This window comes from Schistocerca gregaria, unplaced genomic scaffold (assembly GCF_023897955.1).
Source record: "Schistocerca gregaria isolate iqSchGreg1 unplaced genomic scaffold, iqSchGreg1.2 ptg000256l, whole genome shotgun sequence".
NCBI lineage: Eukaryota > Metazoa > Arthropoda > Insecta > Orthoptera > Acrididae > Schistocerca > Schistocerca gregaria.
Genome location: NW_026061762.1, coordinates 5,770,846 through 5,842,934, shown reverse-complemented (window position 1 = coordinate 5,842,934; position 72,089 = coordinate 5,770,846).

Genomic DNA, 72,089 nt, shown 5'->3' with positions numbered 1-72,089 from the left:
AATGCCTTGTTGCTCCAGTGACATACAATAAACTGCCACAAGAGGAGGGGCTCTCAGACTAGATACATTAATTATTTATTCCACAGACCCACAAAAGAGGGTATCCTCCTGGGTGTGGAACATGTCCATCAGTATTGGAATAGTACCTCAGAATCAAACTAAACAGGAGGTCCTGCCTGAGACCCAGGTATAGCTGCTTTCATTAAATGAAACTATATTGTTCCATTTCATTCAAAACTGAGGTGCTATTCCATGACAGTTTGACAACCTCTGTGGTGCTCTTTGTGTTTTGGGGGAATAAGTGGACTGAGGAGGGAGGCATGCTGGGGCAAACAGTGCAGAGCCACTGTGCCAGGGTGGTGTAGTGGTTCGTGCATCTGCCCAGTGAGCAGAGGATCTGGGTTCAAATTTTCATTCATCTCTTCAGTCTACATGTATACTGCATAGTTGGTTGAGACTTGTAAAGGTCCATGGAACCATAAAGTATCTTTTCGTTTTGATGGTCATTCATATCAATGTTATTTTCAGTTTCAAGTGACAACTGAAAGAACAAACTAATAGTCTTATCTCCCTTAATAATACCCTTTTCGGCGACGGAGAGAATACAGGCAAATGATTTAATAGTGATGCATCAGTCATCTAATCCGAGTTAGTTAGTAGGATACATGTTCTATGGATCATAATGATGAGGAATGTGTCATTTTACATTCATTTGCAAATTAATTTATGCATATGGTTACATTATGAACATTTCTAATGTTGAGAATATCATGATTTTGCCATGTATCAAAAAATATGAGGCGTACATAAAGTCCAGGAACACTTTCAATTATTTATTGCACAAGAATCAAACAGTGTGCAGCTATCATACATGTGTCATTTCAAAGAGACACTGAAAGTTTTTTTTTAATGTATACCACCACAGTGTAGTTTCGTAACTTGCGGATAGTCACAAACGTGGTGTGTTGAGGTGTGGAGTGAGCTTTCTGTGTGTTGGCGTCCAACAAAAAACTAGTGTGGTAAGGAGCCACCAACAAGGAAGGCCATTTACCACTGGCACAACAAATTTGTTACGATGGGTTGCTTGTGCCCGGGAAAGAGAAGCAGACGTCCCATCTACATCTACATGACTACCCTGCAATTCACATTTAAGTGCTTGGCAGAGGGTTCATCGAACCACAATCATACTATCTCTCTACTATTCCACTCCCGAACAGCGAGCGGGAAAAACGAACACCTAAACCTTTCTGTTCGAGCTCTGATTTCTCTTATTTTGTTTTGATGATCATTCCTACCTATGTAGGTTGGGCTCAACAAAATATTTTCGCATTCGGAAGAGAAAGTTGGTGACTGAAATTTGGTAAAAAGGTCTCGCCGCGCCGAAAAACGTCTATGCTGTAATGACTTCCATCCCAACTCGTGTATCATATCTGCCACACTCTCTCCCCTACAACGCGATAATGCAAAACGAGCTGCCCTTTTTTGCACCCCCTCGATGTCCTCCGTCAATCCCACCTGGCAAGGATCCCACACCGCGCAGCAATATTCTAACAGAGGACGAACGAGTGTAGTGTAAGCTGCCTCTTTAGTGGACTTGTTGCATCTACTAAGTGTCCTGCCAATGAAACACAACCTTTGGCTCGCCTTCCTGACAATATTATCTATGTGGTCCTTCCAAGTGAAGTTGTTCGTAATTTTAACACCCAGGTACTTAGTTGAATTGTAGTATTTATCGAGTAATCGAATTCCAACGGATTTATTTTGGAACTCATGTGGATCGTCTCACACTTTTCGTTATTTAGCGTCAACTGCCACCTGACACACCATACAGCAATCTTTTCTAAATCGCTTTGCAACTGATACTGGTCTTCGGATGACCTTACTAGATGGTAAATTACAGCATCATCTGCGAACAGTCTAAGAGAACTGCTCAGATTGTCACCCAGGTCATTTATATAGATCAGGAACAGCAGAGGTCCCAGGACGCTTCCCTGGGGAACACCTAATATCACTTCAGTTTTACTCGATGATTTGCCGTCTATTACTATGAACTGCGACCTTCCTGACAGGAAATCACGAATCCAGTCGCACAACTGAGACGACACCCCATAGCTCCGCAGCTTGATTAGAAGTCGCTTATGAGGAACGGTGTCAAAAGCTTTCCGGAATCAACTTGAGATCCCCTGTCTGTAGCGGCCATTACTTCGTGCGAATACAGAGCTAGCTGTGTTGCACAAGAGCAATGTTTTCTGAAGCCATGCTGATTACGTGTCAATAGATCGTTCCCTTCGAGGTGATTCATAATGTTTGAACACAGTATATGCTCCAAAACCCTACTGCAACCGACGTCAATGATATAGGTCTGTAGTTAAATGGATTACTCCTACTACCCTTCTTGAACACTGGTGCGACCTGCGCAATTTTCCAATCTGTAGGTACAGATCTATCGGTGAGCGAGCGGTTTTATATGAGTGCTAAGTAGGGAGCTATAGTATCAGTGTAATCTGAAAGGAACCTAATCAGTATACAATCTGGACCTGAAGACTTGCCCGTATCAAGCGATTTGAGTTGCTTCGCAACCCCTAAGGTATCTACTTCTAAGAAACTCATTCTAGCAGATGTTCGTGTTTCAAATTTGGAATATTCCATTTGTCTTCCCTGGCGAAGGAATTTCGGAAAACTGCGTTCAATAACTCCGCTTTAGCGGCACAGTCGTCGATAACAGTACCATTGGCACTGCGCAGCGAAGGTATGACTGCGTCTTGCCGCTTGTGTACTTTACATACGACCAGAATTTCTTCGGATTTTCTACCAAAGTGTGAGTGAAGTGAATGAGGAGTGCATACGAGAGACATCTATAAGGAGTCCGAGAAAATCTGTGCGTCATGCATCCCATGATCTCAAAATAGCTCCAATGACATAGTGGAAAGTCCTGCTACAGAAGGTGTCAATGAAATCATTCAAACTGGAGCTAGTGCAGGAACTCAATGATGATGACAAAGACAAGCATTTTGAGTTTTGTTCAGAGTTGCAAAAACTGAATGAGGATGGTAATGGCTTTGATTACATAATATTTACCAGGGAAGCCATTTTTCACACTAATGGGAAAGTGAACAGGCATAATTGTCATATCTGGGGGTACAAAGCATCCACACGAATGCATTGAATTTGAGCATGAGTCCCCAGAAGTGAATGTTTTTTTTTTTTTGTGCCTTGTCATACCAAAAACAGCACAGGCAATTCTTCTTCACTGAGAGCACTGTTACTGGATATTCCTACTTTGATGTCTTGCAGCAATGGCTGATACCTCAAATGCAACTGGACCCTTCATTCATCTTTCAGCAGGATGGAGCTCCAACCCATTTTCATCGTGAAGTTTGTGGGTGTGTGAACACAGAGCTGCTGCATCGATGGATCGGCCTTGCTACAGAAGAGGACAGGTGTTTCACTAAATGGTTCCCCAATCACCACATCTCACTCCGTGTGACTTTTTTTCTGTGGGGACACATTACAGATCTGGTGTGTGTACTGCCTCTACCACATGATGTAGCAGTGCCCTGTTTGTTTGGAAGATTTTTACAGGTTTGCTTCAAATTGCAATATGTATGATATCTGTGCAATAATTACTTGAAAGTGTTCCTGGACTTTATGTACACCCTATATAAAGGTATGATAGGAGTGGCAGGCTTGTTAACATGGTGCTGAAATGTACAATGGTAGCTAACGAAAAGCTCTGTTTGATGTGTTGCAGACACTACTGGCTATAACAACTCCCACATTTAGGTATTTAAATATTATTCTAATGTTCTCGTAAGATAAGGCATAGTATTCACTATACTATTGTTAAAAACAGCATTGTTTATTAAACATGTTATCTTCTATATGAACCTTAAAAATTATTTAGATTTGTTTCAGCTATTGCCACATGATTTACAGTCACTTCAACTTAAAAAAAATATACGAAAAAGGAGACAAACATTTTTTTCAAGGCACTTTCTTGATCCTAAATTACCACAGCATTACATTTAAATGTTTAGCAGCCAATACCATTTTTCACAGCACCTGACATTTCTTGTAACTGTACCCAAGATGTAGTCTGGAATGTCTGAAACACCATTATCATTAGTTACCTTTATAATTCAGTCAATATATGTATTATATTTTCTTTAGCAACAGTCCTTCTCACACAGGCAAGCAAAGCCACAAACATTTCATCCTGGTTACTGTAAATGCACTCCAAGAACCAGCACCTCTACTTTGTGCAGTACTCTGTTTCACCCATAGCAGTTCAATATACCAGACTGTACACAAAATGTTCACCACATCTTGTACTTTTTCTGTAAAATGTTTGTGTTTCTGACCCTGCACAATTTGTCAGATACTCCCGGCAGTACACACTGTTGAGTATTAATCAAATCCCAGGGTAGCTTGCTTGGAATCATTTCAGTTAAGACACTAATCCCATGTTCCCTGTGATCTTAACTGTCTTGGGGTGATTTCCATGCTTCAATGTAGCAAGCTGTACAATGATAACTGTAACTGAATGCAGAAAATTAAGAATTGGAAATATAACAATAATAGACACAGTGTAATCCAATGAGCAATTCTACGTTCACTTACTCATTTATATTTCAGCTTTCTATTCAATTGGAGGCTTTTTCCCCCATCATTTGTAATGAATAACCATGTCTCTGAGCTGGCAATTATAATACCAACACTTCTAGGGATACGAGTTGTGACATTTCACACCTTCCAAAAGCACATGAAAATATTCTGAATTCAAATTTTGAAGATGGAACATTTTGGTGCTACATAGGCACTGTAATATAATACACAGATGGAACACGATTCAACAGCAGAAACATATTACAAAATTAGATACTGTTATAAAGAGAAGATCCCTGATTTTGTTGTAGCAACTCAATATCATTCCTGTGTTTAGTCACTTCTCTGCCAATTCAGTTACAGTTACCTTGACAGAGAGAACACTTAAAATAGCAGAATGTCTGTGCTAGTAGTAAGTGGCATGCATTCTAATCTCTTACAAAGGTTGAATTGCAATCACACAATTCAATTTCTGAGGTTTAGAAGCAGTTTATGTTGGGATCACTATAAAACCACTTACATGCTACTTTGGCCCTCGAGATGTGCCAATGACTCGGATGGCTTGCTGTCAGATGCATTTTGATCTTTTTGGGTGTACAAGGGTTGTGGTCCAGATGATCACACACATTGTCTGCGAATTTTAGATGCTAAAGTGAAGAAAAGTTTTCAGTCGCAGCTATTGATTTGCGTTAAAACAGGGATTTAACTTTGAGTATTGCACCATAAACCTGTTTTGATAGTAAAACATGCAAAAACTAAGCTCATTCTTCACCCAGAGAGGTGCTGGTGAGTCTCCACAACACTGGTGGCCTTTACCTAAGAGGGTTCCATTTAAATAGGTCTCATTTCTTTTGCTGCCTTTGTACACTGTGTGTACCTAGAAGTGAGTTTCTATACTTGTTCAAGTTCATGCTGTATTGCATCCTAATAAGATGGAAGGAGGAGGTCGGAATTGAAAAAAGTGCTGTAATTGTAGCTCTGCATCACAAAGGCTATAGGAACAAAATTTGGCCTAACCAAGCTTACAGTAGTGTATACATTGCTCTGGTGCCAGCTCAAGTGTTTGACAATCTGGAAGACCCTGAGTAACACCGTAAAGCAAAGATTAGTTCCTATGTGTACAGAGTAAATGTGAGGACTCCTCCTGCACCTAAAATTAATAGTAAAGTAAACAATATATGAGAAGCTCCAACCTTTGTCTCAACAGAGCAATGCCATTTGTGTGACCATGACTTAAATGGATGGATACAGAGAAGTTGAACTGATTGCAATGGGCACAGCAATGTAAAAACTGGAGAGCGCAGCAATGGTCCAAGGATTAATCGAGTTTTAAATTTGTAAGCCTTCACTGAATGTTTACTCATTGACATTGTGGAGAACATATGAAGTCAGTACTGATCAACAATTCAGTTCAATCTGCCAAGAGGCATACTAGTTGTGGGTTGATCTGCAGCAAGACAATGATCTCAGACAGACTTCTAAATTGTGCCAATAGTAAGTCAATAGAGGAAAGAAATTTGGGAAACTGAAGAGTATGGTCTGGTGAAGTCAGCCACCTCACTTAAATCCCATCGAATACTTACGGGATGAACTTGAGGGAGGGAGATTAAACACTAATGTCCCACTGAAAACAAGGTTATTAGAGACGGAGCACAAGCTTGGATTAGGGAAGTCGACTCTGCCCTTTCACAAGAACCATCACGGCATTTGCCTGAAGCGATTTAGTGATATAACAGAAAACCTAAATCAAGATGGCTGGACATGGGTTTGAACCGTTGTCCTCCTGAATGTGAGTCCAGTGTGCTAACCACTGCTCCACCTCACCCACTGGGATGAACACGGCAGGGCGATCAGAGAACTGAGGTCATCTAATGTTGAAAATCTGTGGATTACAGATGCATGGGACTGTAATCTCTGCAAAAATATTATCTCCATAATGCCAACAGTCTGCGCAGCTGTTCTTAGCACGAAGGGTACTTAATGACAGAGAGAGAGAAAATATTTGTATTGTTAGCCTATTTAGTTTGAAGAGTGTAGTTGTCTATTAAAATAAAGTGCACAGCTTTTTTCATAGGTGATCGAATAATTTTGACCTGCAGTATATACTTAGTAACAACAATAAACAGAAAATAAGCAAATATTGAGATCCTTGTCAAGGAAGGTGATTTATTTACTAAACTAGAAAGGTTACAATGAAATGCATACCATTTACTCTGCTGAAAGAAGAAACTGCAACACCCTCAAGGAAATGGTCATTTTTGTCACACGATGTGACATCGCTGTAATGCATACCACTCTCTGATAGCAATGCAGGTGTATATTCTGACACATAAAGGTGCCAAATGCCATCCTGTGATACATTGCCCCATAGCATCTTGGGCTGTTTGTTGGCACAATCTTTCATGAACTCACGATATATAGTGAAGTTTTGCTAAAGTTAAAAAGTGATTTTTACTGCTGAGTGTATATTTTTTGTTTTTTTCAAAGTACGACAACAATTACTGCAAAATGGCCGATACACAGCTCAGTGGAGACAACATGGCGTGTAGAGACATTGTCAATAATAGATCAACTCTATGCATTGTTTGAATAACATTACATACAAGCTAAACATTGTAGAGACGAGTTTAAAAAAAAATCTTATTACTTTTTGCTATTGATACGGTCATGTCTCATAGAATGGATAACATAAACAGTTTGCCTACTGCAAGTTCCGTATCCTATGAAGCAGCATAGAATTAAATTACACTTGCTCAAACAAGTGAAACAGTAAATGAAATACAGAACCTAAATAATCTAGCCGTAGGAACCGACAGTAACATAGAGTTGCAAGATATGGAAAGTGAGTCACAAGCAGTAAATTCTCACGATTTACCGGGGGCAGATAATGTTCAAACAGTAAATTTCTCACAATTTATCAGTGCAGTCATGCAACAATTTCAGCAGATGAATACAAGTTTACAGAACAATGAGAAACTGTTTACGGAAAAATTTCAGGAAATAAAGAAAAAACTTGACAGTAATGATGCTAAATTAACCAAAATTGGTACTGACTTGAACAAAAGGATCACTCAAATGGCCACCTAGTTTTGAAAACTAACAGTTTTAGCAAAACATAATGAAATCAATGTCAAACCTTTATGTAGCACATGATGACAAAAGTAGGAAAGTGACATCACGAGGCGTGTCACACAAGTAGAGGCAGATTTAGAAACCATGGCCAAGACAGACAGATGTTTTGCTAAAATGAATGAAAATAAACAAACTAATTAATTTCACATCACTTTGGCAAATTGTGCTTGGATGGGGATGAATAGGTGATTATCTGGACAACACAACACCCAGTCCCTGAGTGGAGAAAATCTCTTATCCAGCTGGGGATCAAATGCAGGCCCTTAAGATCGACAGTATGTCACACTCACCACTCAGCTAACGTGGGTGGACAATGATTTAATAGAAACAAGCAGACTGCAAACTGACTTATTCAACAACCGTGGACACTGGAGCCAATAATCAGTCTGTATTTATATGTCCAAAAGTAATAAATAAAGTATTGTATGTAAAAAAGTTAAATTGCATCATAGTGTTCTCAGTAACTATTCCTTCTCTTTGCAGCCCGTCTGTCCCCCCCACACACACACACATCTCCACCATCTTCCCCCTCCCCATATATGCCTATCATGTACAATGCAGTTAGCTTTCAGCTCATATTGACTCCAAATGACTTTTTTTTCCAGTAAATTGTGTCTTGCTGATTACCGCATCTTCCATTGTTAAGCTCTCAGGTTTTCAAATCTCATCCAGCGCAGGCACCAAGGATCAGTCTTTCCTTCTCATCCTGTCTGGTAAGTCTCCTCTGACCTATGGTTTTGGGCAACTTTTCCGTAACTCTCTCCCTTTCTTAAGTCTTGCCAGTCTTCTTTCTTTCCCTTCAAATCTTCTGCTAGAAGGAAGAGCCATTGGCTCTGAAAGCTGCCACATTTCTATATCCTTTACATATAGTTTCTGCTGCCACCAGTGTGGTGAGTAGATCATCTTATTTATCCAATTATACTGCAGCCATCTTCATGATAGTGCTGGCAACAAGGCTGTGGATGAGGTCGTGTTTGGTATGAGAGTCAGCTACCATCTGACATCGGTTTACGAGTACTCAACAAAAAGCTTGTGAGAATTCAATTCCATACAGCTGGAACCAAAAGAAAATTGGTAGTTCATACCAGCACAAGACCATAAATGAAAAAGTTGTTATTAATAATCTGTGTCCCTGATACTCTGTCTACAAGTATGTTAAGTAAGTTTCAATATACCATTTCACACTTAGTCTGCTATTAACACTATTTTACTCAACTCCAGTTGCTTGTGACAAATGGACTGATGCATCAAACAGGCTACAGTATATTTTATTACATGATACATTATTATCTTTTTCGCAGTTTTGGGAAAATGGTGCACACTGACACTTAAGTAAAATGCTAATCCGTGTGCATGCATAGAACTTTATTGCAGGTTTCCTAATACAAACTACTCTATCAATAATGTATTGGACTGAGTGTAATGGAGCAGCTTGTCTTTTATTGTTAGCCAAAATTAGCAGCAATGGCTTTGTGTACATGGTAGCTCCAAATTGTGACAAGCTTTGAGAGCACTTGCCTGCTAAAGGCAAAGGATCTGAGTTTGAGTCTCAGTTTTAATCTGCCAGGAAGTTTCACATCAGCACACACTCCACTGCAGAGTGAAAATTTCATTCTGTAAACATCCCCCACGCTGTGACAAGCCATGTCTTTGCTATATCCTTTCTTCCAGGAGTGCTAGTTCTGCAGCATTGCAGGACAGCTTCTGTGATGTTTGGATGGTAGGAGATGAGGTACTGGAGGAAGTAAAGCTGTGAGGATGGGTCATGAGTCATGCTTAGGTGGCTCAGTTGGTAGAGCACTTTCCCACAGAAGGCAAAGGTACTGAGATAGAGTCTCAGTACAGCACACAGTTTTAAATCTGTGTACACTTTGCTGCAGAGAGAAAATTTCATTCTGGAAGCTTTGAGAGGTTGTGTGTTTGGGTGGGAAGGAGTGTTTTACGACTGTGGAACATGTATTGTGATTAGTTGGTTTATGAGCACAGAATAGAACTACTGAAACTAATAAGTTATTGGAGGTAATTTGTCACACTTTTTGTGGATTTTAGAAGCAGAGTGTTCACGACTTTGCAATACAAATATTCCGAATGAATCTCTGAGATTGTATTTACAAGATGACTTGAAGTTCCCTCGATCCCATTCAGTAGCAGCAGACCTCTTCTGTGGCTGTGTGTTGGTTGGCCAAATATTTGACAAGTCTCCTTACACATCAGTGTAGCAACTGTGAGGAGAGAAACCTCAAATTGCCAAATTTTTCTATATGTGCTTAATTTTACTAGCTGTGCTGTGGATCTTCCAAGCTCTGACTGGGAAAAATGCTCCTCAGAGAGCACAACTCCCCTTCCCTGGGCTATGTTTTACTCTGGCAACCATTGCTTCCATTTCTGCTATACCCCTTGGAAAAAGTCATGCCTCACTATTCGTATCTCTCTCCCGTGTCAGTGAGGCAGCTTCCTTTTAGCTCTCTGTCACTCTGAAAAACATCAAGATGAACCACTGTCCAAAGGTCTTAAATCCCTAAACAAAATTTTTGTAAGAGTTATGTGTTTGGTGGCATTTAAAAGGCCTAGCTGGGAGTTCACCTGTAAGACAGCAATCTCTGGCACACACCCCAAAGCCAGATTTTCTGCATTTGGCAGTCAATTGCATCTTTCACAAACATTACTCCTCACTCCAACACGTAAAATATTTGTGTGAGTGAACAATGCAGAATGTCTTGACTCTTGTCCATCCGCACGGTGGTGCCATTAGGGATCACAAAGACACTTACTGGGCCAGGCTGCCACAGTGAAAGTTTCCCCTCACCGCCGCTTTCCAGACGAGCTCAGCCAGATCCCCTTATTCCCAGCTAATGTACAAATCTGTTTTAAATTACTCTCTAAACTGACTATCACTCAGACATTTAATATCAATACCGTGCTTCATTCGTAATTAATTGCACGGCTCAAGGTGGACCTCTACTATGAACTCACAAGAACTTGTGTATGTTGTATGACAGTGTTGAAAACTTGTCCTGTAACGATTATAATAGCTTCATAGTTAGGTCTACATCATTTTATGGCCACAGAAAGAAAGTTCCTGTTTCAATTGACATTTTAGCTTGGAATGTGAAATATTTTAAAATGTTGTGTAAATGCCCCATTCCATCACACGAGTCAGTTTAGGTGGTTGTTGGTCACAGTTTGGAAGAGTCCATTCAGGATAGCAGACAGCTGGTCACACGTCGTACCATGCACGAATAGAGTGTAAGGAGATTTGCTAGCTGATTTTCAAGGGAATGAAATATATGGTGGGAACCTGGTATCAGGATGACATACAAATGTACTAGCAAATGGTTTAAGTTAAGTGATTAATAGCATACTGTTATTGGAAGCAAACACAAAATTTTGACCACGATATTCTTACTCCTCACATCAAGCTATGATGAAGTGGGCAAAGTTCTGTTGAAAGATGTAGCCAATTTTCACAAAGCCTGTAAATGTTGGTAAGTGAAGTATTCATTTGTTAGCGAGCAATTTAGTCAAATACGTTAGGACTGTAATAAAAAACTATGGTTGTGGGATTAGACATGTCTGTTATCCAGCTTGGCAGCAAAATTCTGAGCCCTGTAAGAAACCACGTGTGATTTTAACCGATGCACATCTCGATGAAACATTGTGAGTGAAGCTCTCTGTACTGTGCTGTGTGGGCAAGGTTCAATAAGGGTGCACGCAGCCCTTGTAAGGCCAACTGAGGAGCTACTCAACTGAGAAGTAGCATTGCCATTGCCAAAAACTGACAACGGCCGGGACAGAGGTGTGGTGACCCCATTCCCCTCCAGTGAATTTGGTTAGCTGAGGATGACACAGTTGTCAGTCAGTACCATCACTGTTGAGACGTCCGATGCCTCTTCGCATAGATTATTTTTTTTTTTTTTTTTTTTTAGGTTCAAGTCATGGCTGAAATGTACTGATTGTTATTTACATTTTTTTTTTTTTATGGAAGAGTACAATACATGATTATTAAGCTGTTGTTATAAAAGTGTGCTTATAGCCCATCATATGTACAAAGACTCTCTAAAAGACTGACAGTATGCACAGGTTCCTAATATATCTAAACTTCAGCCAATGCTCAGTATTAGTGTATTATTCAGCTTTTCCGTAAATTCACAATGGGGCACTGACTGGCTTGTAAATAAAGTTCAAAATTTCATAACGACAAAAATAAATATAAATCAACCCACAGCACAATCTTTTTTAAATCTCGTCTTCACAAGAAACAAATAAAGCTGAGTTACACACTGGTTCCAGATGTGGCTTAAATTCCATGAGTTTACACCTCTTAAATACAAGAAGTCTCACATTTTTGTAACTTTAAAGTGGAAATTCAGGCAGTGTGTAGCACAGTCAGTCGTCATTTCTCTTGAACGACTAACTACACTGCTAGGTTAGGCATGTGGAGGCTGGCTGTCCAGCCACGCCCACTCGTCTGTGTGTCACTCCTCCGACGGCATCTGAGCGAGCTCACCGGAGGAGGGGTTCACAAGTGTTGGACACATTAGGGAAATATTGTTCACAGCAAGAAAGATAGCCAATATGCACTCAGTAGGTCTGTCAGGGAGCCTCATCCGAGATGGGGCATCTTTGCCTGTGGCTATTGAGCTTGCAGGGTGCAGTCATCTCCGAGGAGTGGCATCAGTTCTGACAGTGCCTTTTGCGAGGGTTCCGAAGTCATCCTCAGTTCATTCAGATGACTGGTGGAGGCTGCTGGCCTCTCATATGGAGTGCAAGAACAGCTCACGATTTGCAGCACAGTTTCCAGAGTTGACTGGGGTCCTAAGGTCTGGAGCCGAGTGGACAATCTCGGCCAGAGGCTTTGTTGAGTCTGACAGTCTTGGCTGGACCACCATTATTGGGTGGATAATTGTAGGACTCTCCTAGACAGGTCAGGGTACACTACACAAAGGAAGCAGCTACTCAGTTAGGTAAGTACTTGCGGGGTGCACATGGTGGTTTTTAGGCTACATGGTAGTCTGAGATACTCTGATGAACACAAAGCAGTTGACATACAGATAACAAAATCAGACAGCATTCAGAGTGAAGACACTTTGACAAATTTTATCAGTTAACTGTTGTAGTTTTTGCAACAAAATTCCCAAACTTATTTATTTATGGCTTATTTACCCTGACTAGATTAGATGCTTCAGGCGCTAACTTACATATGACCAGGAACAATATTACACAGAAACTAAATAATAATAACAACACTAACATTAATAATGATGCTAAAATAATGTATTATAATAATACGTTAAGACACAACAATCTCAATGCAAATAATTTGGATTATTAATGAAAAGTACACCCCCCCCCCCCCCCACCCCAAGAAACATGGACCTTGCCATTGGTGGGGAGGCTTGCGTGCCTCAGCGATACACATAGCCGTACTGTAGGAGCAACCACAACGGAGGGGTATCTGTTGAGAGGCCCGACAAACGTGTGGTTCCTGAAGAGGGGCAGCAGCCTTTTCAGTAGTTGCAGGAGCAACAGTCTGGATGAGTGACTGATCTGGCCTTGAAACACTAATCAAAATGGCCCTGCTGTGCTAGTACTGCGAACGGTTGAAAGCAAGGGGAAACTACAGCCATAATTTTTCCTGAGGGCATGCAGCTTTACTGTATGGTTAAATGATGGTGTCTTCTTGGGTAAAATAGTCCCCCATTATAATCTCCAGGAGGGGCCTACTCGAGGATGTCGTTATCAGGAGAAAGAAAACTGGCATTCTATGGATCGCAGCGTGTAATGTCGGATCCCTTAATCGGGCAGGTATGTAAGAAAATTTAAAAAGAGAAATGGATAGGTTAAAGTTAGATATAGTGAGAAGTAGTAAAGTTCGGTGGCAAGAGGAACAAGACTTTTGGTGAGTTGAATACAGGGTTATCAACACAAAATCAAATAGGGGTAATGCAGGAGTAGGTTTAATAATGAATAGGAATGCGGGTAAGCTACTACAAACAGCATAGTGAACGCTACTACAGTAGTACAAGTTTATATGCCAACTAGCTCTGCACATGATGAAGAAATTGATAAAATGTATGATGAGGTAAAAGAAATTATTCAGGTGGTGAAGGGAGACGAAAATTTAATAGTCATGGGTGAATGGAATTCGGTAGGGAGGAAAGGAAACATTGTAAGACATTTCCAGGGGCAGATGTGGACTCTGTCCACAATCTATTGGTTAGGACCTGTAGATTATAACTGCAAAAAGGTGGGAATTTAAGGAGATGGGATCTGGATAAACTGAAAGAACCAGAGGTTGTACAGAGTTTCAGGGAGAGCATAAGGGAACAATTGACACCAATGGCGGAAGGAAGTACAGTAGAAGGAGAATGGGTAGCATTGAGGGATGAAATAGTAAAGGCAGCAGAAGATCAAATATGTAAAAAGAAGAGGGCTAGTAGAAACTGTTGGGTAACAGAAGAAATACTGAATTTAATTGATGAAAGGAAAAAATATAAAAATGCAGGCAAAAAGTAATATAAACGTCTCAAAAATGTGATTGACAGGAAATGCAAGATGGCTAGAGGACAAATGTAAGGCTGTAAGGGCTGATCTCACTAGGGGTAAGATAGATACTGCCTACAGGAAAATTTGAGAGACCTTTGAAGAAAAGAGAACCACTTGTATGAACATCAAGAGCTCAGATGGAAACCCAGTTCTAAGCAAAGAAGGGAAAGCAGAAAGGTGGAAGGAGTATATAGAGGGTCTATACAAGGCCGATGTACTTGAGAACAATATTATGGAAATGGAAGAGAATGTAGATGAAAATGAAATGGGAGATATGATACTGTGTGAAGAGTTTGACAGAGCACTGAAAGACCTGAGTCGAACCAAGGCCCCAGGAGTAGACAACATACCATTAGAACTACTGACGGCCTTGGGAGAGCCAGTCCTGCCAAAACTCTACCATCTGGTGAGCAAAATGTATGAGACAGGCGAAATACCCTCAGACCTCAAGAAGAGTATAATAATTCCAATCCCAAAGAGAGCAAGCGTTGACAGATGAGAAAATTACCAAACTATCAGTTTAATAAGTCACTGCTGCAAAATACTAATGTGAATTCTTTACAGACAAATGGAAAAACTAGTTGAAGCCGACCTTGGGGAATGTCAGTTTGGATTCCGTAGAAATATTGGAACACGTGAGGCAATACTGACAGTCTGTGGAGATTTCAATTTGAATTTTCAGTTGTCCACTATCTGTAACTCATATGCAAATAATTTATTAAATTTGTTTGGTCTTTATATTACAACCACTGAAATAACAAGGCTTCATTATAAAGGTACTGGTACATGTATTGACAATATATTTGTATCAAATGAGTTAGTGCATCTGAAGTCAGACGTAATTAAGACCTGGGTATCTGGCCACTGACTCAGTGCACATGGCAGGAAAGAGTGTATGTGTGGTCAATTATGATAATCTAAATATGTTTAAGTCTAATATTGATAAAAGTTATTGGTTGCAAGTTTATCGAGAACATGCAATAGGTAGAAAGGTGGAAGAACTCATATCTACTCTTTCTGTATATGCTAAGATGTCGTTTCCCATTAAGGTACCAAATAATAAGAAGGCACTAAGAGTAAATAAGGTCAAGGGTGAAAAGGTGTTGGAGATCAAGAGGGAGTGTGATCAATATTATGCCTTTATAGAAGTACAGGTTCTCAAGTATTTAAAGACATGCTCACAGTGAAAAAGGAAAGATTAAGACAGGCCTTAAAGGAAGCTAGGTGTATGAAAAAATGAAGATATAATACTAACATCAGAAAATAATATCATTAACAGTCAATGCAACAGGAAAATGACTTCACAGGCTGAAGGCAGCAATCTGAATGCTGCACAGTTAAATACATCCTTCACTAAGAAAGTGATTGGCACTTACAATATAGTCACTGACCATAAATACTGCCTGAGAAATACCACAAAACCTGAAAGTACATTTAGCTTTAAATTGGTCAAGGCACAGGATGTTACCTATATACTGAGGAAAATGAAGAACAGTTTTAGTAATGACGTTTGTGGTTTAAGTTCAGCCATGTTAAATGTGATTCAGTTCAGCTGCCAGAATTGATAACACATGTAGTAAATACATGTATTTTGGAGGCTCAGTTCCCCAGGGCAGTAAAGTCACTCGAAAACACAAAAAAGGCAGCCTCCAAACATGTGATAATTTTAGGCCTGTTTCAATTGTGCCAGTCTTGTCTAAAGTGATAGAAGCTATATTAAATAGTAAAATACTTTGAAGGAAACTATATCTTCAGTGATAGACAATTTGGCTTCAGATCAGGGTTAGGATCTGTTAAATCTGCCTTATCACTTTTAACACAGTGTGTGAAGCAACTAGAAAGCAAGCTCATGGTTCAGAATAAACTCTGTGATTTATGAAAAGCTTTTGACACTGTGTCTCATGAAATCTTATTGAACAAAGTGCAATTCTATGGCTTTACACGAAGTGCTCGGGAATTGATAAGATTTTATCTAAGTAATAGAGTGCAGAAGGTGGTTTTTAATGGTACAGAATCAGATTACTTACTTGTGGGCATGTTCTGTACTTGGCCCAATTCTATTTATTATTTATATATATGACTTATCATGTAACATAGTTGGGCCATCAGCTAGGAGTTACTTATTTGCAGATGATCTTGCAGTATGTGTAACTGCAGAAACAGCACAGAAGGTCAAATATTAAGCAGACCAGTGCACTGTCAAAGTTGAAAACTGGTGTAAAGCTAATTCCCTTTGTGTCAAAAAAATAAAATCAAGACCTGTATGTATTGTGGAATAATAACACTGAACTTGAGCAGAGCTCAAATGATGTTGATTTCCTAGGAATCTCAATTGATTCAAAAAGGTGGGAAGCAGCATTAGCAAAGGAATATTTTCTCCAAGGAAGCTGTGTCTTTGTCTAAATGTGCCAGTACTTAAAGCAAAAGAAACCACAGTCACATTTACTGTGGGGACATCAAAGCAAGGCAGCTAATGTCTTCAAACTACAAAATAAGGCAATAAGACTGATATGTAGCTTGGCACCCAGAGCTCACTGTAGACCAAGCTTTAAAAAATTACAGATTATGACCCTGCTGTCAATATTTATACCAAGGAAAACTATCCGAAGTATCAACAGTATGACATGCGGCATAATTATAACACAAGAAACAAGCAAGACCTAGTTTCTTTCTGATGTAACTATAAGAAAACACAAAAGTGCTCTTTATACAAGCCCATAAAATTTTTTTATGCCATGCCCCAACATATTAGAGATCTTCCAATAAAAAAAAAAAAGTAAAAGAATTTCTTCTTGAACTCAACATTTATGGAACGGATGAATTTTCAAGGGAAGCAAAGAATATGGTATGACTACACTTTGTGATCAGTTTTTACATGCTTCTATATATGAGTAAGTCTGTAATTGGCTAAATTTACTATGCAATATCAATTTGTACCAGAAGTTTCTCTGTTTTGTAATGCCTCTGAGGTCTCTACAACAATAAAAATCAATCAATTGTAGACTTCCTTGAGAGTTTCATTTGCTTTCTCTTAGAGGAGTTCTCTTGTTTTCTCACTGACTATAATATTGCTGTCATCAGTGAAAAGAATTTTTTCACCATGAGTAACACTACTGGGAAAGTCATTGATGTACATCAGGAATACTATTGGTCCTAATATGATACCTTGCGGAAACCCCATATTAATGTATTTTTCGCCGGCCGTGGTGGCCGAGCAGTTCAGTCCAGAACCGCACGACTGCTACGGTCGCAGGTTGAAATCCTGCCTCGGGCATGGATGTGTGTAATATGCTTACATTTGTTCGGGTAAGTGTTTTACTAAATGTTAAGCTCTATTTGAAGTATGTGTTATCACTATTCTTTGTACCTTGTCTGCTAGGTATGATCAAAACCAGTCCTTAGGAACCACTCTTATTCCTAATGCTTCTAATTTATTTAATTGAATCTGTGGTTGACTGCATCAAAGGGCTTAGAAAGATCATAAAGGAACCCTCTGACAGACTCTTCTTTATTAAGAGCATCAAGTACAACTTTTGTGCGTTCTACGACAGCTGACTCCGTATTTTTGCCACATCAGAAACAAAACTGTGATTCACTTAAAAGATTGTATTTATTCAGGTAATTCATTAATCTGTTTTTCATAATTGCTTCTATTATTTTTGAGAATGGTGACAGCTGGTAATTTTCTGCATTACCTTTCTTAAACAAAGGCACAACTCTTGCCTGTTTTAACTGCTGTGGAAATGTCCCTGGTGTACAGGATTCATTTATTATGTGTGTTAAGGGACCTTGTATAACCTCTGTGCATTGTTTTAGTACACACATTGGTACTTCATATAGGCCTGCTGACTTTTTAGTTTTTCAACAGTTTTACTGGCTTCATTATCTGTGATTTGAAGTAACATCATTGTATTTAGTGCAACATTTTTTACAGGGGTTATATTTGTTTTGGGGAATTCTTGTCGTAACTTCCCTGCCATACTTGAAAAATGCTCATTTACATAGTTTGATAAGTGTTGTGGCTTATTTATAACCTTATCAGTATGTTGTTCTGTCTGTCTTTCTTTGCCTCTCCCTGTTCCCGTTTTTATAACATCCCAGACTGCTTTGCTTTTATTCCCTGCATTATATAATACTGTGTCATTAAACGACTTTTTAGCAGCTATCAGCACCTTCCTATGGATCATTGTGACTCTTTTTCCATGGAAGTGAGGTATTTAATTGTTTGGGAGGACTTCTTAGTACCTGCTGTTATCCATCTACTTTTGTGTGACGTTGATACAGACATGCATATTTTTGGAAATGCCTTTTCAAAGTTCAATTTAAATAATGTGGATTCTTATTCACATTGGTTTCCCTATACACTTCATCCCAGGGTTTTTTTTTTTTTTTTTTTTTTTGCTAGATCCTTTATTTTCATTTCCAATGGATGTCATTTGTAGGCTTGTAGTTTATGGGATGATTTCATGTCTCATATTACTGTTGTTGTTTGACAGAGATGGTCTGATAATCCGAGATCTTTTACAGCTACATCACATTTTTCCCTGTCCATATTTGTGGCAACATGGTCAATTACTGATGAAGTCATTGTAGCAACCCTTGTTGCACTATTGACCAATAGGGAGAGGCCAAAACTTTGAAGTATATTTATGAAGGTGCTGCTGGATTCATTTATGATATTCATATCGATTTTATTGTGCTGAGCTTTGTGCTTGAGACTTTATATAGAAATTTTGTTAATTTATTGAAAAACAGTGTCCACACTATCTCTGGGAGATCCATACAAACACAAAATTATTAATATCTTGGTGATATCAAGCCCTGTTAATTCAAACTGCTGGAGACACTCTTTAGGCAGGGGAACCTGTTGTCTGGATTTATCCTAAAAAAGACCTACTTCTCATACTGATGACAACAGGTATTTAACCATGTGTGGCCCGAGATCCACCCCCTATACTTTCACAAATCAGCTGTACCAATCTTCCTTTGCCAGTCCTGTTTAGGTATAGGCCACACCCAGTGAAACCCCATCTGTCGATAGTCCCGACGGGCACGTGAGCAAAGTTGGCTTCCCTCAGAGCAATCCCTAACCCCAAATTGATTCGCCTCACATCTCCATCAAGGTGTGGCCAATCGTGACACCGGAACAGCTCAACAAAGTGTACGTTGGTGCCACAAGTCAGGGAAGCTATCTTGCCCAGGTCACCACCTATGTCATGTGCCCTATCCCTGTGCAAACTGTTTCCTGCCCCACCCACTATCACTACATGGTCTTCTTTTGTAAAGACCTTAAGTCCTCTATCACATGACTTAGCCCTGCATTTGGCTGGAACATACTGGTGGCCTGGTATGTTGCCCCTAAACATTCCTGTAACTCGGGGCCTACAACTCACCCATGCCTAATACCTAGCAGCAGCACTTTCTTCTTCCTAACATTTTGTATATTTCTAAGCTTCTTGGCCTCAGTTGAAGTGTGCTGCACATTTCTTGCTCCGTGTTCTACCAGAGGCTCTGGCAGTGGTAGACACACAGTTTTATCTTCAACCCCAAAAACATCAGATCATGTTCTCTTTCTTCCTACCCTCCTACAAGCTGCCAGTTCACAACCTCCCTATCTCTCTTGATCCTTATCAGTTCCTTCCTTGCTTCCTTCAACTGTGCCCCAAGGGCACAGATTTTCCTTTCCTGTACCCCAACCAAAATGTTCCTACTGCATACTCTGCAGTTCCAGGAGAGAGCCTCTTCTGTTCTCCCAAGATTCTCCCCCCACCTCTCCCTCTCCCAGTGAAAATATTTCCTACAAGGTTAGCAACAAATCCCACTACTCACAATGCTATAACAGGTTCCACATTTCCCACTCATGATCAGTTTCAAAAGAATTATTAAGTTTTAAATTTGTCCAGAACACGAGATTGGCTATATGTATGCAAAAATGACATGGAAGTCTTACATGCCATTGTTGTTGTTTTTGTACTGATTTAGAGATACAATGACAGGAGAGTGAATTAGTAATTACTTTGCTTTTAGAGAATTTACTGTAGTGTTTGGTCAGGTTTTAAATTTATGCCTAGATGACCTCTAACTAGTGAACAATATGAAATGTGTTAGTTAAATACAATTTGGAAAACTTTTAATTATACTTTTATTGTAACAATAGGCACTGATGAAACTAGTACCTGCCTTTCTTAAACGAATTTTCCGCTATCAAGAAAATTTGAATAGACTTTTTTGTGTTTTGGAACGCAAAATTTCGCATTATGTCACAATTATCGTGAATTCAGATTACACAAAGTTTTTTTTCAAGAATAATCTCTATGGGGACGCAAATATTCAGTTTAGTGACAAGAATGGACACTACAGCAAATATACAAAGCAAAGGAAATTTAAATTTGACACTATTTCCTCTCAAATAAGTTCTTTTAGTGGACGAAGAAAACACCTGTGATCTCACTCGCTGGACATCTTGTCTTCCTGTCTGTTTACTTAAAAGGCCTGTCACTGGGCGTGAAGGGTAAGCTTTTGGTTTAAAAAAGGTAGCTGGAGATTCCACACAGCACACCAGGTATGAGATTAATTATGTAATATGCACTATACTGAAATGCCTTGTGAGACGTCTATAAATTCAAATATGCTCAATGTTACTTTCCTGTTTCAATACACAATGCCTGCATTCTGATTTAGTGTTTACTTATTTGCTTACAGGACCTGTCATTGGGTGTGAGGGATAAGCTTTTGGCATACCATGGCAGCAAGAGCATCCAAACAGCACACCATATATGCAACTGATTGTGTGTAAGCACAATACTGAAATGCCTTGTGAGTCATCCCTATATTCATATGCCCAATGTTGCTTTCCTCTTCCGATACACAATGCCTTACAGGACTGTCAGTAAATGAGTGTGTTGGAGGCCAGCTCTGTCCATCACTGTGGCTGTCGGATAGAGAGACCAACAGCTATGCAGGGGCTCCAGGTGCAATTCCTGGCCAATTTGAGAATTTATCCTCTCAGAGGTTGGGTGTTGTGTTGTGCTTATCACCATTTTACCATTTCTTTAGATGCAAAAATAAGCAGTATCAACTGATGTAGACTTGCAGTATGCAGCCGATTTCTCCTGCATAAGAAATCCCGGCCAGAAATGCCATACTGTCATTTCATTTCACACTAGGTATGAAACTGATTCTCTGATATGCACATTATTGAATTGTGAGTCATCTCTTAATTTGTATATGCTCAGTCGGTTTAATATTAATTTGCAGGGCTCTAGAGTAAGCAGTGTGTAGTTGTGTGCACTATGGTGAGTTGTCGTGTCACCTAGCATGGCAACACAACATGCGACTGCAACAGTGCCAACAGCACTGGGTAGTGTGGTCTACTTCACTGCATGAGAAATAGAGCTGTCACGATGGCCAGTCTGGCCTCAGTACTACATGTTTGCATGTTGGCCAGTGGATACTTGGAGCAAGTCCAGTAATACTCACATATGAAGATTCGTTTATCTTTAACATCACAGAATCATGTTTCTATATCTGCTCCATCCCCATTCCCCAGTGGAAGGGGGTCACAATTATTTTGTGCACATGAGGCTGCTAGTAATTGGATCCTTTCTACTTTTCAAAATTGCATTAACTTTCCCGTGCTCATCCATCCCTGTCCTCAATCCTTTCCCTTGCTTACATTGGCCTGGCTATCTTTTTTTTTGTTGATACCCCTTACAGTATTATTCCTCTTGCTTTACAATTCCCTTTTTGGAAATTTTGGTCCCTCTTTGGGGATTGAACTACTCTAAATTTTGTCTCCATGGTGTGAGCAAGCTGTGGAACAACACCATACATGAAGTCTTTGGCATGTGGGCTTACCACCTCTTCCATTTTTTACCGGAAGCCATTGTCCTTTTTGTGCTGTACAGTTACACAGTAGTCATTTCGTGTGCTTGGGGTGTTATGTACTCTTTTGATGGAGTCCTCTGAAAACAGGGATGACAGTTCTGATACACGAGCTGCTACCTCCCTGTGTATGCCTAGGAGTAGTGGCTTGTCATTCTGAAGCATTGGAACTCCCAGCAACAGCCCCTATGACATTGGCCCTTGGTGTGGCTGAGTAGTGCACAAGGGGAGAGCCCCTGATTGGTTTTGGTGCTATTAGGGTCTACACTTTGTATCAAACGTATCAGACTTAAAAAACTGGCCGTCTTTGGCTGACCTTTAGTCAGGATCGACTTTTCATGATACCCCTTTTCAACTTACAACTATCCCCTCATGGGAGGAGGGTCAGACTCGCTTGCTTGGGGTCAAATCCTTTCCCCATTACCTGGTCTGCATCAAGACTGACAAGGACACCTTCCCACCATGAACCCATTATTTTGGTAGAAACTATCAAAGACAAGTTTGGCAAACCATTACTCCTCACTAGCCTTTGAATATGCTTCAGGGTGTCTTTTTCATAGAGACCTCATCTTCCAAACTGGTGAAGCGTGGGCCAGTCTGGAGTGGCAAGGCATTCATTTTGTTCATCATATTCAGAAAGGCACTAAGGACAACCACACTGATAATGACCACTTTATTCTGGTCTTTGAAGGGGATACCCCCAAGACAAGGTCAAGGTTATGGCTCATCACTGTGCACTGTGATGTATGTCCTGCCACTGCTAAAATGTTTTTGGTGTTTATGATTTGTACACATGTATTAATCCTGTATGCAATGAATGAGGATGCCCAGGTGTGCCTTTGTTCTACTGACCACGTGTATTAATTGTCACAACTGTCGCTGGATTGTAAGAAGGAAAGAATATATTGGGGTATACGATCAGCTTTGCCTTGTGTCTACAAAAATCTACTATTGACTCTGTTACATCCTTTCCCCCACCTTATCCCAGTGATGCCTCACTCTTCTCTCCCTCTCCCTCTCCCTCTCCCCTGAACTTACATCTTCCTCCCCTCCAACTGTTGCTCCTTTCATCCACCAGAGAAGTGCCTCTTCTCTGGTGTCTGCTGCCATTAGGGCCTCCTCTCAGTCCAAGAGTCTGCTGGTACACATTGGCCATGGAACCGTCAGCTCTAGCATCCCCAAGGTTGCCTGGTCTCTCTTTATAGAACTAGCAGAAGCCTCTCTCCCCCCTTACCTCTCTGGCATCTAGCGTGTGTCCTCCTCTACTTATGAAAGAGAAGAAGGAACATAAGTCCTGGGATGAGGACACTCCATTGCTGAGGACGATGGCATTCCATAGGGTTCAGTGTTAAGTATCCTTTTCCTCATCACTATTAAAAGACTTGTGACCTCCGTGAAACTGTTGGTCACCCCTGCTCTGCATGTGGATGACTTCTGTGTCTGAGTTATTTAACACTTGGTGGCTTTTGTGAAGTGACAGTTCCAGGGTGCCATGTGGTATGCTTCTGCATGGACCTTCTCACACAGTTTTCAGTTTTCCCCTCTTAAATTGTGGGTGGTGCATTTCTGTCACCATATTGTGTACGATACCTACTGGAGCTCTATCTCGAGACCCAATTTCTGATTGTGGTCCACCACTTCCATTTCTTGGGTCGTCTTATGACATTTACTTGTGTGTGTGTGTGTGGGGGGGGGGGGGGGAGGGGGGGCATGGTAGCCAAATTTAGGGCTCAGTTGCTCCTTCCATACTGATCCTCTTGGAGCAGGTCCACCATTGTGGTATCTGTCTGATCATCAGTACCTTTTGCACTAGCCGTATTGTTTCCTGGTTGAAGCTGGGGTTGTCCCCCACTCACTGCCCTTTTGGTTCAACAGTCTAAGCTTCTTGTTTCCTATGCCATCACCATCTTCTCTTTCCCCACACATTCCTTATATTTTATACTTTAGCAGCAGGAAATTGCTCACTCTTCAGGTGAGTTTAACAGTTGGGCTCCAGCTTGCAGTCCTTTGCCATGATTTTTATCTTCCCTCTTTGTCCTGTTCCCCATTCTCTCCAAAAACCTCCTCCCCCTTGGTTAGTTCCTTGATCCCAGATTCAGAGGGGTCTGTGTTTCATTGTTTGTTCTGCCAGCTTTTATGGGAGTTTCAGGCTGCTGTTGTGTTTTAATGGAATGGCTCTAGGCTCTAAATCTGCTAATTACAAGGAATGTGCCTTCTGCTGGCAAGTAACACCATCTCTTACCTGCCCCATGTAGCATGTGTACTGCATAGCTAATGGCCATTTACCAGGTTCTTTAGTATGTTTAACAGTCCTCTCCCACCCACGTTATGTGCAGACTTGATAACTGCCCTTGAGGCTATCAGACAGTGGTTTTCCCTCCCTCTTCTTGGTCTATGACATCTAAGACCACCTTACCAATCTTGACCATGCTGGTTGTTCAGTTGACTTTCTTTGGGTTCCCACTCATGTGGGTATCCCAGGTAATGAACTGCTGATCCTGTGGCTGGAGGGTGTGCCCCTTTTGTGTGACCTCTCTGGTGCTGGGTTTGCAGCCTCATGTCCAATTCCTTTTAGCTCAGCCTTGAGCTGACTCTTGGAGGCCAACCCCCTGCCTAATAAACTTATTGCGATAAGGGGACTCTTGCCACATGGCCCACTGGGGATCTACCATCCTCTGCGAACTTCGTATTGGTCATACAAGGTTGAATCTAAGCCTCTTACTCCATAATGATCTGTAACCCCCACATTTTATGAGACTCCCCTACCATTTGGCCTTTTGCACTAAACACACTCTTCCATTCTCCATTATCACAGATGGTAGCAAACAACCTTACATAGTTACATCTGTCCTTGGTTTTCATCATAAAAGTGGTTTGTTCCATGGATTTAAGTACCTGAATTGTCTTCCACAATTGGAGGCCGTCAGTTTGGAAGGCCTGCATCATTGCTTTCATGCTGGTCAGGTTTTCCTCTCCATTTTGTGCTGTTTCATCACCCCCCCCCCCCCCCCACCCCTCCGCCGCCACGGTGTTTTCCCCATTGTGTCGCAGTCATGGTATGAAGTGCGAACTGGGGTGGGTTAGCAGTGATTCCAGCACCATGTCACACATAGCACCATTGGGGTGTCTTATGATCTCCCCCTTCCTCCCTCCAGTTCATTACTCTTCCTGCCACCCCAGTGTTCCATCTTCATTTGCCTGTTTTGCTTCGCCATCAAATAGATTGTGCTGTTGGTTTGCTGCTCCCACAGTCTCTGCCACTTTGGATCTTGGGACAAATGATGTCACTGTTTCGTTCCTCTCCTCATTCAGACAATCAATCAACATCTGCAGCCAGCAGGCAAGCAGTGAGACTTGGTATCTGCTCTCTTAGCATCTGTGTCAGGGTGTTACTAGCATTAATGACAAGTTTGAAATTATTACTTGTTTCCAAATAAAAACAGCCACTTTTGTGCCCTGGTAAATTAGAACTACAAAATTATATGCTTAAATTTAGGAAATAATGGCCCGCTAAAAACAGAAAATTCTGGAATATGAGTTATTTGGTTACAGATAACTTTTCAAAAAGGGGGATTTTTTTTTAAAAGTAAAATTATACTGCAAATTGGAACCTGAAAGGCTTTCAGTTGGGTTATATTGCTAATTCATAATTACTCATTCCTAATTCCAACTGCATGTGTTTGTACTGATACTGAAATTATTATTTATTCACCAAATTTATTTTTTGGTAAATGAGTTACATTATCAGGAAAATTGATTGTGAACAATCAGATGTTAGTGTATTCTTTGCTAGAATATGAAAATATTTAATCTGTTTAACAGTTGCACTAGTGTTACCCATCTAGCTAGATCAAAAATAAATATATATTACAAGTTGACGATTGCAACTCACTCTGTTGTCACGTTGGGACAGTTGTCAAATGTGTGGCCATCACCAGCAGTGTGCTGAGCCTCAGTCACAGTCATCACTGCCCAGCACGGCTTGGGAGGGGGCTGACCCAGTGATGCCAGCATTCTAGGCTGCTGGCACAAGCTGCAGCAGTTTCTGGTGGTCCCACGTGTCAGCAGAACTGCCGCACCAGAGGCCAGTGAAGAAGGAAGGAATATCGACATCTGACATTCTGTCAACAGTGAGGCCGTCAGAGACAGAGCATAAACTCTGACTGTTTCAAGGATGGGGGAGAAAATTGGCATTGGCCTTGGCCTTGGCCTTGGCCTTTCAAAGGAACCATCCCAGGATTTGCCTTGATTGATCTAGGGAAATAATGGAAAACCTAAAACTGGATGGCAGGACACGGAATAAAGCCATCATGTTCCTGAATGTGAGATCAACACACTAGCTAATGTGGTGTAAACCTTCATCCAGAAGTGTTAACAGTTTCTTCTGTATCAGGAACTGCCATGAGTATGCAGCTTGAGGAATTTGTTTTCTTTGCTCAAAACAGTCTCCTCTGTACTGCAAGTTTTCTCTTGTGACTCCTTTGTGGGCTATTGAAAGAGACGCCACTACTGGCATGAACAGCACCTACACTAGCCTTCAGTGAAGTTACCATTTTGTTGGCCAGCTAAATTTCAGTAACTGAAATACCAGAAACAATTTCTGCCAGTACCTCTGTGTCACAGGAACAAACTGGCTTCAGAATTTTCCTCTCCAACATTCATAAGTAGTACATCTGGTAATTCAGAAATTTCAAACGGTTTTTCTTCTATACTCTCTACTTCATAAACATTATGTATATGCTTGCACGTATTTAACTTAATGCTGTAATCAATACATGCATAGTAATATCTATGAATTCTTACTTTACAGTCAGTGCACACTAATTTGGAGTTACAGTGGATAATATTTTCTTCCACAAGGTAAACTTCAAGTGATTTTGTGGCTGGTACTTTCCAACCTCTGCCTACCTTTCTAGTTGAGTCCTTATTCATCAAAATACTGGATTCGTGCTGATGGTGGATGTTCTCATTTTACTTGTTACTTTTTCTTTCACAATGACAATGAGCCCGTCAAACAGATTTGCTGTTACAAGCAACGTGAATGCAAGTACACCTTTATCCAAATGTTTCACCTGCTTTGCATTACCATGTAGAGTAAGTGGTGGTAATATGCACCCCCCCCCCCCCCTTAATATCTTAATAATATTTAGCTGAACTCTAGTGATGTATTAACATACCATTATTGGTTAATACTTAGATGCAACCTACTAAGTATTGGCAACAGTTTCAAATAGATTAAAAGTATGGTATTATTGCATTTTTAAGCTGTCTACACTAGTTTACAAGGTGTAAGTGACTGTAATGTGGACCCCAGGGTCCATATTATAAGCAGACCGTAAAATGTTTTTATTTCTGTTTTCAGATGCCTAGGACTAATCTGGCACCTAAATGAACCCGTAAAAGGTAGGTGTGGGATAAAAACAAAATGCGAGAGGCAGTGTATGCTGTTGTAGTAAAAATCATGGGAGTTAAAAAAGCAAACATTGCGCTGTCCCAAAAACAACTCTGTGCCAGTATGTGTATGAGGCTAATACCTGACAAACGTTGAAACTAAAAAGTTTGGAAGAAAACCAGCTGCCCTAGAAAGAGAACTAGTGGTTTACATACACTATATGGAGGCCAAATTCTATGCTTTTACTAGTATGGATGTTAGAAAAATGGCCTACCAACTTGCAGTTGGGAATGGAATTGCAACAAACTTCAGAAATGAAATTGCTGGAAGGCCTTGTCTTGACCATTTTCTTTGATGTCATCAAGATAAGCTTTCAATTAGAAAGCCAACTGGAACATCATATGCTCGAGCAAAACGCTTTTCGCATGAGAGAGTTAACTCATTCTACGACTTGCTATAAGCTGAATTCTGGAAACATAAATATCCAGAAGATCGTGTATGGAACGTTGAGAAAACAGGCCTTAGTGTAGTTCAGACTGATACTGCAAGCAGAGGTAAACGCCAAATTTGTTCTGTGACAGCTGCTGAGTGTGGGTCTCTAGTAATGGTCATCTGTTTGCTGAGTGCAGGAGGTTCTTATTTTGCCCTGATGTTCGTATTCCCAAGAACGGATGAGGGGAAAGACCATTGTTTCAACTGATTTGCTGTACAAAAAAGAGTTAGAAGCCATTATTAAAGAAAAAAGAGGAAAAGAACTTTGCCAAAGACCCCCTAGTGAGATAAGCTTCTACATCCTTCATTTGTCCTCTAGCCATGCCTGCTTAGCCATTTTGCGCTTCCTGTCGATTTCATTTTTGAGACGTCTGTGTACCTTGTTGGCTGCTTCATTTATTGCATTTTTATATTTTCTCCTTTCATCAATTAAATTCAATATCTCTTCTGTTATCCAAGGATTTCTAATAGCCCTCATCTTTTTACCTATTTGATCCTCTGCTGCCTTCACTACTTCATCCTTCTACTGTATTTCCTTCCCTTGCCAAAGAAACACACTATATCATAGGATCCAACAAGTTTGCTTTCATGGAGCATCCACTGCCAAATATTCTCGCTGTAGTGAGTCTTAAGTGCATCCATAAATGTACGATCTAGCAGTTGCAGGACTAGAACAATTAGCCTCAGTAACTTCGTCATTCTTGGGAGGCAGTTCATAGTTACAATTCGCTGAAACCTGCCAGCTTGATCACCCAATCTGTTGGAGTCGTCTTTTTTACCTGGTGTGCTAGGTGAAGGCAACTCAAATCGTTCAGCTCCAGATACGATAACCTCTTTATCTGACGGCATCTCAAGTCCGATGTCAGTTTTGTCTTCCTGCATCGGTGAATACGGACTGGTCCGTGGGCCATACTCCAGTAGCTTTCAAACCTTTAATAGCAAATAGCATTGTTGCACTTTTGATGAAAAAAGCGTTGAAATTTGAAAGACCACCGCAGCCTGCACATCCCTCGGTCCATACGCGGAGTCGTTGGAGGGGAGAGGCGACAGGTATATATACCACACCGCCCGGCGGCATAGGACGTCTGTCAACAGGAGTAATCTGATGATGATGGCACGCTATGCCGTGACTGGAACACGATAGTGGGAAAAGGAAGAGAAGGAAACTTAGTAGGTGAATATGGATTGGGGTTAAGAAATGAAAGAGGAAGCTGCCTGGTAGAATTTTGCACACAGCACAACTTCATTGTAGCTAACACTTGGTTTCAGAATCATGAAAGGAGGTTGTATACATGGAAGAACCCTGGAGATACCTTTTAGTATCAGATAGATTATATAATGGTAAGGCAGAGATTAAGGAACCAGGTTTTAAATTGTAAGACATTTCCAGGGGCAAATGTGGACTCTGACCACAATCTATTGGTTATGACCTGTAGAAACTGCAAAAAGGTGGGAATTTAAGGAGATGGGACCTGGATAAACTGAAAGAACCAGTGGTTGTACAGAGCTTCAAGGAGACCATAAGGGAACAAATGACAGGAATGGGGGAAAGAAATACAGTAGAAGAAGAATGGGTAGCTTTCAGAGATGAAATAGTGAAGGCAGCAGAGGATCAAGTAGGTAAAAAGACGAGGGCTAGTAGAAATCCTTGGGTAACAGAAGAGATATTGAATCTAACTGAAGAAAGGAGAAAATATGAAAATACAGTAAGTGAAGCAGGCAAAAAGGAATACAAACGTCTCAAAAATGAAATCGACAGGAAGTGCAAAATGGCTAAGCAGGGATGGATAGAGGACAAATGTAAGGATGTAGAGTCTTGTCTCACCAGGGGTAAGATAGATACTGCCTACAGCTGCATGCCCGAGAGACCTTCAAGCACATTCATATTATATTAATATCCAGAAAAACTTGAATTTCAACACAGTCTAACATGTGTTGGACTGTGACGATACGGTAACAACTTTGATACAGCTTCCAGTTTGCGGAACTGGCGGCTGTTTAGGGGAGGCCCTTTGGGCCGGACTTGTGCTGGGTGAAATCCTGGCGCTAAGGGCACGTGTCGGTTATGCCATCGGCACCCGGACTGTTCATTCGAACGTAGAGCTTTGAGAATGCCGAGTTTATATCGTCATAGCATGGAAAACGCACGCTGGGGAGTCTTTCCAAACGTGCAGCGCAATATCAAGCAAGACAGATATTCTGAAAGTGTGTTCGAACATTGACCAAAGAGATGGAAGAACGCCTTGTACGCCATATGCACGCCATCTTTCTTCAGTACAGACTCGCCATACACCATACTGGCTTTCAGTTGGTGTTGGTTTCAATGTATAGTCTGTCTGTAAACTCAAGAGCGAGCAGCGCTTTTGGTGGGGGAAGCGGCCTTTTCCGGTAGAACCCTGCCACTGGCCTACAGGGGCACCCAAAATCAGTTGCCTATTACCTGTCTAGCGGCGTAGATCGGCGTGCAGTGGTGTACAATACGTCGTTTCTGTTCGTGAGATCCTTGTTGCCAGCATCAGTCACTGACATACTTCGGTATCTGGAAGTGCTGGATAACAGCGTTGCATTTCAAGAAAATTGCAGAAGACGAAGAGGAGCTATTTGCGGAGTACATTTCCCCACCATGTTCTAGTTCTGGGTGGAGATTTTAATTTGCCAGATACACCAGGTGACCAAGAAGTCAGTATAAATTTGAAAACTGAATAAATCACGGAATAATGTAGATAGGAAGGTACAAATTGACACACATGCTTGGAATGACATGGGATTTGATTAGAACAAAAAAAAAAAAAAAGAAAAAAATACAAAAGCTCAAAAAATGTCCGACAGGTGGCGATTCATCAGATCAGAATAGCATGACAAAGCAAAAATTATGTTCTTTACAGGAAATGCTCAATATGTCCACCATCATTCCTCAACAGTAATTGTAATCGAGGAATAATGTTGTGAAAAGCACTGTAAAGCATGTCCGGAGTATGTGGTGAGGCATTGGCGTTGGATGTTGTCTTTCAGCATCCCTAGAGATGTCGCTCGATCACGATACACTTGCGACTTCAGGTAACCCCAAAGCCAATAATAGCAATGGACTGAGGTCTGGGGACCTAGGAGGCCAAGCGTGACGAAAGTGGCGGCTGATCACACGATCATCACCAAACGGCGCTCATAAGAGATCTGTCAGACATTTTGTGAATTTGTTTTTTCTAATAAATCCCCATGTCATTCCAAGCATGTGTCTCAATTTTTACCTCTCTATCTACATTATTCCATGGTTTATCACATTTTCCAATTTATACTTACTTTTTGATCACCCGTTAGACTGGGAGACTCAAACGTTTATAACGGGTGGCAGGGACAAAGAATCCAGTGAAATTTTCTTAAAGTCCTTTATCTGAAAAACTACCTTGAGCAGTTAAACAGAGAACCGACTCGTGGCGATAACATATTGGACCTTCTGGCGACAAACAGACCCGAAACAGTTAACGCAGAACACGGAATCAGCGATCATAAAGCGGTTACTGCATCACTGATTTCAGCCGTAAGTAGAAATATTAAAGAAGGTAGGAAGATTTTTCTGTTTAGCAAAAGTGACAAAAAGCAGATTACAGAGTACCTGACGGCTCAACACAAAAGTTTTGTCTCAAGTAGAGATAGTGTTGAGGATCAGTGGACAAAGTTCAAAACCATCGTACAATATGCGTTAGATGAGTATGTGCCAAGCAAGATCGTAAGAAATGGAAAAGAGCCACCGTGGTACAACAACCGAGTTTGAAAACTGCTGCGGAAGCACAGGGAACTTCTCAGCAAACATGAACATAGCCAAAGCCTTGCAGACAAACAAAAATTACGCGAAGCGAAATGTAATGTGAGGAGGGCTATGCGAGAGGCTTTCAATGAATTCGAAAGTAAAGTTCTATGTACTGATTGGCAGAAAACCGTAAGTAATTTTGGTCTTATGTCAAAGCAGTAGGTGGAGCAAAACGAAATGTTCAGACACTCTGTGACCAAAATGGTACTGAAACAGACTGAAGGCCGAACTACTAAATGGCTAATTCACAGAGGAAGACTGCACCGTAGTTCCTTCTCTACACTGTCGCACATATGACAAAATAGTAGATGTCGCAAGAGACGGCAGAGGGATAGAGAAACAATTAAAATCGCTCAAAAGAGGAAAGGCCGCTGGACCTTATGGGATACCAGTTCGATTTTACACAGAGTACGCGAAGGAACTTGCCCCCCTTCTTGCAGCGGTGTAGCGTTCCGAACGATTGGAAAAGGGCACAGGTCATCCACGTTTTCAAGAAGGGACTTCAAACAAATGTGCAGAACTATAGACCTATATCTCTAACGTCAATCAGTTGTAGAATTTTGGAACACGTATTATGTTCGAGTATAATGACTTTTCTGGAGACTAGAAATCTACTCTGTAGGAATCAGCACGGGTTTCGGAAAAGACGGTCGTGTGATACCCAGCTCTCGCTATTCGTCCATGAGACTCAGAAGGGCATAGACACGGGTTCACAGGTAGATGCCGTGTTTCTTGACTTCCGCAAGGCTTTCGATACAGTTCCCCACAATCGTTTAATGAACAAAGTAAGAGCATACGGACTATCAGACCAATTGTGTGATTGGATTGAAGAGTTCCTACATGACAGAACGCAGAATGTCATTCTCAATGGAGAGAAGTCTTCCGAAGTAAGAGTGATTTCAGGTGTGCCGCAGGGGAGTGTCATAGGACTGTTGCTATTCACAATATACATAAATGACCTTGTGGATATCATCGGAAGATCACTGAGGCTTTTTGCGGATGACGCTGTAGTCTATCCAGAGGTTGTAACAATGGAAAATTGTACCGAAATGCAGGAGGATCTGCAACGAATTAACGCATGGTGCAGGGAATGGCAATTGAATCTCAATGTGGACAAGTGTAATGTGCTGCGAATACATGGAAAGATAGATCCCTTATCATTTAGCTACAATATAGCAGGTCAGCAACTGGGAGAACGCATTAGGAGTGATTTAAAATGGAATGATCATATGAAGTTGATCGTCGGTAAAGCAGATGCCAGACTGAGATTCATTGGAAGAATCCTAAGGAAATGCAATCCGACAACAAAGGAAGTAGGTTGCAGTACCCTTGTTCGCCCACTGCTTCAATACTGCTCAGCAGTGTGGGATCCGCACCAGATAGGGTTGATAGAAGAGATAGAGAAGATCCAACGGAGAGCCGCGCGCTTCGTTACAGGACGATTTAGTAATCGCGAAAGCGTTACAGAGATGACAGATAAACTCGAAGACTCTGCAGGAGAGACGTTCCGTAGCTCTGTATGGGCTTCTGTTGAAGTTTCTAGAACATACCTTCACCGAGGAGTCAAGCAGTATATTGCTCCCTCCTACGTATGTCTCGCGAAGAGACATGAGGATAAAATCAGAGAGATTAGAGGCCACACAGAGGCATACCGACAATCCTTCTTTCCACGAACAATACGAGACTGGAATAGAAGGGACAACTGATAGAGATACTCAAGGTACCCTCCGCCACACACCGTCAGGTGGCTTGCGGAGTACGGATGTAGATGTAGATGTAACGAGCGTTCGATCGTCTGTTATGTTACAGCGTGTGTTAAGGAGGTGACACGAAAAGAACTGTTACCCGTTCCAAGAAAAGGGCTCCAATTTATGCAAACGTCTGCCACGCCTAAGGAACGAACGCAAAAATGAACCGCGTGGTTTACAGGGATCGCCACGAAGGAAAACTAGTAATTTTGGGAGGAAACCCGTCGTCATAGACAATTTCATAAAATCGATCCTTCCACAAACGATGGAGGACTTTTACATCAATCTAAAAATAGTGCCGACATTACGGAAACTACAAATTGCCGTGAAACAAAAAAATCCAATTTTACTCGTAACAGGCTAGCCAAAAGGAATATTTAACTTTTTTTAAAATTCCATACTCTTTATTCTTAAAACAAAATGTAAGAAAGATTCTCTAATCTGTTTTTACACAAAACAAATAATCGTTGATGCTACCAAAACACATGTATCCTTTTTGACAGCTGACAATAGAGCAAATAGCCAATGCGTATAACATTGTCCACATACTTTTCACGTACGTTTACGAAGGCAGTGACAAAAAATGTAGTGCAAATCGGACTAGTACAACACAAGAAATTGTAAATTTCTTGTTACTTTTTAAACACTCATTGTGTTGCAAGACCTGTTAAGTTTCAACGCAATCCTTCAAAGAAAACTTCTATCCTTTACTAGAAACACAAAGTGACAATAATTCTTAAATTCTACAGATTCATTGCGCTTTATGGGGTAGAAGTAGAGGAACGTACATTCACATGAACAGGCATTCGGTTCCATGTTTGTAGTAAAATCCCGACTTACGTTCATATGTTAATATTATTTACTCTATAGCGTTATGTTTCGGAAGAAGCTATCGTCTTTTGTATTCTTTACGGTACTAAAACACTCGTCTAAAAATTAACGCTGCCGGGCCGTGTATGCAGACGGCGTCGCCGCCGACTTAAAGCGCGCGCCGCGGCAGGGCGGTACTGCGTCGTGAGACAGCCTATGGAGGCGCCCCGTGACGTGGCTGGGTAGCCAGAGTGGGGACAGACTGTAAACGGGTACAGTGAGGATCCATAAGAAACGCATTGTCGTTGATACAATCTGTAATATTTCAGTGTCAGTTAATAACGTATCTACCATTAAAACTTTCAGTAGGTCAGATTCAATGTATGGCCATTCGACAGTCACAGTCGGTAGAGCGAAATGATGAGGTAGCTGGTAATGTGATTCTTGTTTGCGCCTCAGTGGATCCGAATATTTTTATTACTAGTCTTCGCTTTTTCTGTTAGGATCTGATACTTTCTTTTCAGTGCAATAAAAGTATATTCTCTAATATTCGATGTTACATATGTACGTTCCATCTGAGGATGGAGTTTGTTCGAATGGTTTAATCTACAAGACAGATTGCACTACATGCAGTAAGATACAACAAGAAAGTGTAAAATAAGTTTTTTTTATTTCACATGTTGTGAAGATTCTGCTGCTGAATAGGAACAAATATAAAGTAAGACTTTGAATCGCGCTATTTGTTACGGAGCTTCTCTTTCTGCCTTATAACATGTCCGTGGACACTATACGCAGAACAACGTGACTCTCACGTGGACAAGAGAGGAAAGGCGCGTTTTAATAGCGCTAGCTTAAGAATTTTACGCCCATGCATTTTGTAAAGTGGGTGATAGAGAGAAACGTGTGACGAGGGCCTCCCGACCGCTCGCCTGGTGCAGGTCTTTCGACTTGACGCCACTTCGGTGACATGCGCGTAGTTGGAGATGAAATGATGACGATTAGGACAACACGACACCCAGTCCCTGAGCAGAGAAAATCTCCAACCCAGCCAGGAATCGAACCCGTCTGTCACGCTGACCACTCAGCTACCGGGGCGGACAACCGGGTGATGTGTGACCCAGATGCTGCCGCTGCGGTCGCGTGTACCACGTTGACAGGCACATGCTGTATGCACAAGTCAGAGCGTTCGGCAGCACTTTCAACTTGGCACGCTCAAGACTGACGTTCACAACACCGTCCGTGTAGTGACGGCATTACACTTTCCTAAAACAGTGCACGGAGATCGGCGCAAATACTGTTGAGTGGTACTTAAGATAGGGAAATAAATTAGTGAAATCAAGGTGAAGTAGAAATTTAAAATTAATGAGAAACTTCGTTTAGCTTAGAAGAGTTACACTCTGGCAAACAATGGGCAGAGCAGAAGAGGCAATGACCGCGAAGTCAGCACATTCAGGAGAAGCTATCGTCCTCCCCCACGTAAGCAGAAGCTGTCGATTCAGCCGTCAGGGCATCGCCCGTCCGGCTCACGTGTTTCTCAATTGTCACACGTGATCAAAGGCCCTCGCCTACATTCCGAGAGCCAATGACCGACGTTAAGAAGATTCTTCGCGAAGCTTTTCGACGTGACAGAAGAGGCAACGACAGTGATGTTGTTCACCTCCAGTGAAGTGAATAAGTACGCGAGACGCAGTGGGCCCGACAGGAGTAGCTTTCAGTTCAGTTCCGGTACAGTCGGTGCTCAAGACCGTCATGCAGGAAGAAACTACATCGTACACAGAAGCACCGAGTCCGCCGCTGTAATGGAATAGCAAGCAGCAGCCTCGGCGCCAGAAGACAGAAGGTATTTGAGGCCAGATTTTTATGTACCCGAGTGACTCGTGAGGACGGGAAGGAGACAGCGCACATCAGCAGTCACATCCGAGTCGTCACCGTCCGATTCACGACTTCTTCCTCAATAATTAAACGGACCACCTCGCGATGCCCGTCTCCAGTCAACTGGGCGAAACGGCGACACGAGATACACACCGCCGTGCGTAATCAGACGCCGCCGCTCACGCAAGCAGAAGGCTTCGCAAACGACACAGTTGCCAGTATCCCAGCCAGAAACCCTTGTACAAAACTTTCAATAAAAGTTATCTTATGTAAAACTGCTGTTTCATTCTACCTCATACCTGAGCCAAGGATGAACCCACCCTGCAAAAATGTTGTTAAGAGAGAAAAAGTAATTTATTTAGTGTTTTTCACCCTGACATAATGCTTTAGAATCAAATGCCCTTTGCAGTAGTGCTCATCCTGACAGATGACCATCGCAAACAGAGAAAACCCAGTTACAGTACGGAGTAGAGAGGAGCGGAGAGTATTCGTTGTGAAGGGGTGCCGTCGAGAAAAGATACGATGTGTCAGGGGACGAAAAGCAGTTCGCTATAAAATTAACGAAGAATGCCAACAAGTTAGGAATTACTACAATAATAGTGATTGCGATATTTCTCTCGGCAGTTTAAACCGAGTAGGTGAGCGAGTAAGGTAACCAGGAAAATAACAATAGCTACAGTTGTATGCTATAGCATACAATGTAAAGAATTTCAGGCAAATAGTTTCAGATCAAGTAATGCTACAGTTAACGGTAACAGTCGAAGACACTAGCAGGAAGATAATTACGGAGTTACAGTTACAAGAACAATAGGTAAAGGCACAGAAACAGAGATAGTTGGAGAGTAGATGCAATTTCAAGATAGCATTCAGAGAAGGAGAGATGTTGCAAAAGATTAGTATTAAATTAAGGTGAGAGGTGCTAGGTTTTCGCTTTGGCTCGCATAGTTTCTCTTAATGCTGTTCAGTTCTGACACGTTTCTAAATGCATTCTTTTCAGGGGGGGGGGGGGGCGGCGGTCTTAATTATGCTGCCGCCCAGAGTACATACATTCTGAAGGCCGAAATGGGGTGTGGCGCTGTTTTAAATCCTTAGATGGTCCTTTGTACACTCCTGGAAATGGAAAAAAAACACATTGACACCGGTGTGTCAGACCCACCATACTTGCTCCGGACACAGCGAGAGGGCTGCACAAGCAATGATGACACGCACGGCACAGTGGACACACCAGGAACCGCGGTGTTGGCCATCGAATGGCGCTCGCTGCGCAGCATTTGTGCACCGCCGCCTTCAGTGTCAGTCAGTTTGCCGTGGGATACGGAGCTCCATCGCAGTCTTTAACACTGGTAGCATGCCGCGATAGCGTGGACGTGAACCGTATGTGCAGTTGACGGACTTTGAGCGAGGGCGTGTAGTGGGCATGTGGGAGGCTGGGTGGACGTACCGCCAAATTGCTCAACACGTGGGGCGTGAGTTCTCCACAGTACATCGATGTTGTCGCCAGTGGTCGGCGGAAGGAGCACGTGCCCGTCGACCTGGGACCGGACCGCAGCGACGCACGGATGCACTCCAAGACCGTAGGATCCTACGTAGTGCCGTAGGGGACCGCACCGCCACTTCCCAGCAAATTAGGGACACTGTTGCTCCTGGGGTATCGGCGAGGACCATTCGCAACCGTCTCCATGAAGCTGGGCTACGGTCCCGCACACCGTTAGGCCGTCTTCCGCTCACGCCCCAACATCGTGCAGCCCGCCTCCAGTGGTGTCGCGACAGGCGTGAATGGAGGGACGAATGGAGACGTGTCGTCTTCAGCGATGAGAGTCGCTTCTGCCTTGGTGCCAATGATGGTCGTATGCGTGTTTGGCGCCGTGCAGGTGAGCGCCATAATCAGGTCTGCATACGACCGAGGCACACAGGGCCAACACCCAGCATCATGGTGTGGGGAGCGATCTCCTACACTCGCCGTACACCTCTGGTGATCGTCGAGGGGACACTGACTAGTGCATGGTACATCCAAACCGTCATCGAACCCATCGTTCTACCATTCCTAGACCGGCAAGGGAACTTGCTGTTCCAACAGGACAATGCACGTCCGCATGTATCCCGTGCCACCCAACGTGCTCTAGAAGGTGTAAATCAAGTACCCTGGCCAGCAAGATCTCTGGATCTGTCCCCCATTGAGCATGTTTGGGACTGGATGAAGCGTCGTCTCACGCAGTCTGCACGTCCAGCTGGTCCAACTGAGGCGCCAGGTGGAAATGGCATGGCAAGCCGTTCCACAGGACTACATCCAGCATCTCTACGATCGTCTCCATGGGAGAATAGCAGCCTGCATTGCTGCGAAAGGTGGATATACACTGTACTAGTGCCGACATTGTGCATGCTCTGGTGCCTGTGGTTCTGTCAGTGTGATCATGTGATGTATCTGAGCCCAGGAATGTGTCAATAAAGTTTCCCCTTCCTGGGACAATGAATTCACGGTGTTCTTATTTCAATTTATAGGAGTGTAAGATCTTGTCTTATAGTAAGCCCTGCCCTTGCTAACTATTTTTTCTCGTGGCTGAAGATCTGCGTCCTTTTTCGGTGTGAGACAAATTTGACAATTATTGGATGAGATTTCGAAGCACCTTATAATCCACGTACCACCCAGTGTCTACCTTACCTATGTCAATGCCTAATATTTCTCGTGCAACCTGTATAAGGAGGTCATCTGTGTCTTCCGGCTCATCTTCGCCGCCGGCTATTTTGCCTTTTCATGTAGACTGAAGCGAGGAGAAAGGAAACGGAAGGAACTATTAAGGTAAGCTGCACTGAGACCTTGCGCGGAATCAGCGGCAATGAGAAAAAATGTATGCAACCCTGGAACTCGAACCCGGGGTCCGCTGCTACCTGATTCATTGCTCGTAGAGGCGAATCAGTTATATGAAAGCGTGCTGTCCGTTTATTCAAACATGTCACAAAGAACAGACATCGCATATTCCTAATATTTCGCCTTTACTGCCCTCTCTGAAATTCGTCACACACAAATTATTCTCGGGACCGAGAGCTGTCTGAAACTCCAAGTATAAAGCTCTGAAATGTTTAGCGATTCGTGGAACGTGTAACGAAAAGACATGTTAAACGCCACTGATGGGGAAGCGTTTACCGAGGGTGACAAAAATGTTGTTTCTACTCAAGTCGGATTTCAGTGTGGCTGTGAAGTTATCTGGTAACGCACAACAGGTTTAGGTGAAAAGAAGGTAATTGTTGGATGTTATTAACGGCCTCCCGATTCCGTCGAGACAGAGTTATTCAAAGAAAGTCTACGCCCAGTAGTGCGGAAGTACCCAAATCGTGCAGTATTAGTTCCGAGCATAGACAAGGACACCGATGGATTCATTACAAGGTTTCCACATAAGTAGCCTTGCAGAGTACTGTTGAACATGTTTTTTCGAAAACTGTCTTGAGCACCTAGTTCGAGAGAGCACATACAATGGAAATACACACATAAAAAAAAAAAAATTGCGTGACCCCGGTTACCAGAACTCGGGAAGATAAACTTTGGCTGTGGATATCGTATCAGATACACAGTCCCTTTGACTTTTTAAAGATGTCACTAAGCCCGACCACAGATGTGAGCAACCGTGTATGAGCAGCGCCTATTAGACAGACGGGGTCCGACAGCCGATCCGTTCCAGTCATTCCACCACGAAGGAGGTACACGGCTCGTGTTGTCTGTAGTTCAACCGTGCCTACACCGTCAATACAGCGGTCCGCATTGTTCGTTTGTGCCAGGAAGGGCTCTCAACAAGTGAAGTGTCAAGGCGAGTCGGAGTAAACGAAAGCGATGTCGATGACATGTCTCGCTCAGGATGCCCGGGGGCGACTACGGCAATCGATGACCGCTGCCTGCGGATTATGGCTCGGAGGTACCCCGACAGCAAAGCCAACATGTTGAATAATGCCTTTCGTGCAGCCACAGGACGTCGTGTTAAGACTCAAACAGTGCACAGTAACCTGCACGATGCACGTCTTCACTCCCGACGTCCGTGGCGAGATCCATCTTCGCAACTACGACACAGTGCAGCGCGGTACCGATGGGCCCAACAACATGCCGGATGGACCTCTCAGCATTGGCATCACGTTCTCTGCACCGATGAGTCTCATATATACCTTCAACCAGACAATCGTCGGAGACGTGCTTGGAGGCAACCCGGTCAGGCTGAAAGCTTTAAATACACTGTCGAGCGAGTGCAGCAACATAGAGGTTCCCTGCTGTTTTGGGGTGCCATTATGTGGGACCGATGTACTCTCTCGTGGTCATGGAAGGCGCCGCAACGGCTGTACAATACGTGAATGCCATCCTCCGACCGCTTTTTTAATTTCGTTTTTAGTGCAACGAGATCGGCAGTATACAGTATATTGCCAAGGCATTCGTCTTCATGGACGACAATTCGCGGCTCCATCGTGCACATCTTGTGGCTGACTTCCTTCAGGATAACGACATCGCCCGACTAGTGTGGCCAGCATATTCTCCAGACATGTGCCGGCCGGAGTGGCAGAGCGGTTCTAGGCGCTACAGTCTGGAGCAGGGCGACAGCTACGGTCTCAGGTTCGAATGCTGCCATGGGCATGGATGTGTGTGATGTCCTTAGGCTAGTTAGGTTTAATTAGTTCTAAGTTCTAGGCGACTCATGACCTCGTAAGTCAATGTTCATAGTGCTCAGAGCCATTTGAACCACTTTTCTCCAGACATGTACCCTATCGAACATACCTGGGACAGAATGAAGAGGGCTGTTTATGGCCGACGTGACCCTCCAACCACACTGAGTGATCTACGCCGAATCAGCTTTAGGAATGGGACAATCTGCCTTGATGAACTTGTGGATAGTATTCCACGACGAATACAGGCGTGCATTAATTCAAGAGGACGTGGTAGTGGGTATTACAGGTTCCGGTGTGTACACCAATCTGGGCAACCGACTCTGAAGGTCTCGCTATACGGTGGTACAACATGCCATGCGCCATTTTTATGAGCAATAAAAAGGGCGGAAACGATGTTTATATCGATCTCTGTACAAAAAATTGGAATAGTTTCCAGAACCAATGGAAGTGATGCTAAACTTTTTTTGATGTAAGTATTTTAGAGCATGTAGCTACAAAGATGCCTGGACTCACCGAGGGTGTCACTACAGAGACAGGCGTTAGTGATAATGACGTCGCCGTAGCGACGATGGTTACTTAAGTTATTAAATCAATCAAGAAAGCTAGGAGAGTAGTTGAGCAGAAAAGCGGTTGTTAGAATCTCAAACAGTGAATGGACATTATTTAGTTCCAGTATGATGGGTGTAGAGTAATTATAAGCCAAGTTTAAACATATTCTAAATCGTGCTGTGGAAAACTATGTGCCTAGTAAGCGAATGAAGAATGGAGAAGATACATTGCGGAAAATGATGATGAAGCAGAGACTGTTGCACTCTCAGTTCAACAGAGAGCACGCTAACAACAATTCAAGGTTAGTAGAGATTCGTGCTTCTGTGGAAAGATCGATGCTCGAGCATAAAGCTGCCACCGTCATACCTCAACAAATTATCTTGAAGAGATCGCGAGACTATTCTGGTCCTGCGTAAAACCGCTGAGTGGGGAGCGAAGCTTCAGCCTGGTGTGCTAGTAGAAAACAACAAAAGGAATGCTCAAGTTTTAAATTTCATGTTTTAGGAATATTTCACGCAGCAGAATCGTAGATACACGCAGTCGTTAAACTCTCGTGTCGACAGCACGGTAATGGACATTCCTAGCCTAGAGAAGCAGCTGGAACATTTGGTAGCAAATAAGTCGCCAGGTCCTTTCCGAATACCGATTCGGTTTCACAAACAGTACTCTACGGCATTGGCCCCTTACTTAGATTACATTTATCGTGAATCTCTCGCATAACGCAAAGTCCCAAATGACTGGATAAAAGTGACTCCTATGTACACTACTGGCCATTAAGATTGCCAAACTACGAAGATGACCTGCTACATGCGCGAAATATAACCGACAGGAAGAAGATGCTGTGATAAGCAAATAATTAGCTTTCCAGAGCATTCACACAACACTGGCGCCGCTGGCGACAACTACAACGTGCTGGCATGAGGAAAGTTTTCAACCGATTTCTCATACACAAACAGCAGTTGACCGGCGTTGTCTGGTGAAACGTTGTTGTCATGCCTCGTGTAAGGAGGAGAAATGCGTGCCATCACGTTTCCGACTTTGATAAATGTCGGATTCTAGCCTATCGCGATTGCGGTTTATCGGAGCGCGACATTGCTGCTCGCATTGGTCGAGATCCAATGACTGTTAGGAGAATATGGAATGCCGTGCAGGATGCCAACGACCTCGTATCACTAGCAGTCTAGGTGACAGGCATCTTATCCGCATGGCTGTAACGGACCGTGCAGCCACGTCTCGATCCCTGAGTCAACAGGTGGGGACGTTTCCAAAACAACAACCATCTGCACGAACAGTTTGACGACGTTTGCAGCAGCATGGACTATGAGCTCTGTTACTCTTGACGCTGCATCACAGACAAGAGCGCCTGCGATGGTGTACTCAACGACGAACCTGGGTGCACGAATGGCAAAACGCTATTTTTTCGGATGAATGCAGGTTCTGTTTACAACATCACGAAAGTGTGTATTCGTCATCGCCATACTGCTGTATCACCCCGCGTGACGGTATGGGGAGCCATTGGTTACACGTCTCGGTCACCTCTTGTCCGCATTGGCGGCACTTTGAACAGTGGACGTTACATTGCAGATGTGCTACGACCCGTGGCTCTACCCTTCATTTCAGCAGGATAATGCAAGACCACATGTTACTGGCCTTTCTGGATACAGAAAATTTTCGACTGATGCCCTGGCCAGCACATTCTCCAGATCTCTCACCAACTGAAAAGGCCTGGTCAATGGTAGCCGAGCAACGGGCTCGTCACAATACTCCAGTCACTACTTTTGATGAGCTGTGGTATCGTGTTGAAGCTGCATGGGCAGCTGTACCTGTACACGCCATCCAAGCTCTGTTTGACTCAATGCCCAGGCGTATCAAGGCCGTTATTACGGTCAGGGGTGGTTGTTCTGGGTACTGATTTCTCTGGATCTATGGACCCAAATTGCGTGAAAATGTAACGACATGTCAGTTCTAGTATAATATATTTGTCCAATGAATACCCGTTTATCATCTGTAGCTATTTTAATGGCCAGTAGTGTATAAGAACAGTAATAGGACGGACCTGCAAAATTACAGTCCAATATCGTTAACATCCATTTGCTGCAGAATTCTTGAACATACAGCGACGGAAAAAATCGCAACACCACAAGCAGTTGTGAGAGATAAACGAAAGTTGGTAGGCGTGTTTCTACAATTGAAAAATAGTGTCGATTTAAATTTCGCGCCAGTCGCATAAGAATGGTGTTAGTAGGGGCACTGTGAGGGTGCAGATCAGGTCTGCTGTAAATACACGCCGTGGCGGTTGTGAGCGTTAGTTACCTTCTAGATTGGACGTGGTGGTTTGATCTTAGCCAAGAATGCCTTTGAGGAGACAGAGACGCCATTACGATCATCTTAATGAGTTTGAACGAGGTCGTGTAATAGGGCCACGAGAAGCTGGATGTTCCTCCAGCGATTTCGCAGGAGACTTGGCAGAAATGTAGCACTGTATACTGGCAGCGGTGACCGCGAGAATGTACGGTCGCAAAAAGCTCGAGCTCCGACCGGTCACGTGGCGCTACCAAGAGGGAAGGCAGTCGTGTCTGGCGTACGTCTCTGGCACATCACATTTCTTCTGCAGTAGCAATTCGAACAGCAGTCGACGACATAACGAAATAAAAATCGATTACTTCAGGGACAGCCCCGAGCCAAGGCGCCCAGTAGCATGCATTTCACTGACCCCCAAACCACCGGCATTTGCGACACAAAACTGACATCGCAAACCATTACAACACAATGCGTGCCCGTTTCAATGCTTGCATTCAACATTCTGATCGTTACATCTGTTATTAACTTACCAGCACGTCACTTTTGCAACGGCTTATTTCGCGCTTACGTTGCCCTGTGATGCTGCAATGTTAATTACTTAAATATCCTACATAGACAGACGTATTCCCGAAATTTCATTACTCTACATGACTTTTTGTTCGTTTGTTGCTATGATTTTTTTTTTATCGCCAGTTCATTTGTCCAGTCGCGGAAGCCGTCAGGCTCTGATGCCACCCTGCAACACACCTCTGCCAGGCAGGCTGCATAGAGCATAACCCCTGTAAATCAGTAACTGCACAGTCCAGCGAGCTAAGAAAGTTGCAGCTCGGTCCGCAGAGGTCCTTCGTGTACACGAGACACTAGAACAGGTGGTGCACGCATCCGCGACAGGGTCACTGCTGCTATGGACCTTCTGCTGCATCCACCGTGTCACGTGCGGCCACTCGAATGTGAGTGTGAGTGTGCCTCCCGGGCAGTCCCGTCGTAGCCGACAATTGGTGCCCACCGCTACGAACCCAGTATCGCCTCCGACTGCACGCCGCCTTCGCTTCCTGTCCACAGTGTTAACTATACAGACGGCGCTTCTATGAAATCGGCAAAAAATCTCATACACCATTTAAAGAGTATTATGTCTTTGAAGAAAACTACACTGTCAAAAATTCCCTTTAACTAACAGCTAAAATTAAAAACTTTTCCATTCCTGATGATGGTAATTTCATATCCCTTAACGTAGTTAATTTACTTGCTAACATTCACATTTTTGAGACTATTAAAATTACTGATGAGAATCTTCTCCAACACAAAAACCTAATGTACAAGAAATTAAATCCTACAACTATTTCCAGTTTAACGCTGAAATATATTTTACGACCGTAAGCCTATGCCGTGCCCATTTGTATAACAAGTACGCTTGCCAACAATATTGTTAAACATCACAAAAGGCAGTACTTTAAGAAATTGGTGTCACCTGAGCAATTTTTCAGTCTTTAGGTACGGATCTTTCTGTGAGTGGTTGTATATAATTACTAAACATGGAGCTATTGTATCAGCACACTCAGAGGAACTTGACTGGTATACAATCTGGAACGGAAACCTTGCCTTTAATAAGTGATTTAAGGTGCTTTGCTACACCGAGGATATATGCTTCTCATTTTGGCACTTTCTGTTGACTGGGCTTCGGGAATGCTTACTTCGTATTCTTTGCTGAAGGAGTTTCGGAAAACCACGTTTCTTAACTCTACTTTAGTGACACTGTCATCAGTGACTCCACCGTTACTTTCGCCCAGTGAAGGTACTGATTGCGTCTTGACACTGGTGTACTCTATGCATGACCAGAATCTCTTTGGGTTTTTCGCCAGATTTCGAAACAGAGTTTTGTTGCGGAAATTATCAAGAGCATCTCGCACTGTAGTAACCGCTATATTTAGAACTTCTGCAAAACATTGCCAGTCTTGCGGATTTTGGATTCTTTTACATTTGGCATGCTTTTTCGTTACTTCTGCAACAGCGATTTCACCCGTTTTGTCCGTGGGGGATCAGTACCATCACTTATTAATTGATGTGGTATATATATCTCTCAATTGCAATCGATACTATTTCTCTGAAATCATTCCACATCTTTTCTACGCTTACATGATCAGATCGGAAGGAGTGGAGGCTGTTTCCTTAAAAATCGTTAAGAGCATTGTCAGCTTTTTTTAAACAGATGTACTTTAAGTTTCTTTTTGATGGTTGTAGGTGTTACAGTATTCAGTGTACAGGCAACTGACTTGTGGTCGCTAATCCCTGTATTCGTCATGATACTACCTATTCATCCAGGAATATTTGCTGCTATGAGGTCAAGTACGCTTTCGTAACCATTTATGCTTCGAGTGGGCTCACGAACTAATAGTTCAAAATACTTTTTTTAGAAAGCATTCAGTACTATTTCAGGTGACGTTTTAAGCCTGCCGCCGGCTTTAAACGTGTAAATTTTCCAGCATATCGAGGATACATTGAAATCACCACCGACTATAATTGTGTGAGTGGGGTACCATTTGAAATGAGACTCACGTTTTCTTTGAACTGTTCAGCAACTATATCCTCTCACTCGGGGGTCGGTAAAACGATCCAGTTTAGTCCGATTGACAAGTACAGCCTCTACCCAACTATTTCGCAGGAACTATCTACTTCAGTTTCACTACAAGGTAAACTACTTCTGACAGCAATAAATACTCCAGCACCAACTATGTTTAATCTATCCCTTCTGAACGTTGTTAGGTCGTTTGAAAAAATTTCGGCTTAACATATTTCCGGCTTTAGCCAGGTTTCCGTACCTATAACTGTTTGAGCTTTAGTGCTTTCTATTAGGGCCTGGAGCTCAGGTTCTTTCCCAACACAGCTACGATAATTTACAACACCAATCGTTTCTACAACCACCTTACTGTGTGTTACCTGCCCCCTTTTAGACAGACGCCATTTCTATGTTTTCCTGAGACCCTCTAACCTAAAAATGCACCCCAGCCGCCCCCACTACCCGTGTAGTGGACTCCTGACCTATTAAGCGGAATCCAGAAACCCACTACCCTATGGCACAAGTCAAGGACTCTGAGGCCTACACAGTAAGATAACCACCCGAGCCTATGGTTCATACCTTTCATTTGGCTCTGCACCGAAGGACCACAGTCAGTTCTGTCGATGATGGTGCAGATTGTGAGCTCCGCCTTAAACTCGCTTAACCATATCCGCTAAACAAAACCAATCCAAAGCGACACACGCCATTGGCACCGACTGGGGCCACCACATGCTGTTGGCTGCGCCCTGTACTCTTCATGGCATCCGGAACACTCTTTACAAATCAGGAATGACTCCCCCACCTTGTGCACACTGCCGTCCTTCCCCTCCTTGGCAGCCATGTTATTAAGGGGGCCCAATTACTCGCCTATTATTGGAGTTCCGAACTACCAGCAAACTCACCTTCTGTGAACGCCCAGAAATTGCGTTCCAAGAAGCTTCCTCTGGAGGCCCTACGATCGGCCCCTCGCAAAGTCGTTCGCTGCCTGTCAGGCTTTGGAATGATCTCTCAGTCGACCACAGGTGAGGGATCAACCTCAGCGCTGTAGACCAACATAAATTTAGGCTAATGGCACCAGTGCTGCTCAGAAATCTGCAGTCTGAGAAGACAATTCACAAATGCAAGGGGAAAAGACACAACAATGCTGTAAGTGAATATCAGAGACTTATCTATTATAAAGAACGTTCCTAGATGTAGAAAGCGACCGAAATTGGTAATTCTACTTACGATGTTTTAAAAGAATTAACTGATATCGTAAAATAAACCAAGTCTGCTTTTCTTCATGGTTACGTGGCGTTACGTATATATCTGTTTTGTATTTTTATTCGTCCATGCCTTTCGTTTAAGCACTCACTCAAGCTAAACAGGTCTCTGCTGCCAAGTCATTATCACTTGTCATCGATGAAGGGTGAAAAACAAAGGAAAGGGTATTCACTTTCTTTTTCCAGATGGCGGATTTAAGGAGTGGCGATGCATAGCAAAAGCGCATTCTTACGCAACTTTGGTAAAAATAAACGTACGTTTATACCGTAACAGCGTTGCGTACGTGGATTACGACTCTAGAATCATATTGATATACTAAGAAGGACAACCAAATCAGCATCCGCTGAAAAGTGGATAGTAGCACGAGGAGATTTATTTTTACTTTCCAGACATTAATGCAGACTCTAGAAAATTCGAAGCCCAAGGGCCAGTTACAATCGAGTCTGCACAATTCGAAGGATGTAAGAAAAAGTTAGAACAATTAATTCTATTTAACTCTCCTTTATTCCAGATGGAATCAGGAAAAATCTAAATAAAATTTCGACTTTTTTTCTATTGTATTCCCAGTTTTCTTACATGTTATGTCCTTTTGTATTTGAAACGGAAGGCACGCACAAATCTTCAAAAATACATAAATTCAGCTTCATTCATTTTTTCAATACTGAACAAACTGTTACGAATGGATGCATTTTGTGAACTAAATTTCTTATAAACCACCTTATGTCTTTGGATTTAGCGTGTCACTTCTTATTTGTATCTGTGACTTCGGTTCCCAGACTAACCGTTAATGATTTAGCGTTCCGTTAAGCTATAACCTCCGACAAATACCCTTGCTACCCTGCACTGAGTAAGCCAATTCCATAAGCTTTCAGCAAGAGGCGGGAACTCGCCTCGCCGGTCTGCTTGCTCCCGCCTTTTAACAATTATCAGCAACATTATCTTTCTGCTCGATGATCGTTTGCAGCATGGATAGTGGAATCCCGAAACAATTCGTCACCTACTACTTCTCGAAGCATTCCACAGCGTCGAAACTCGTTTCTGCTTTACGAAAGTCGAAAACTTCCTGGAAGGTATTCTGACGTGAAAACGTCTAGTTTCTCCTTGGTCGGAGTTTCTTATATGACAAAATGGCGTCAGATTTGAATCACTATTAATTACGAGACCGACAGTGCGCAAACAAAGGTTAAGTCCACGTGGTTGTCGCTTATTGCCTGTGTTGGCATATGCGGGTCATTGTTAGGAATCATCTTTGTGTAAAGTTGTAAACTGGTGTAGCTGTAAGCTAGGATTCTCATTCGTGAGTCATTGCGATGAACAGCTTAGGGAGCGCCGCTAGGAGTAACAGAAAATAAAAATATTCGCCGGAATATAAACGAAAATCTATATTGAGTTTAAACCTACGACACAAAGGGAGAGTTCGTCTCAGGACTTGTAAATATGCTCTAAATTACAGAAAACGCGAGAAAAGCCTAAAAAGGGCAGCGCTGAGAGAAGGCGACAGCTCCCTCAGAGTCGGAAAAAAAGGAAGAAATTGCGCAACGCGATAACGTACTCAAAGGCTATATCGTACCCCAGCCACTGAAAAGTCCAAAATTGTGAGTGTGACCACTGTAATAAAGATATTGATAACTTAATTTCATATTAATATGAAACACATGTTACGATTTTATCCCGACGTTTTCACGAAAAATCTACGGCGCAGACCTGAACTGCACACACAGAAATTTATTTGCAACGGATTAATAATATGCTGTGGTATTTCGTGCACTGTTAAAACAACTGATGAAACAGACAGAATTATCTGGTGTAAGCTAGGCGTTGACTTTTAATTATAGAATGTCTGCGGGTCGTTTTGATATGACAGTCGCCTCGATTAGTGAAGAAGTTGCTTCGGTTTTCTCGAGGCATTTGGGAACAGGTTGAAACAAACGATTAACAACCGTCGACTGCATACAGTCGCAAAGGCTGATTTCAAATGTCTTTGGTAACTGTAAAGCTACTTCACCTGGGTAGGGGGGACAGCTACTAGTCGGAGGTAAACACTTCCCCCTCACAGCGTTCTAATGTTGCCGGCTACACTATGCCACTCAGCGTCCGATGTAAACACAGCCGACAACAGGAAGTGCTCTAAGACCACTAGCTGGACTATGGAGCAGGAAACGGCCGGGGTCCCCGGTGGTCTAGTGGTAAGGGGGTCTGGAACGTTCCAGCGCCTCGGCTGGGGCTATTCGCCCCAGCCGGGCCGGGGTTCAATCCCCGGCCGGCGCTGGAATTTTCAGACTTCCGAACACTAGCCTCCACCTCTGCCCTGGCATGTGGCGCATGCCGGGCACCCCCGTGGGGTCCGTGCTTCGGATCCCACGTGGAGATCACTCCCACAATATAAAATATACCTCATTATGCTGCTGCAATCACTTATTTTAAATTTTAATACGCACACTTTCTTCACCAGACCGCATCTGCATATATTTTCCAGGTACTTTCTACATATTATATCTCACTGTCAAAAGAAACAGCATAGTATCATGAACATTTGTAGGATTACAACAATGAAATAATATCCTTACTAAAAAAAACTAATACGTTTTATTTTCGTTTTTGTTCTAAATGCTGCTAAGATAACTACAAGAAATTGGAAGCTGTTTTGGTATTTAATAATCAGTAATTAGAAAAATAAATTTGGCTATAATACTGATACATATATTAGATATTTACTTAGTACATTCTCAGTGCAGGAACAGGATAAATTCTTTCAATGTCAAAAGAAATGCAAAATATTATATCAATTTTTTTTAATTATTCAAGAGTCAAAATGAGATTATGATATGACACAGGTCACTAATGAGGTACTCTCTTTCTTTGTATGAAAGAGGATAATTATCCTGGTTTTATGTGAGCTGAATGTTAAATTAAACAGATAACATTTAACATTTAAAAAACGAATTTCTTGACGATTTTTCTGACAGGTCTACATGTTTCATATTATATTTCTGACGGTAGTTAGCTGACATCCTCTCAGGCTCAGCTTTATATGAAAGTATCTTGCAGGTCAGAAAATAAATTTTATTACTACCTCTACAGATTCAGTTGGTCTATTGTTGTTGTACTATTGTTGCATTGCGAGAGAGAGACTGCTACTATAGCTGTTTTCTTTTGCTATTAAATTCCGTGCCATATCTCCATTCTAACTGCTAAAAGGCGTGGATAAAACTTTTAGCAATACTATTTCCTTTTCACCACATCGCTGCTAGGTGTCGCTACTGGTCCCTCACACAGTCAGTTGTCTGTAGCGCAGGGCTTGGCTACCAGTGGGCTCTAGCGGACCTGGCGACGACTCACTCTGCCGGGATTTGCTGCTTCATTCCTGAACGAGTACGCCGGCTGAAATACCCGCTAAATCCTCACACTAAACGAGAAGCGTAATAGCACCAATACCAAATAAGGCAACTCGTGGTCAGTGCGAATATTTTCAAACCACCACTATGATAACTCCTAGCTGAAAATACTGATACAAACTATTTGCAGAGGAATGGAGCACCTTACAGAAGCTGATTTAGAGGAAAATCAATTTGGAGGGAACAGCACCTATATTTATAACATCTTTCGATACAGAAAAAACTTTTGACGATGTTGACCAGAATATACAGTTTGAATTTAAGATGCAACCAGGAATAAAATATAGCGAGCGAAGCATTACTTAGAACTCCACCAGAAACGAGACAGCAGCTGTACGAGTTGAAGGACATGAAAGAAAGGAAATACGTGACAAGTGAGTGAGACAGGATTCCAGTCCATTCCCTGATGTTATTCATTCTTTATACAGGGTGTTTCACAAATCATGCTTAACACTACTCAGGGCTGTTCAGGGGACGTAACTGATGAAGTTTTACATAGGAATCTACTTCTGAAAACGTCATCCAGCGACGCTACAGAGCGTCAAAGTTATAGATACCGGTGCCTACAAAAATAGAGGGATCCCACGAAGATGTTACAACCTTTCTAAGATGATGCAGATGGAAAAATGCATAAATTTGAGATTATGTCCTTGTACCGGAAAATTATAACAGAGAACCTTTCTGTTACCTCAGTATGTACCGTTATCGTTGTTGCTAAGATGTAGGACAGGAAACTTTCAGGTGTGGTGGTACGGAACGAGAGAAGAAAACAATGTGCAGTACACATAGGCTGTTAAATGCATACATCAGGAACCATGAGCACTTGTTCATCTTCGCTAGCGTTCTTTGTAGGAACTATATCGCTTCTGTCCGATATTTTGAGAATGATACAATTATTTTTTCCTAAAACCTAGCAGCTGAATAGTGCTTGAAACGATATAAATGGTACTTATGATTTATGGTATGGAGACAGAAACGGTAGTTCACTTTAATGATAACAATATACAGCAAAATTCAGTAATGTTTCTGCAAAATGCCATAACACCCAAATCCTGAAATATAATCGGATATTTCGAATGTGGTACGACACCAGCTGTACGGTTTACTGGACAGATACAGAGTTTTCCGAAATTCTAGCACTTTTAGAGAGAACTAAGCGACCACATTTTTAATTTGAACCCCCGTACGGAAACGTATACTTTCCGTGCTACAGCCGTTTGAATACATGTTTGCTAGGTGGGTATGCAACAGGGTAGCCATCGTGGGATGGCGGAAGGGGTGGGGGAAGATGCTTACTTCGGATGTCATTCACCGTCAGCCCTGCCACTCTGACAAGGTTCGTGCGTCACTCAAGTGTCTCTCAGTATTAGAGAAATATTGCGGAGTGCACTTTTGCCGAATACACCGATATGATCCTACTGTATGGCGAAGTTCGTCGCCTTTATCAAGCTCGTTCTCAGCAGCGTCCAACTTCACGGCATACGCTTTTCGCCACAACTGCGCAACGACTTTGAGATAATGGTGCGTTCACCGTCAGCAGGGGTGACTGCAGTGCTACAAAGAGACGCAGCGCACCTAAGTTTCAAAAGGCCGTATTGTAAAGAAGAGTGTTTCTGAAAACTTATCAAGTTTCCTTTCAGTGAGTGGAATTGTGGAACTATCGATGTACTGGGTCACAGCTAATGACTTACTTGTACAAGTGGTCGCGTTACTAACATGTTTTCCGACGGCTGTAGCGAGGAAACGGTGAGTTACAGGAGATGGGTTCCAATTCAGAATACGAGTATTGTGTACTCATTCCCCATCTACACTTATCAAGTTTCCTTTCAGTGAGTGGAATTGTGGAACTATCGATGTACTGGGTCACAGCTAATGACTTACTTGTACAAGTGGTCGCGTTACTAACATGTTTTCCGACGGCTGTAGCGAGGAAACGGTGCGTTACAGGAGATGGGTTCCAATTCAGAATACGAGTATTGTGTACTCATTCCCCATCTACACTAGGAGTTTGTAACGGAAATTTCGGAACATCGTGCATGTTTCCGGTATATTGTACAGTTGTTGTTCCACCATAATAGAAATTTCGAATACATTTCATAATTTCTGAGAGCTCACAAGGCGCGACTACCGTGTCCGCAGTATAAAACCCAGGGGGCCTCTTGCGTACGGGGGCTCTGACGCCCACGAGAACAACTGTAGGTAGAGAGCGCAACACAGCTTCTTTGATGGACATTTCACTCTAATGCTGCCAGATGTCTCTATTTTTAGAGGTATCTTGAACAGCCTCGCACCAGCTTTAAGCTCAAAGCCGAATGTCCCAAATTCTGGCCACTGCTAACATTCTGAAATACACTATCCGATCAAAAGTATCCAGACATCTGGTAGTGGACTTCAATATGCGGTATGACCACCTTTTGCCATTACGAGGGGTTAACCTCTGCTGGGAACGCTTTCAGTGTAGACGATATTTTATGCATCACACATGTTGAGAGTTTCATCTGTGTGTACGTACGTGACAGTACACTGGCCAACAAGATCTCCACCTCTCTCCCCAATTTTGGAGCTATATGGGATTCTCCTTGCAACCAGGTCGAGATTTTGACGATGTAACAAATCAATTGAACTGAATATGGTACGACATCCGTCAGGAGGACATCCACCAACTTTATCAATGAAAATCAAGTCGAATAGCTGCTTCCTTAAGGGCCAGAGGTGGACCAACGCGTTATGACTTTCTCCTGAATGAGTCACCCAATTTAACAGCAATTGTTATCATTTGTTTGCCTTTACACGTACATCACATCTAACAATTTCCTTCACTCTGGGATAATTTATTGGTGGTACTGTTTAGAGTGTAAATATGCAGGGTGTATCAAAAAGGATCAACCGATTTTTTTTTAAAAAGTAACTATTATGTTATTTGACATATGTACGTGAATAGCGTACTGCTGGAAAGAGCAAACCCTACGGCTTTACATGGTTACCGCTTGGCAGCAGCACTGTCCGACCATTTCAGTCCTAGTAAAAATGGTGTCGCGGCGACAGGAAGCGTTTTGTGTTCTGCACTTTGCGCAGTGTGGGCAGTAATAAGTGTTCGACGTGACTTTCGTACAAGGTACGATGATGATCCTCCTACAGCACAGAGCATTAGATGATAGCATCAACGATTAAGAGAAAGAGAAGGTTTGCGGAAAGGCGAATCGCCGGGCCGTCCCCGAATGCCTGACACAGACGTCAAACGCATCCGCCACAGTTTCACGAGGGGTTCGCAGAAATCCGTTCGCCGTGCAGCTCGAGAGCTCAGCACGTCCCCGATGTCCGTCTGGCGTCTCTGCGTCGACGTTTATGCATCAAACAATATTAAATTCAGCTAATGCGAGCTGTTCGTGAGGGCGATAACATCGTGTGAAGTTCCATAATTTCACTCTTGTCAAGGTGGAGGATGGCCGTTTTCTCCCACAGTCAGTGTTTAGTGACGAGGCAACACTCCATTTACACAGAGAAGTGAACTGTCATAATGTGACAATATGAGGTACGGGACAACCACATGAAGGTGTACAACATAAAATAGACTCTCCTAAATTTAATGTATTTTGTACAGTTTAGAGGGAAAATGTGTATGATTCATATTTCTTTGCCGGAAACACTGTTACAGTAAGCATATATCTCGATATGCCTGAAAACTTTCTCTTCCCACATGAACGACTTCATTTTCCAATGCGATGGGGCACCGCGACAGTGGCATCTGGAAGTGTGGGAATTTCTAAATCAAACGATTGCTGAACGATGGATCGTTCACACTGGACTAAATCACTCACCCCTAGACTACTAGACTCCAAGGTCACCGCACCCGACTATATGTGATTATATATGTATGGTTTTGTAAGAGACTCTTTATGTACCTACATTACCAACAGCAATAAATGAACTGAGACATCGCATAACAGCACCTGTGGAAACTGTAACTCCAGACATGCTTGCTGCAGTGTTGGTACAATTTGAACACCGCATTGACATGTTCCGTGCATCTCAACGATGCATATTGAACACCAATGAAAAGGATGAAAATAACTTTTTTAGTTTTCGTACATCAAAGGACAAAATTCATTGTATTCATTGTATATGTTTCTTAGTTCCAGAAATATAGACGGCCCAGGTCGGATGATTGTTTTTGATACACCACGTATAGATAATGCACTTCAAAACCTCACAATAATTAGGCCACTACCAAGATGGGAGACAACAAGTAGTCACACATGCGTCTTTGCATGTGTTGGATAAAAAGTGGTAGCACAATGCCATAACATGACGGATGTGAGTCATTCGGTACGCACACTTTCTGTTGCTGACAGATGGTGGGCTGAAGTAGTAAAGTCATCAGCACAAGTCGTGTTTGAGTCAGTTGCAGTGTGTACTCTCTCTGAGTTGGAGAAGCTAGCTCGAGTGCCTAAATAGTATGTTTGGGAAACACGAAAAAGGTGCTTGGGTGCAGACTGGAAGGGCACGTGGTCGGAGCGCGCAACAATCTTTCCTTCCAGCGCTGCATTCTACCAACTTACACGACGCCAAACGACGAGCCCTGTGCAGGAGCACCGCATACGTGGCAGCGGGACATACTGGGACATCCACCGTATTCATCCGGTAGAGTCCCCCCAATTATGGCCTGATCACCCAAATGAACGAAGTATTTCGTGGCACGTCTTACAGCAAATGATAAGGCACCATATGGCGGTCCTAGCGAGACATCATCACAGATGGATGCACTGACAGTGTATGACATCTTTCATGTGGGTGTGGAAAGTGATCGAGACGCGAGACGGAAATGTGATCAAGTGTATTTTAGTCAAAGAAGACTGACATGAATTATAGCCAAACTGCCACTACTTTTCATTCACCTCCATGTATATTACCATACCCGTTTATTTTTACTCATAAAAATTTGTCAGTAATCTTGTATGAAATGTTTTCACAATTTTGGTTTGTTTTCTAGATGTATAGCAATTCGGTAAGAAAAATGGAAGAGTTTGATTTTTACTTACAATACTGCTCTGGCTGCACATTTTTCTGGGATCGGAACTGATGCCCTTAGCGTGAATGTACTTTGGCTTACACCACAGCACATTTACGTGACGCAAAATACGACGAAATACTCTGCCAATACAGTTCGATTACCGTCTCGTAACTGTTGGACCTGGTGGTCTACCGGCACAGCGCGTGCCTGCAAATCGAGAATCTCGGGATCGAATCCCAGATGAACAAATAAATTTTTCTGTCTGCTTTTAATACAGCCTTCACCTCTCAATGATATGAGGAGTCGGTAGAAACAACATGTGGTGCGGATTCCACGTTAAACTGCCGATTCCCTTTCCCCGGTTGGACAACTGGAGTACGTTAATGATAAGCATGTCTTCAAAGTGCCGTCCAATTGAAAGACTTAAACGAGGGCACTGAAATACGCGAAATTTATTAGTATTATTACACTGTCCAGTCGCAGTAATCTGACCACGTGTTAAAATACCGAATAAACACCTTCTGCAGCACGAGACGCACAGGAATAGAGTCAATGATGTAACGACAGTCATAAGAAGCCATTCCGACACCAGTACTTGTCATGCTGCGATAGAATTCTATCGATTGAGGATCCGTGGCACAAACTACTCGATCGAAGTGACCTTTCAGATTCTCGATTGGGTTTAAAGGCGGAAAATTTGGTGGTGAGGGCAGTACGGTAAATTCATCCTAGAGCTTTCAGAACCACGCACATACACTGCGAGCTATGTTACACGTGCATCTAGGGGTGGATATGGTCCCCAAGGATAGGTGCGTACTAGGGTTGATCCATTGTGCCTTTCAGAACAACGAGATCACCCAGGGAGTGCCACTAAAACATTGCCCACACCATAACACTCCCTCAGGGTTGCAGGGCGTTTGCTTTCAATCTGTCCGATGGAGCACAAAATGTGATGAATATGGAGAGGCCACCTGTAGCACTCAGTGGACTTTCAGTTGTGGTACCGGCGTGCAAATGCAAGCTTTCAACGCCAATGAAGATCAGTCAGCGTGGGTGCAGGGACCAGGTGCCCACTGCGGAAGCCCATAAGTTGTTGAGGAAACATTGGTGGCAGCCCTCGGTTCGCCTGGGCTGTCAGCTGCACAAAAGTTGCACGTCTTCTCGCCAGCACACACATCTGCAGCTATCGTTCACCTGTGTCGCCTACTGCCCGTAGTCCAACACACTTGCCTTGGAGCCGGATTAGAATACCGAGATTTTGCCACTCACGGTTTACTTTACATACAGTGGCATGTGAAAAGATTACAGATTTTGCCGTTTCGGAAATGCTTCCACCCTTGGGAAGAAAGCCAACGATTATGCCCTGTTGGACGTCACATAAATCGCCCCTTTTATGCATTATGACAACGACTTCACTGTTTCCAGCCTCCTCCCCCCACCCCCATTCATCACCTACTAATGCTATCTCCTGGAGTCTATGGGTTATTACACGTTGACCTCGAAAATAGGAGTTGGTCATATTAATATGACTGGATCTATTATTATTATTATTGAAACTTCCTGGCAGATTGAAAATGGGTGCCGCACCGAGACTCGAACTCGGGACCCTTGCCTTTCGCGGGCAAGTGCTCTACCAACTGAGCCACTCCAGCACGACTCACGCCCTGTCCTCACAGCTTTACCAGTGCCTCGTCTCCTACCTTCCAAACTTTACAGAAGCTCTCCTGCGAACCTATTATTGTTATTATTTCGTTGTTGTTCAGTTGCCTACAGTAATTTACTTGCTACAGTAAAATTTTCTTTGCCTTTGCTGGAGTTGTCTTTCAAGTTTGCAGGGTCCGGCGCTACTGGACTGCGATATTACTGTTATTTCAAAATGTGCCGTTTGTTACTTTTAAAACTAACAAGGAGAGCCCCCAGCGGTGGGATCGACTTTTTGAATCCAAATAAGCCGTAGTGCAACTTAAGATCCCTGCATCCAGGTGGCCCTCGGATTGAAAGTAACTGACGGAAAAGATTTCAAAATTTTGCCTGGTGCTACATAGCGTGAAGGAAGTCGTATTCCACAGTCTGGTTACGTGTCATAATGGTTACGATAGAAGCTTAACCATGCCTCGTCAGGTGCAGTAAATTTTTTTAAAATCTTTATCGAAATGACTTTGATGTTTATTTGTACTCTATTTATTGGTTTAAATGTAATTTCTTTCGTTCTATTCTTTTGTCACATCGTTTTAGTCACCGTATGAACTTTTCCATTAGTTTAATTTTTCTTTATGTCATTCTTCTTCCAATCGGAATTTTTGTGAATGTGTAATTTATTATACCTATCTGTTGACTATTGAATTACTTCAAAACTCCGATAAATTAATTAAAAAACAAAAGACGAAATAATCTATTTATATTGACTGTGCATTAATGTGAAAAACGTTTTTCTTTGGGAGACGTGCCTTTTTTGCATGGTAATCGACATACAAATATTTAAAACATAACATAAAATCTTTGTGCACTATGGAAATTATAGTGTAGATGAGGACATAAATGAGAGAATGTTTTCTAAGTAAAATAAAATTCAAGCAAAGTGAGAAATCGATGTAATGTACACAATAACGTAGACGAAAATACAGGGTAATAAAAACAGGAGACATTAAATCGGAATTGATACATGAAGATAATTAAAAGTTCACAAACAAATATTTCCAGTGGAGAAGGGATGATAAGAAGAAAAACTAGACCAAATGAAGAAGTTCATATCACTATTGAATCACGTGACCCAGGAGTGGAACTAAAAAAATATATATATATATTTACATCAGTTGAAGGAATATGATTATCAATGTCACTTCGATAAAGACCTAAAATAGATTTATTTCTCTGGTGAGATTCGAACCCACAACCTCATGCATGTGAAGCTAGTATCCTTTCAATTATCCTCATAACCAACTTATGTCATTCGGCTTTCTTCATACTATCGAGTCTCACACAAAATTCCGAATTTCTTTTCTCGTCACTTCCTCGCTAACGTCGACTCACCAGGATGAATGGCTGCAGTGTGCGATACTTGGATGCTTAACCTACATAACCGTATAGATGGTTCAAAAAGTCGATCCTACCGCTGGAGATATCTCCTTGTAAGGCATGACGAAAGAGGGCCGCCGTTTCATTATATACCCTGATATGGTGGTGGATACACATTTAGTAGTGTAGCAATACTAACACAATCGGTCTGAAACCTGCACGATCTAAGCAACAAGGAACGACTTCATACTTAGTCCAAAGGAAAATCTCCAGAATTACTAGAAAACTTATGGCCAATGCATCGAGTCCCCTGCAGTCATTTAGTCCGCGGCGACTGCTGAGAACCTTCAGAGCAGTCATTAGGATTCGCACTCGACTACTTCGATGTTACATGTTCGGTGTCCTACTCTATGGAGCTGAGTCATGGACTGTATTAAGCATTTGAAATGCGATCGTATCGAAAAATATTAAGGATACCATCGACAGAGGGGTAAAATACAGGGAGCGAAAGGATATTTACAATTTGTACAGAAACCAGATGGCAATTATTAGAGTCGAGGGGCATGAAAGGGAAGCAGTGGTTGGAAAAGGAGTGAGACAGGGTTGTAGCCTCTCCCGATGTTATTCAATCTGTATATTGAGCAAACAGTGGAGGAAACAAAAGAAAAATTTGGAGTAGGTATTAAAATTCATGGAGAAGAAGTAAAAACTTTGAGGTTCGCCGATGAAATAGTAATTCTGTCAGAGACGGCAAAGGACTTGGAAGAGAAGTTGAACGGAATGGACAGTGTCTTGAAAAGAGGATATAAGATGAACATCAAATAAAGCAAAACGAGGATAATGGAATGTAGTCAAATTAAATCGGGTGATGCTGAGGGGATTAGATTAGGAAATGAGACACTTAAAGTAGTAAAGGAGTTCTGCTATTTAGGAAGTAAAATAACTGATGATGGTCGAAGTAGAGAGGATATAAAATGTAGACTGACAATGGCAAGGAAAGCGTTTCTGAAGAAGAGAAATTTGTTAATATCGAATATAGATTTATGTATCAGGAAGTCGTTTCTCCGAGTATTTGTTTGGAGTGTAGCCATGTATGAAAGTGAAACATGGACGATAACTAGTTTGGACAAGAAGAGAATAGAAGCTTTCGAAATGTGATGCTACAGAAGAATGCTGAAGATTAGATGGGTAGATCACGTAACTAATGAGGAGGTATTGAATAGGATTGGAGAGAAGAGAAGTTTGTGACACAACTTGACTAGAAGAAGGGATCGGTTGGTAGGACATGTTTGGAGGCATCAAGGGATCACAAATTTAGCATTGGAGGGCAGCGTGCAGGGTAAAAATCGTAGAGGGAGACCAAGAGATGAATACACTAAGCAGATTCAGAAGGATGTAGGTTGCAGTAGGTACTGGGAGATGAAGCAGCTTTCACAGGATAGAGTAGCATGGAGAGCTGCATCACACCAGTCTCAGGACTGAAGACAACAACAACACCATCGAAAGATATAGTCAAAAATATGGCGGTACGAAAATTCAGAAATTCTCAACAGCATCCACATAGCAAAACTCGATTGTTTTGGTAGCGCAATTCCGCAACAATAAATAAAACTTGTTGAAATTAATAATTCAATGAAACATTAATGGCCGGCCATTGTGGACGAGCTGTTCTAGGCACTTCAGTCTCGAACCGCGCGACCGCTACGGGCGTGTGTGTGTGTGTGTGTGTGTGTGTGTGTGTGTGTGTGTGTGTGTGTGTGTGTGTGTGTGTGTGTGTGTGTGTGTGATGTCCTTAGGTTAGTTAGAACTACTTAAACCTAAGTTCTAAGGGACTGACGACCTCAGATGTTAAGTCCCATTTCTTTGAAAGATTAATGGCATACGTGACACACGACGCACAGGATTATCCAGGATAAATAACTCAGACCAGCAGTTTGGGTTCAGCACTGAATCAATGGTCTGAAAAACCATGGACGGACAACAGATCATGCTGTCGATCGACAGTGTTACTGGAAGACGAGGCACTTTAGAGAGGAAGAATGACAAGGCAGAGAATGTTTAAAAATTAGATAAATGCTCACCATTAAATCTAATAGTCCACTCATATAATCGCGCTAGCTGCCATTAAAATTAATCTGCAATTGGCATACAGTTAAAATTTTTTGAACCTAGTGCTGTTAAAAGCATTCATGTTAACACTTATTTTGATCCATGTACGTATTTTTTGAGACATCCATTGTACGAGGACGTACAGAAAAGTAATGTTGACATGTTTTGAGTGAAAAGTCACAAAGATTTTTAAATAAAACAAACTTCATGAACATTCTGCATCGGTATTCTTCACGTCAATAAATTTAGTTTTCAACACACTCACCCTCGGAACCAGCACAATTTCCCCAACTAGATACTATTTTGTTGACACCATCACAGTATATTGTTTGACTATGTTAACAGAGCCACAACCTTACCTCTGCTTGCACCGCTTGAAATAATTGAAGTGCTCGAAGGTTTTCTTAGTTTTGCACATAGACGAAAATCGAGACTGTGTGTAGGATGATCGACGGCAGTGAACCAAGGACGTCGGCTTGCTGCAGATGCCGCAGCGATCGTGTGTAGTTTGGCACTGCCGTGCTCAAGGAGAGAGTGCTCCACATGCGGACGAAGTCTTCGAATTCGTGCTTTTAGTGTTGTGAGCTCTTTCTCACTCCCAACGTAGTCACGTCACACACCACTATCTAACGCGGTACGAAGCAGAGGGCTGCAGATATCCATAGTAAAGATGTAGAATGTTACTGACTTCAAATAAAACAGACCGAGTCATTATCTTCTCAGCACGCCGTCGTGTTATAAGCACAAAAATCAAAAAAATTGTTTCCGAGCAAAGTATGCTGTATTTTTAAGTGAAGATCTTTGTAAGGTACATCTGTGGTAAACGTTATGCTTGTGATATATGGTGACAATTCGTATTTATATTTACAATGGAAAGAGATTGACCAGTGGCCAACAGACAACTAAAACGCAAGTTGCTAGATGGATATTAACTGCAATAGTGCTCACGCTGCCACGGTAAGTAGGTGTTTTGGTTTCGCGATACATGTCGCCGTTTAACTGCCGCTCGTGGCGATACATTAAAGAGTGCTCTGTCTTATTGTCAAAGAGCCAGTACCCAGATTCAATCTAAAGAAATAAAGACGCGAATTCTGTGCGCCACATTTTCAGATGTCCCTCAAACGGTTCCAAAACTAGTTAACTCGAATTAAAAAAAATTCAAAAAGGGAGTTGTGTCAGTTTTCCACATTTATGTTCAGTATACATTCACAGGCAGTTGAACAGTGGTTCCCAGCCTTTCTTAGGCCGTTGCTCCTGAGTGCCATCAGACATTTGCCAGTACCCCCTGTCCCCCCCCCCCCCCCCCCCCGTCCCTGAGGTCTGTGGCCTTCCCTCCCCCTCCCCCACATTATCACTAACTTTGGCACATAAATAAACTGTACAGTGATCAACTTTTCTAGGAACACTTTCATTTTTAAAATCATGAGAGGTGGAGGGTATTGTGTAGGGGGGAAGGTGATATTAGACTGAATGACGAAGGAATTCGTGATGCATTTCAAGGGCTAGCCACAATTACTTCTCAGATAAGAAAGCTAACTATCCAAAATAAGGATAAACACTTGTTCCAAACGCTTCTCTTGCTCAACCACTCTACAGTACGGTACTTGCTTGATCTGCACGTTGCAACCTCAATTAAAATCAACCGAGCAAAAATGTGTGCACTTACTGTTCATAAATCACTTGATTGTTACGCTCCTTGCTTCTGAAATATAAGACTTCAGGCTTTTAAATCTTGGTATCCGAACACAACATGTGATCTATTATCCTTTCCATTACACCTCACAACCAACTAACGTCACTCAGCTTTCTTAATGCTACGGAGTGTCACACAAAATTCAGAATTTCTTTTCTCGTCAGTTACTCGCAAACGTGGAGCCACCATTTTGAGTGGCTGCAGTGTCTTAACCTACATAACCGTACAGATGGTTTCAGACCAAGTGTTACTTGCAGAGCAGTAGGATAACGAGCTATCGGCCTGGCAATTGAGTTTGAGTTTGGCCGAAGCAACTTTAGGCACGAAGGGGATAATGATGTGTCCCTCCGAGAATAATTTCGCGTGGGCTGTAAGCGGCGCACAGCTCAGCGTTTACATAGTTTGCCAATTACATCTCACACAGGGAATATTATTATTAAGCCCAGTTCCCACAGCAGCGAATGGAAGCGAACTCAAGCGTACGAACATTTGCAGACCACTTGCCTGTATTCATTACCTTTCGTCTAAGAGGTCTGTTTAAAAAATTCCGGAACTTTGTCCACAAAAATTTTCTACGCATACCTTCACATATTTGTATATGATCACCCCCACGACTGATAAACCGTTTCCACTTCTGGGAGCAGACTTGGTTCACCTTTCGCTGGACCGTGCGTCTATCGTTACAAATCTTCGTCCTCTCAACTTGGTTTTCAACTTTGAAAATAAATGTCTGCAAGGGCCAAGCTGACCTGACAAGCTATTTTATATGTTGATCGTTCAGAACATTTCCCTACACATTGTGAAGATTGAACCTTCATGTCAACGTCATAACTGCAGACCCACGTCTCATCACCAGTTATAATTTTCTTAAGGAACATCTCGTTCTCATTTGGGTGATCCTAAGGCTCTTCTCAGATTGGGAGGTGGAGGTCTTTCTGCTCTTAACTCGTGAGCCGTGGCACGAACTTGGCGGCAACACGATACATTCCAAGATGCTGTATTAGGATTTCACGATCCAACTGCAATGTTACATTCTTCTGCAATCTCTCGGACAGTCAGTCTTCGTTCAGCACGCACAGCATCGTTGACGTTCCTGACGCAAGCGTTGCTGGCAGAAGTCGGAGGACGAGCGTCGTCTTTAGCTTCCGTCCGGCCGTTTTTAAACCGTGTGAACCATCCGTAACACGGAGTGCGGCTTAAGCACTCATCACCGTAGGCTTCCTGCATCATTTGGGGTGTCTCTGTAGAGGTGTTCTTGTGTTTAGCTCTTATGTTCCTATGGGACCAACTGCTGATGTCATCAGTCCCTAGGCTTGCACCACTTACACACACCCACGCCGAGGGAGGACTCTAACCTCCGACAGAGGGGAGCCACACGAACCGTGGCAAGGCCCCTAGACTGCGCAGCTACCCCGAGCGGCGGTTTTCTTGAGTTTCACGCAAAATTTATTGCAGGCGCATTGCTCCTCTAACTATACCCTCTCGAAGTTCGCCAACTGTGCGACACAACGTTCTAGTCAATACAGCACTGAACAATAAGCTAACAGACATACAACAGTGAAACTTCCCGCAGTTACACATTAAGCACACGCGCGTGCAGGGATGTCAACTGCATTTCGCCCCAACACGCCATTGGCGCGAAATTACGAACGTTCCCAATTTTTTTTTAACACACCTCGTATATTCAAAATTTACGGTATGTTCTAGAAATTTGGCAAGTAAGCTTTCTCGGGATAGCTTATGTGTATCTTCAGGCATCTCCCAATTTCTTCAGCATCTCTGTTACATTCTCCTGTGAACCAAACAAACCTGTGCTGACTTTATTGTGAACAGTTCAATATCCCCTGCTACTCGTATATGGGACAGGTCCCACACCACGGAGCAATATTAGAGTATGGGTCGCACCAATAGTTCAAAAAAGATCATCTTTGTGCACTGATTATATTGCTCTTTAATTCTATCAATAAATTACAGTTCGCCACCACCTTTATCTTTGACTGACACGATGTGATGGTTCCATTTCTTACTTCGTTATCACCAATGTTAAGACTCTCGCTTTTCCCGTTTATGCTTCATCTCATCACTATTGTCTTTGATTTACTCTGACCCCTAATTCTACACTCATTATATTGTATATTTCATTCATCAGATCCTGTAGTAATTCACTTTCACTGACAACGATAATATTATCAGCAAACATTGTCACTGGTATCCTTTCAACCCGTATTTCAGTGCGAATCTTGAACCTCTCTCTTATTTTCTTCATTGCTTCTTTGATGCAAACATTGAACAGTATAGGCGAATAACTATATCAAAGTCTTACTCTCTTTTTAATCCTTGCACTTCGTTCTTGGTCTTCCACTCTTATTTCCTCTTGGGTCTTGTACTAATATATACCCGTCTCTGCCTAGAGCTATTTTCTTCACAACTTCGATCTTGCACCATTTTACATTGTCGAACGCTTATCTAGGTGTAGAAATCGTATGAACGCGTCTTGAGTTTTATTCAGTCCTGCTTCCATTCCGTATCCTTACAATGTGTTACACCGAGGTATTTGTGTGAGCTGACCGATTGAAAATGAGAGTTATTGATGCTGTAGTCATAGGATACTATGATTTTTCGTTTTGTGAACTGCACAATTTTAGGTTTTCGAACATCTAAAGCAAGCTGCAAAAACATCCGGAATTCTGTTTGAGTCTACGTACAAAAATGCATTGTTAGGAAAACAAAGTAAACCAAGGAGGGACAAAATATCAGTAACGAACAACGTAGAATCTCTGTGGCTAATCTGGATTAAACTGCTCCATCATCTTCAGCAACAACCAGGGCACAATCCAAGGAGGGATCTACACCCACATGGATATTGTGCAAATCATATCTAAGTGCCAGGCATAGGGTTTATCGAATCACCTTCACAATTGTCTATTATTCCAACTTCATGTTTTGAACTGCCCAAGGTGTGGCGAAGACTAAAACGAGTCTGTCACGGAAGACTGTATTGAATGTGATGTCTGCTCCCAACAGTGGCATGAAGAATGCACAGTTTACGAAGGTCATGGTGCATTTTCTTGTTATTGGTGTTAATGCGTACTCTTGCCAGATGATGCAGCTACGAGCAGTGTCATATATATGACATTTAAGGTTTGGGTTAAACGTTACTCAGCTGTATCTGATAAATGTTGTTCCTAAATAAATGAGCAATGGTTTGCTACTTGTTTGTTTTAACTTTCTCATCAACTAGAAATGACCGACTAAATACTAAGCGCATACTCCTTCGTGAGTTTCCCCTGCAAAGCAAATTAATGAAGTCGAATAGTCCGTAGGAAGAATTTTTGTAGTTTCATGACTTTAGGATGGCATGACTGTGATGAGCTAAGAGCGGCTGACAAAAAATAATTGTTTTATTTATAACCTTAATGTTGCAATTGAGAATGGCGTGTCCGGTTGAAGTTTCCACATTAACTGAGCAACGTTCAACGATGCGTTTTCCCTTTCAGAAGACGGAAAACGGCCGAAATATTTTCTCTAACGTTTTTTCAGTATGGTCGAAGCTGTGCGAACGACGGAAATTTTTGATAAATACGTAGGACAGTTCAAAAACCATCTAACTTCAGTGACTAATAAAAAACATCGTGGCCGGCCAATTGAACTGTCTCCTCCTTCGCTTAAAGCCGGCTCTCACGACATTACTCCTGATGGCCGACGTGTTGCAGTAGAACTGAATAGCAAAATAGCTGCAACAGGTAGTGGCACAGTCCATAACGTCGTCATTGACATGCTCAAGTACAGCGAAACAAGTCCAACGTGGGTCCCGAGAGAATTCACACAACACAAGGAAACAAAGAGTGCTATGAACGTGAAGGTGAACATTTTTCGAACGAGATTTTAACGTGTGATTAAACTTTCGTTCAAAATGGGGAACCCGACTCGAAAAGACAAGGAGTGAAATGGAAGCACACTAGTTCACCTGTCCGAAAGGAATTCAAACTCGAGCTTCAGCGAGGAAAGTGATGCTGGCCATCATTTGGATGCCAAAGTAGTTGTATTTTGGTGATTATTTGGAAGATCAGCGTACAGGATGCAGCGCTGACCACTCACACATAGTGATGAGCAAAGTAAAGCCGAAAACGAGAGGAAAGGGTCGCCAATGTCAAAGAAAAGACGTGATACTATTACACAACAACGCTCGCCCAAACATAGCGCAGCTGATCCAAGAAACCACTGGAAGGGAAAAGAAACAGTAATGGGTTGGGAGACTCTGCGTCATTATCGCTACAGTCCAGATTTGACTTTCGTGAATTTTCATTTTCATATTGCTGATATTATGGAGAATGGAAGCTGTCTGCATTGTACTTGACTGGTAAGAAAAACTTCAAAAGTCACCCTACTTGTAGAGCATTTATTGCTACCTGTTTGACCCGCTCAAGGACGCATCGCTTGGAAAGGATTCGGCGACAGCGAAGAAGTTAAAACAATTTCAGTTTTACTTACTTCATTCGCATTTATCGCCTTTCTCTTGCCCAGCAGTATTTCGCAAAGGACTGGCAAAAGCGCAAGTTGCAGCCGTATATAACGAGATCAATATACATTTGCCTTCTGAATATTACACCTGTAATGGGTCCAACCTAAGGCAGTTTAAAAAATCGCAGGTGACACTCGTGTACAAGAAGAGTAAAAGAAAGGATGTCCAAAATTACAGACATCGATTTTCTGCAGAATCCTAGAACGTATTCTGAATATGATTACAATAAATTTCCTAGACACCGAAAAGCTTACGTCCAGAAATCAGCACGGTTTTAGAAAGCTCGTGTGAAACGCAGCTTGCCCTTTTCGCACATTATATACTGCGAACCACGGATGAAGGGTCCCAAGCACATTGCACTCTCCTATATTTGAGAAATGCCTTTGGCACGGTGCTCCACTGCACACTGTTAACCAAGGGCCTCGTATGAGCATACGGAGTCGGTTCCCAGATATGAGAGCGGCTTAAAGTCTACAACAGATACCAGTACGTTCTCGACAGCGAGCGTTGATCAGACACAAGGGTATCATCAGGAGTGTCCCAGGAAGTGTGACAGCTGTTATACTGTATAGACATAAATGAGGTGACAGGCAGAGTGAACAGTAGTCTGCGGCTGTTGATGATGCTGTCGTGTACGGGAGAGTGTCGTCATTGAGTCACTGTAGGGGGATACGATTAACGGGAAGCGCGGACAACTGAGAAACGCGCAGGAGTCAGTGAGGTACTGAGCCATGCCGACGTCGGTGCCTTAGTTAGCTGCGCTACGTTTTTCGATTGAGGACCCAGGATACGAAGAGCTTCATCGAGGTGGTCCCACATATTCTCGATTCCGTTAAGTCCGGGAAGCCTGGTGGTCGACGGAGTACAGCAAACTCATCCTGGTGCTTTTCCCACTGCAAGCTGTGTCACAGATTTAGTTGTTCTGCTGGTAGATTCCGAGGGAAAAAAGACTCGATGTAGGTGTGGCAACGGTTCCGACCGATATTTCTGCTCATCCACTGTGCCTTCCAGAACGACGGGAGTGTCACGATAACGTTTGTGAGATCGTAACGATCCTTCCTCCTGTCCTAACCCTGCCACCGACTGTTGCAGGGTGTTCACTTTCAGGTGAATCGCGCCCTACACGCCAACGTCTGTCTGTCACTTGGAAAGCCCGCAGGTCACCGTTCAGTGGACGCCCAGTCGCAGAACTGGCGTGAAAATTCCAGCCTTCGTCGCGGACGAACAGCAGTCAGCATAGGTGTGTGGACCAGGAGTCTGCTGTGGAGACCTACACATAGCATTTTTCGCTGAGTGGTCTTAGAGGAGACACTGTCGGTAGGCTCTTCGGTTCACGTGCATGGTCAGTTGCTCAGCAGTTGCACGTTATTCACCTGCGGTCTCCTTTAACTCCTGTCCTCTGTGGACCGTTGGGCACCACAACGGCCTCAGCGTCGGCTCTCGACAGCGCCATGCGCGGAGTGCTTTAAATATGGCAACACGCCAACATTTTACGAACTCTGCCGTTTCGAAAATGCATCCACCTGTGGCCCGAAAGGCAATGATCACGTCCTTTTGGATGTCACATAAGTGGCTGAGTTTCCGCGTTACGCATACCCTACACATTAGCGTCGGACACAGGCGGTGGTCACGTTAATGTGACTGGAGCGTGTGGTTAGAAAAAGGAAAGGAAAAGGAAACAGAAAGGGGAAAGGATGGTAAGCGGTGCCAGGAGCACCGGAAATGTGGTAATTATACGAATTGCCTGTACAGGAACTCCGAACGGAATAGGAGCAGCGGCAGTTTAAAAATTGTAAATGGTAGAATCACGGCTCAACAGTAAGTTTCTCGCCCAACCTGACGAAACAGATGTGTAGATTGAGAAACGAATGCATAACTGCTGGGAAACAGTCTGCGGTGAGTAGACAGTGCCTTTTTTCGGAGGGTTTAAAGAGCAATTTCAAGATTTGCGAGATAAAGGTTTAGATTACGTCGCAAGTATAACGAATTATGAGAAAGACGGCAGTAGTTCAGGGATTCGGCAGCACGAAGATATTTTGAAAGTGACTGAAGTTTTTAAGGAGACATAATAACCCTGTTCCTGACAAATGAATCCTGGTGATCAGTTAAGAAGAAGGGGAGAAAATGTTTGAAAATAAAGCTCTTCTTATGGACGGACATTTCAGAGGTGTTCGAAACAACTTGTCGATACCTGAAGCACGGAAGACTAGCTTTTTTACCAGAGGAAAGTCAAAATAATTGTGAAATATTTTTTCTCAACCGAGAAATGTCATAACTTGGTTGTCATTTAAAACTGCATTGCTTTACTTCGAAATGGCTGCAAATTAAGCTATGAAAACAGTGTTATCCGAGACATTTATTTTCCAGTTGTAATTTTCATTTCAAGCAATGCCTGTGGAAGACATACAAGAACTGAGATTAGTGGAGCAATACAGGGATGAAGAAGTAGTTCGTTTGTCTTGCCGCACGTGTGCTGTAGAGTCCATCTTCCACCGGACTGCCTTGATGAAGCATGGAGAGTAACAGCGTAGCAAGTGCCCAGTGGCGTAGACTATTTAATCAGTCAATAGATGGAAAATGCTAGTACACAACCTGAAATGTGGAATTGGTGAAGACAGACAGTCGACCGAAATATTTCGAAATAAATTCACTCTTAGGTTGGCTTCAGTTGCGTTAGATAATACCTCGATACCTAACACTACTGTATCAAAGTTATCTGCGTTCAGAGAATTTATTTCAAAGTGATTTCGGTCAGCTATCTACCGTCATCAATTCGATGCACAGGACCATGAATGCTGTCGAAGTTTGGCATAGCAGACGATACTCAATAAGGCAAAGGTATCTTAACCTACAATTTCTGATCAATACGCTAAAGGAGAATGCAATAAAACCAATACCTGAAATTGAAAAAAAATCTGTTGGTCAGCTTCTTCAGTGAAAGAGGTAAAAGATACATATGTGTTGAAAAAGAGTTAAAGATATTTTAAGAATACATAATGACTCGGTGGATCTAAGAAGCTTAAAATTTATATCATTCCTACGATAAAATGTGGAGAGGCGTTCTTATTACAAAACGGCACGCAGAGCCTCCCCATTGTCGCGGCTTCCTTTGCACGTCGGAGAACCCGCAGCTAAAATGTATGTGGTCAGAAACACCGCGTTGGCTCACGGGTCGCCGAGTCCACGGCTGCAGAATCCCATGACACCCTTCAAGAGGCGGCGAGGCATCTTGTACAGTATTTATTTGAGAGTGAATTTTTTCCTCACTCCTCAAGAGACGTCATCAAACGGATCTTCCTGCTTCTGGAGTGTCTACGCGACTATGAGGGAATCCCGAAACGTTACATCTTATTTTAGTTCTGCTCTCCGTTCCACACCTTCAAGGACCCACTTGTTTTCTGTGGCACTCGAACACTTGTACTTCTCCGATGTCATTTTCGCGAGGGATTTATGTACTGTGCTTATGCTTTATTGAGAAAACACGGGAATTTTTTTAAGTGTATAGGGGTGAAACGATTATCTTAATAACCGATAAAACAACTCCAGATATCGAGTATTACGTACCGGCTGACACTTCATTACAAAATGTTTACGGGCTGTGTGTTATCCCAGTCGCTTCCGTTTATGAAATGTACCGAACACATGAGCTTTCTTCGATAAACAGTTCTGACATGGGTCTTGACAACACGATCGAATTACAGAGGTTCAAATAGTGAGATGCGACTGCGTGCAACTGCATAGGCAGATTTTCAGTCCCTGCATATAATTGTAACGCAACTAAGGAGATTATAGCGACACGAACGTCAGCCGGGTAAATAAGTCGTACACTAAGTGGACATCCAGCGGACGCAAGTAAACACTTCCTGTTACACCACGCCACTGCTGCCTCGGTGTAAACACGGAGGACAACAGGAAGTGCTCTACGACCACTAGCTGGACTATGGAGCAAGAAACCGCCGGGGTCACCGGTGGTCTAGTGGTAAGGGGGTCTGGAACGTTCCAGCGCCTCGGCTGGGGCTATTCGCCCCAGCCGGGCCGGGGTTCAATCCCCGGCCGGCGCTGGAATTTTCAGACTTCCGAACACTAGCCTCCACCTCTGCCTTGGCATGTGGCGCATGCCGGGCACCCCCGTGGGGTCCGTGCTTCGGGTCCCACGTGGAGCTCACTCCCACACTACAAACTAAACCTGATTATGCTGGTGCAAGCATTTTAAAATTTAATTTACACACTTTCTTCACCAGACCACATCTACATATATTTTAAGGTACTTAATATATCTCACTATGGTATCAGTAATATTTGTAGGAAACTATCAAACAAAAACCTTACCAAAAAAATGATTTTTGTTATCCTTCGTGTGCTGAATACTTCTGAGGTAAATACCCAAACATCTGCCATTTTCTTGTAGTTAACAATGAATATTCGAAAAAAGTTTATCATACTGATTCATATATTACATAACGTATTTTACTCATTCTCAGTGCTGAAAAGGCAGTAATTATGTCAAAGTCATAAGAAAATGCAAAGTATTGTGTCACAAGCCAACAAGGTGTTCTTTTTAGTATCATGATTTACTATGCGATTTATAAATTCTGTATAATAAATCGTTTCGTAACAATTGACAATACCTTTTAAAATACATTGTTTTCACTTATTGCATTTTCAAAAACTAAAACAGGCCTTTTTTTCTCAAATTATTCTAGTGTCAAAATGAGATGTTTTATATTACACAGGTCACTAAAGACATAAA